The 65,908-nt window shown below is 46.5% G+C and overlaps 2 protein-coding genes across 2 annotated transcripts in view; one reads left to right on the top strand and one right to left on the bottom strand.

Annotated features, from left to right (window-relative positions):
- Positions 1–5,564: 5,564 nt before the first annotated feature.
- ANAPC1 (anaphase promoting complex subunit 1) lies at positions 5,565–39,336 on the top strand. Its single transcript, XM_010574889.1, has 47 exons — positions 5,565–5,838; positions 5,988–6,149; positions 6,326–6,377; positions 6,584–6,687; positions 7,088–7,170; positions 8,317–8,390; positions 8,675–8,820; positions 9,315–9,535; positions 10,173–10,382; positions 11,011–11,106; positions 11,538–11,628; positions 11,747–11,812; positions 12,704–12,841; positions 13,153–13,293; positions 13,674–13,734; positions 14,267–14,454; positions 15,303–15,377; positions 16,400–16,665; positions 17,671–17,762; positions 18,703–18,851; positions 20,505–20,583; positions 20,691–20,727; positions 20,834–20,904; positions 21,034–21,212; positions 23,909–24,135; positions 25,359–25,477; positions 26,030–26,301; positions 26,626–26,860; positions 28,056–28,147; positions 28,316–28,450; positions 28,616–28,698; positions 28,850–28,928; positions 29,457–29,531; positions 30,295–30,371; positions 30,607–30,697; positions 30,788–30,841; positions 31,146–31,339; positions 31,712–31,798; positions 32,311–32,428; positions 33,291–33,368; positions 33,807–33,874; positions 35,542–35,680; positions 36,073–36,159; positions 36,730–36,825; positions 37,205–37,403; positions 37,889–38,023; positions 39,069–39,336. Exons 1-47 carry the CDS (start codon positions 5,626–5,628, stop codon positions 39,182–39,184), a joined length of 5,850 nt encoding a protein of 1,949 aa, XP_010573191.1. The 5' UTR covers positions 5,565–5,625; the 3' UTR covers positions 39,185–39,336.
- A 24,546-nt stretch (positions 39,337–63,882) lies between these two features.
- BCL2L11 (BCL2-like 11 (apoptosis facilitator)) overlaps positions 63,883–65,908 on the bottom strand; it is a 12,592-nt gene continuing 10,566 nt past the window's right edge. The window contains exon 5 of the transcript XR_774835.1: positions 63,883–63,918. The gene's annotated coding sequence lies outside the window, so the exon portion shown is untranslated. The remainder of the gene's footprint in view (positions 63,919–65,908) is intronic.

Here is a 65,908-nt window from a genome sequence, read left to right as displayed (position 1 = left end):
CCCGCGGAGCCTCGGCGTGGGGCGGGGGCGGGGACGGGGCAGCACCGGGACACGGTACCCTGCGCTCCAGGGCTTCGGTCCCGTCCCACAAGCCCCAGCAAGGGCGGCCCGGCAGGTGGCAAAGGTGCCCGGGCTTGGCCCCGGTAGGGTGCTGTGGTGCAAGCGCTGCTGCTTAGGAGAAGGAGAGCTTGTCTTTCCGTTGCCCGCGGAGGGACAACTTCTTTCCGCAGTGGGACTGGATTTATCTCCGGGAAGGTGTTTTAGGGCTGTGCTTGCACGTTCGGAGGAACGGCTCCTTTCCTCCCAGCCTCCCTTTCCTGCGGAGCCCCACACCGAGAAGGTGGGGGCATCGCCGCTGCCGGGGGCAGCAGGTCCCGGACCCCGTGCTGCAGGCTAGGAAGGGCATGGTGTGCTGAAAACACCCTTCCTTCTCGGTTTCATGGAGGCAAGGAGGGGACAGAGACAAAACCGAGCCACGATGAGAAAAGGAAGAAGACCCCCACCAAACCAATGCGCAACACGAGCCAATTAATATAAAGAGTGAACAGAACACGTCTCCTGATGGCATGGGAAGGAAATGGGGGAGTTTCTGGGTATTCAAAACCTGACCCTAACGCTGGCCGTGCTTGAAGAGGTTTGAGACCAAGCTGTACCAAGGCCATCAGCATTTCCCCCACCACAAATGGGAAGGGACTGGGATTTGGGGAACCGGCAGCTGGACTTCATGTGACTCAGTGCATTTCTCTGCTGCAACCTTTCTGCTCCCTGCACATACAAGTCTGCAACTATGACACAAGTGTACCTTTTTTCCCACCAGCCTGCTATAGTCTTCCCAAAGCCTTGAAGTTAGGAAAAGAGATGTAAATTTTGTTCAGTTAGCACTAGGGAAGCATCAGCACACTGTGGAAACAGAGATGGGGCAAGAAGACAGCTCAGGGTTGAAGCTGCTCATTTCTGGGTATAATTTATAACGAGAGCTGGGAAGGGCAGTGCACTTCTCAGGCTGTTAGAAAGAAAAGAACCGTACAAAATCCGGTCTGAAATCTTTTCCAATTGGGAAGAAAAAACATCTTAAGTCCAGTGAAAAAAGAGCAAATCACTCCCAGACTTCTTCGACTTGCAAAGCTGCTTATTCACTGCATATTCTCAGGCCTTGGTGACAAAGATCGAATTTCCCCCCTCGCCGCCTCTTTCACTCCAGACCAGCTTCTCACATCTTGAAGTGATCAGCAGCTAAGGAAGGGCGCATGTCACCAGAGGCCCAGATTAAAGGGGAGAAGAAAAATGTACTAAAGCTGCTGCAAGAAGACTGAGCATCTTCAGCAGTGCCTGAGCGCCAGCACCTTCCATGCAGCTCCAGCAGCATCGTTTTTTCTCCAGATTTTGAGCGCATTCCCCATATATCCAATGTCACTCGGGGAGTAGGAGGAGACCAGGGGACAGGCATTCATCCCTCTGTCTTTCCAGGCTGGCTGTTGATATGAGCCTGTCATTTGTGGTCAGCCTTTGCCACATGGGTGCACTTTCATCTGGCTGTGTTCCCCGTTGCTGCTGGCTTTGCGATTTTTGGGAACAAAGCAATGGAAAGGCCTTTAGACTTTGTGGGCCGCAGAGTGGAAACAGCCCCTGGCATCGGGATAATGTCATATAATTGCCCCACTAACGTGGGGCGAGGAAGTAGGAGCTATTTCTATGAAAGAGGAAGAAAAAAAATAAACAATGAGAACACATGGGCACATAAAGAGGATTTAAATAGCTCTCTAAAATCCCCTAATTTGGGTCATTTCTTTACAGTAGGTTGGTTTCTCCTCAGTGCTGGTGTAAACTAGTCTCCAGCTTGATAGGGTTTGTTGCAGTTCATTTGGGCACAGCTTGATGTGAGGAAGAGGCTGGTGCATGGAGGGGGAGGAAAACACAGGGAGAGGAGAAACCAGAGAAAAAACTTTGTGGCCAGGTTCGTGATAGGAAAGGTCTGGAAGCAGCTGGCAGGAGACAGTCTGACCACTTTGGCTGCTCTGGGGTTGGTGATGTGCAGCTTCCACCTCGCCCAGCATACTGCCATCCTCGGTCTCCTTCCAACAGCATATAGGGTATAGGCTTAGAAGCAGCCTTGATGGCCTTCCTCTGAGCAGATTACATATTTCCATACCTCAGAGCCCAAACTCAACAGTTTCTGGGGGGTCTGCACACAAATGACTTGTGGTTTTTGGTCCCAAAGTATATGCATGGCTGGACTCGGAAGATCTCCCCAAACAGCATCCCCTGTTCTTGCTGCCTGTGGCTGGGCATCAGCCAGCATTTGGCCCTAGAAATACCTCACAGGACAGTGGGAGAGGAAAAAAACCAACTGATGTCAAAGGAAGGAGGACCGAAACAAAAGGAGAACCTTCAATCAGAAACAAAGGCTGCCTGTCTCCTCCGTCTGAGCGCCAGGATCCAACCCTGAACCAGCTAAACCAGTCATGCTCACAGCTCTCCAGGTGCTGTAGCGCAGCACAGACCACGCTGGAGGGAGCACCCACCTCTCCCCTTCCGAAGGAGGAAGGGCAGAGTAGAGTGCAGGTAACTGCACAGGTACTGGCCGTTTCTGAGCCATGCTTTCAGCCCCTGGCTTTCCAGCGCAAAGGTTATTGGATCCATTGCCCAGGCCATTCCTCTGAGGGAGTCCTTGTTTTCATGAGTCCATGTTTTCCTGCTGTGTTGGTATACATCTCCACACGGAGTCCTGCTCATGAGCGCAAAGATGCCTATCTTTATCATCATGGGCTTCTCCTGCCTGGATGAGAAGTTATAATCCTCTTGTGATAACACCAGAGCCTGGACTTGACTGTTTAGGGTTTTTGCAGTGTCACTTCAGAGCATTGACACCATTTTTTCACAAGACTATTCAGAGACTTTGGGGGCAATGTAATACTTGTGAAATCGGACCATTTAGCAGAAATGACACTCGACAATTGGGCTTTGGGCTATTATCTGCTGAGATTTTTTTTTTCCCTTTGCTATTTCTGTATTTTTGTTTTCACTTTGCTAAATCTCTTCTTTCCTTTATTTCTGCTTCCTCTTTGTGTCTATTTTTATTTCTATTTGCAAGGGCTCCTGTTCTTTGAAATACCAAACTCTTTTGGCAACATGTTTTTAGCTCAAGGCAGATGGTCCATTTGTGTTAAATGTTATATCCCGGTCACAGGATGCAGCTAGTGAACAATTTGCAGAGAAAATGGAACATTTTGTGGCGCTACTAAAATGCCTTTTTTCTTGTGATGCTTTCTTTGGGCACATGGTACATGCTACCTCTCTTACCAGGCACATTCTGTCCCTTGGGTCAGCTGTTTCTTCCTAGGACAATTTCTCCTGGTCTGCAAATTATTTCGCAAAAGCAGAAAGCCATCTCCAAAGGTTGGACACTGGCTTGAACCTTCCTTGTTTTGAGCCCTGGGCATTCTTACTTGCCCACAAAGCTGCTGTTTGTATTTCACAGTCTTATTTGTTTACATACCCCCATTTGTCTCCATATGGAAATTTGGTCCCTGGCTGGATCTGTAGATCCAGGCTACCATTTCTTCCGGTTGTCTTCCTGCCAGAAGCTGCAATATGATTTGAAAACACTCTGCAGCTCGGTGAATTCTTGCTTCTACTAAACCTGGCTTTCCCCAGCAGGCTGCTTCTCGTTTCTGAGAAAACGATGAGTGCTTATTATCATGACTTGAACCAAGGATTCCCCAAATCACATGCTGGAACCATGGTTTCAAGTATGTTTTCAATTCTTCGACAGCTTCTCCCTCCTCCTTTGATTTCTCATGTGAAACTAATACCTTGAAAATAAATCATCCTCATCAGAATGCACTACCCTTCCAGTTCCTATCAGGGTACTTCATACAGGTTTTGTTCTGTTATTATTGCCTGTCAGACAAACACAGGCTCCTTTTGGACTTCACACCACAGGTGCTAATTGGAAAAAAAAAAAAAAGACATTTTCTGGTATGCTACTTGGACACAAATAGAGAAAGTACACCATTGCAGGAATGGCGCTACACTGAAAGCTAGTAACTGGCTGTGATCTGTAGCCAGCAACACCCTCTTGTTTAGGTGAGCAATTATAAAGGTGAGAGGTAAAGAAAAGAGCTCATCTTGCAATGTTTAAATGGTTGAAAAGACCGCAGGACAAGCTTGCTTACTGCCGACGCATCCACATGGGACAGATGCCTGTGTGTGCTACAGTGCTTGCAAAATGGCCAGATTAACAGCACAGTGCTGATCCTGTCCGTGAAACTTGTTCTTAAAAGAATAAAAATAATCTGATTGTCCCACCAGATTTTGGCAGCTGAGTACACCCCAGAGCGCTGTTTCTGCATGTTTTGCTGTGAGACCACAACCAAGGCAGACCAGCAGATGCTGGAACCCAAACGGCCCGATTACACATGGGCGACATTTGATTATACAGAAATGCATGTCAGTGCATCATTCCTTTGGCAAAATCTGGTGGTTCTCATCAGAAAAGCCAGGCTAACTGCCTGACACCTAGCACTGGTAGTCAGAGGTACAGCTGCAAAGGTTTTGGCACCCTCAGCCTTAGCCTTCAGGAGTGTAGCAGGCAGTCCCTACACCCATTCAGGAGTGAAGGTGGATGATACAACCTCTCTGCACTCAAGCCAGGAGAACAGCCACGTCAGGAGCTGGGTTTTTAGCTGGTGTAAGTCTGTGGAGGGCAGACTTCCAGGGAGTTATGCTCATCCATATCGCATGAGCACCTGAAATTTTGTGAAGAGGGCTGTGCAACATGCCTCTTGGCAACTGCAGAATGACAGGGAGGCTCTGCCAGTCCCGTGAAATGGTCTAACGTATTGCATTTTGTGTTTCCTAAGCGCCATGCCTGCCTTTGGAAAGTAACTGCTCAAACTCTACAGGTAACTAAATTCCACGCTGTGTAAACTTTTACGCCTTAAAGCAAAATTATGTTGAAGCATCAGTGTAGAAGCTGTTAAAATATTTAACTGCAGAAACACAGGCTTGGCTGTAAGGGGGGGATTTTGTCGCAACCCTGAGATTTAAGAGGACAGTCCTTTGGCTCCTTGCTGGCTACAGTCAGAAGAGAAGGTGCAGAGTGACAATTCGGCTCACGAGGGGCGACGTAGGTCAAGTTTATGAGGAAAGTTGCCGTGGGAGGTGGGAAAAGGACGGGCGTACAGGGCGCTGAGCGCTACGCAACGTACCCCGCTGCGGCGGGGGACAGCGGGCTGCCGAGGCTCTGGACCGCACGCCAGCGATTCTGGTTTAAAGATCCGTGTGACCGTACCACCCCAGCACAGCGTTTTGAGCAGAATTCCCCTCAGGAGACACGGCCAAATGCCTCCGTGCCCGCCGTGAGGCCCCTACGCGGACAGAGCTGGGGCTGCGCGGCGCCCCCTCTGCCCCCGCCCGCCATTTCCTTCCCGGCGTCCCCCGCGCGGGGCCGCGGAGCAGGGCGGGAGCGACAAGATGGCCGCGCCCGTGTGAGGAGCCGCCGGCGTCCGCGCTCGCCCCAGCCGCGCTGCCGCTTCCCGCGTGGCCCCCGGGCGGCGCGGGAGCCGGAGCCCGGTCGCGGCGGGTGTCCGTCCGTCCCAGAAATAATGAGGATATCGGGGCCCCATGTCGGACCACTCTGACGAGAGGGCGACGATGATTGCGGCCGGCGACCTGCAGGAGTTCGCCCCCCGGGGCCGCGAACACTGCCGGCGCCATCCCAGCGCCCTCACCCTCCAGCTGCGGCGGCTGCAGCCCGCCTCCGAGCTCTGCTCCTCCGACGGGGCGGCCGGCCTGGTGGGCTCCCTCCGCGAGGTGACGATCCACGAGCGGCAGCGGGTAGGAGGCAGCGAGGGCGTGAGGGCCCTGGCCTGGCTTTCTGGCTTCCTAAATAAATTGGCCAAACCGTGACCGCTGAGCAATGACCGGCTGTTGTGATGACGCCGGCAGGTCTTGTAACTTTTTCTTCAAAACCCCTTGGTTTTCAGGAAAGTTGGCAGTTGAGGAAAGGTGTCAGTGATGTTGGGGAAGAGGTGGACTACGATGAAGAGCTGTATGTGGCCAGCAACATGGTCATCTGGAGCAAAGGAAGTAAAAACCAAGCATCTACTGTTTACAAGGCTTTCACTGTTGACAGCCCTGTTCTGCAGGTATGAAAATGTGGAAAGGTGGTGACTGAATGAATGCATGTTAGCTAAAAAATACTCACCGACTGTTTTCAAACAGCATTCTGAGGAGGGGTTACTCTGGGAAATATGGAAAGGCAGAGATTGTGTAGTAGCGTCAGCTCGTTCTTCAGAAATAATTATATTGTATTTGGTTTCAGGCCTTATGGTGTGACTTCATTATACCCCAGGAAAAGTCTGAAAAAGCTGATGGTAAGTTTCCTGCTTACTATAATGCCAAACAAATGCTTTGAGTTCAGCTCTCTTGGCATGATAAGTTTAGTCATCAAGACTTGCTATGTTAAGACAGCCACTCCCCCTCAAGCTTATATTTTGTGTATAGAGGATGTCTAAGGAAAGAGAGAAACTTTACTGTGTTTGACTGTTGTTGGTTTTTTCTTTTTTTCCCCTGGTTTCAGGCCGTGATGAAGTAGTAGAAAAATGTATCTGCATATTGCAGAATTCCTGTATAAATGTGCATAGCATAGAGGGAAAGGATTACATTGCTGCTTTACCTTTTCAGGTAAGTGCTGCCCTTTTTTTGTCCACAGATGGGCTTGTTATCTGTTTGCACACTGTGTTGAGGTAGGGAGGTGTGCATAAAGCACTCCTGGTGGAGGCTGCCTGACACCTTCACTCTGTGGGTGAAAGCAACAAAGCTGATGACAGTGCAACTGTGTCATTCAGGCTTTGAATACTTCTGGAAGTAGTGGCAGCTGGTTGTATGATGTGGGAAAGTATGGGTATGACTGCTTTGTAGTCTGAGAACCTGCTCTGATTTAAATTACCTTTCTCTCAAGAAAAGGCCTAAACATCTTATTTTGCTCTAACGAGATACTCGAATATGAAACATAATCAATATAGTAAGTACTTGGTTTTGGTTGTTTTTTTTTTGTTATAAATCTATTTGTAATTTTTTATAGGTCGCAAATGTCTGGCCAACAAAATATGGTTTGTTATTTGAGCGCAGTAGTTCTTCACATGAAGTACCTCCAAGTCCACCCAGGTATGTAACGAGTGGCTTTGATTTTTTCATTATAGACTGTTTGCTAATCTAATACAGCAGTGCAAGAGTTGAAGAGCAATAATGAAAGAATCTGTGTGTTCATGACGGGGACAGGTGAAATCGGGTGAAACATGAGGAAATGGCAGGAAGGGGCTGAATACTGACAATTCATGATATTCCTCTGATACTGTCTTGCCTTAATGACTAGTTGGGAGTAGCGATCCTGGGAATAGGGTATGGGAGGCACGATATGAGTGTTACTAGCCTGATTTCATTAAGGTTTTTCCTGGGAATTGGTTCCAGGCTATGATGGTAAACTGGGAGATTCACTGAGGGATTGTCATTGAGACATTTTCTCTCAGGTGCAGAATGCTTTAACTGTATGGAGCATCCTGTTATTTATTTGGTGAGGATCGTAGACTCTATGCTCTGTGGCTGGGCATATAGCTGAGAAGCAGAGTAAGGAGTTGGATGGTGTGCTGATGAACAGCTCTAATACAGCCAGTTGCTCTCTCTTGGGCTTTATATGTCCATTCCAGGCACTTGTGATTCTCTAGTCCTCAGAAGTGTTGGGATTAGAAATAGAGGTTCTGAGAATGTTCAAGAGGGTACATTGCAAAAATCATGATTGACCCTATTCAAACTGGCCTTCCATGAAAATTCCTCCTTTTGCTACTGCCGCCACAGATGGGTGGCTTGATTTCTGCTCTGTGATGCATACAAATGACCTGATGGCTGTCTGCTTGTCTGGGACATGGAAGCTGTGGAAACCAAACTCTTAAGCTGAGTCTGGGTTATGGGCTTTCTCCTCTTCCTACTCCTCTTCCTAACTCTGGTGCCAGCTCTGTTCACTCGGGCCAGCCAAAGTCTGTCGTGTGGCCACCAGGTGGGGTCATTCTCAAGTGCTCTGCGGTGTAAAGCAAGACCTAATCATTCTGTTTGATACATCAGCCTTTGTCTGACTCTACTCAGTTAATCCAACAAGCTTCTGTGAACAGAACATATGTCTCTACTGATTTCAGGCTCTGATTTGTTAAGGTCTTAGGAGCTGTTTTGGGATTGCAGCACATGTACCAGCTACAAGAGAGAACAATGATTCTTCTTAGCATTTGTTTTTTGAACATGCTTTGTTTGGTTTCTTTCTAGAGAGCCTTTGCCTACTATGTTCAGCATGCTACACCCATTAGATGAGATAACACCTCTTGTCTGTAAGTCTGGAGGTAAGGTTACATCTTTAGATGTGTCACTTGGAGTCTGTCAGTATGGTATCAAATGCTTAATGTGTCACTTGAGCATTTTCTCTATCACAAAATTTGCAAACAATCTCTCTTTCAAGAATTCAGAAGTGGGGTGTTTTAGTTGCTTTGTGAACACAGAAAATGTTCAGGAAAGTAACCCAGATTGTGGAAGAAAGAGGGTAGGAAAAATGCTAACCCTGTAACTGATAACGCTGCTGTAGAAATGATCCTTTTGCCTTAACTGAAGTTAACTGTTTCTTTAGCAGGCGTGTTTGGCTCTGCTAGAGTGCAGTACGTTGCTGATTACACCTTGAGGATTGTGTTTCTCAATGCTGAACCTTCCATTGTGATGACCTATGATACTGTGCAGAGTTTACATACTGTTTGGGCTCTTCGGAGAGTAAAGCCAGAGGTACAAATTTATTGTTGACTAAATATCATTAAAAAATTGTGTGTGTATTGACGTGCCCTTATGGCTGTATATGTTAGAAATGCCTTGTATTTGTGATTTATTTTATTTATAAGAGAGTAAGATTTTTTTTTTTTAAATATAGTTTCTTTCATGTATTTGCCTATACCACAAGTCAGGGAGGTCATGTGATGGTGATGGTCATGAAGTATACTGTGCTTATCGTCATATTCCTTGCATTGTACCGGAAGGTTTGGACACTGCTTAAACTGTTGTCTTCTGTGAGAAGTGACAAACAACTGCCCTGAAAACCATAGGAGCAGTTTCTGTGACTCTGAGGGAGAGAGTATGGTTGGTAGAAACAACTTCTTAGGCTGAGCACCTACCTAGGCATAAATTTTTAACACCTAACTGATGAAACAAGCTATTTGACCATCTTGCTGGATGTTATTGCTCATGTGCTGGTTTTGTATACACAGCTCTGTTTTCTCTCCCAGGAGCAGAACACAGTGCTGAAGTTCTCTGAGCAGATGGGCACACCGCAGCACATGGCCACTAGCAGCTCTTTGACTGCTCATCTCAGAAGCCTCTCAAAGGGAGACTCGCCTGTGGGCTCCCCTTTCCAGAACTACTCATCTATCCACAGCCAGAGCAGATCAGTGTCATCACCCAGCATGCAGTCCCGCTCACCATCTATCTCCAACATGGCTGCTTTGAGGTGGGTGCTGAACATAACGTGTAGACAGATGGTAGCAAAGAATACAAGCTGTAGAATAGGATGGACATCTTGTATTGCTGTCTTGTCTGTCTGCCGTTACAAATCTGTCCATCTAAGGTGCAGGTGCCTCTTCTGTTACAGCATCTGAAAGCCCACTTGGAATGCTCTTGTGACATTTGGTGTGCTATTATCCCTATAGCACAGGAGGGTAATTGGTCTCCAAGAGCCAAAGAGGCTGTTCTGTCATCACACAGCCAGTCTGTACTGGAGTTGAGAACTGTCTGAAGGTCTTTTGAGTCCCAGGAATGTTTTCAGTTAGCTTTTCTAAAGGAAGGCATATTTAGAGGGAAGAGGTTGGGAGAGATTTTTGATGAAATGGACCACACAACTTAAAATGTTGGTTTTCCTACTTTTGAAATCTCATCTATTAGATTCTGACAGAGGTGACTGGAAATTAATGACAGAATTGCTTTCCTGTGCTGGGGTGTATTGCTAAAGGAAGCTAACACTGAATTAGCTACTGGTTTAGGGTGGGTTTGTTTGTTTTTGAAGTCTCTACCAGTGTATGAGCTTGGTGGGATTCCATACCTGATTTTGAAAATCACTTTTCAGTAATGTCTTATGTCTTTGCTTGCAGCCGCTCTCATTCCCCTGCCCTGGGAGTGCATTCTTTCTCAGGAGTGCAGAGGTTCAACTTTTCCAGTAGTGCTCAATCACCGAAGAGGCACAGTATCACCCATTCTCCAAACAGTGCTTCCAGTGATTCCTTCCTCATAACAGAAACTGAACCAATTATTCCTGAACTGTGTATAGATCATCTGTGGACGGAAACAGTCACAAACATGAGGTTAGGTGCTTGTGCTGGGTTGTGAGAAGTTCTGGATTTCCATTGCAGGGGGGAAATAAAGTAAAATGACAGCTTATTTTAGTGTGTTTTCTGCAAATGGTGCCACCTTAAAGTAAATTTGTGGACTTGTACTTCCTAATTTTTTTGAAAAACGATGCTCACTAAGTGCCTAGCTCCCTTCAAAAGAGAAGTGGGCACTTGGAACAGTTTTGCCTGTTGTATTATCCATGGCCCTCTGAGTGGGGGAATGGTTTAATGAGATTTCTAAAGCAAAGTGGGTTCTAACCTCCTCATTGCTTTGGGGTTTTTCTGATCTTCTAGGGGGAGTATTTCTTTCTGTGTTACCATCAAAAGGGGCAAAACACAGCATTAACCCTAAGATGGAACAGGAGAACAAAGCCAAATAGCATCTGCTCTGCATGCCGAAAAGTGGTGAATGTGGAGATTAGAGTGCTAGAAAATCAGTTTCAAGAGTAATGACTGAAACTGAGACTGGCACATTCTGGCAACTTGATGCACTGCTAATTGAAGTCTAGTGTGACCCTACAGCTTCTGGACACTGTTTTCCTTCATTTAAAATTTTTATGGTAGACCAAACAGTGTGCTGATCATTGTGTCTCTTCTACAGAGAGAAGAATTCCCAAGCATCAAAAGTGTTTATTACCACTGACCTTTGTGGGCAGAAGTTCTTGTGCTTTTTAGTGGAATCCCAGCTCCAGCTGCGGTGAGCATCTCTATCTTGGGGACAGGTGAACAAAGAGGAGCACTCTAGAAATTACCAGCTAGATATGGGTTTTAACATACTTACTCCTCCAGCTAGTGGAATCTGTGGTACATCTCTGGCTCACATATCACGTGTTTTTAACTGTGGTGGCATAGATGGCTTGGACTATTTAAATAAAACTGAAGTTGCGAGAGAATGTTCACTGTGATTTGAATGGTATTCTTATTTATCCTCGTCTTTACCCCTTAGAAATACATTGGGGGTTTTAATTAGACTAGCAGAGTAAAAATAAGTTGACTAGCAGGGCAAAACAAGCAAAGGAAGGAGGAAGGAACCACATATACCACAATAAAAGTAACTGCACCATGCAACACTGTTTTAATTGATGGGACAGTCCTTTTATGTTTCCTGTTGTTTTCTCAAATCTCTAGGTGTGTAAAATTTCAAGAGAGCAATGATAAGTCACAGCTGATCTTTGGTTCTGTTACCAATATTCAAGCAAAGGATGCAGCTCCAGTGCAGGTACCTACCTCTGTATGGACTACTAACTGTGGAGTATCCTGCTTTGTCACTTGTGTTGTCCAACTGTTGTCTTTTTACTTAAATACAAGAAGCTGAATATTCGGCTTGGTTCTTACAGGGCATTGATACGCTGCTGGTTCTGGAAGGCAGTGGAAATCTAGTGCTTTATTCTGGAGTGGTTCGGGTAAGTAACAGTTTTCCTATCCCAAATAAATATTTGAATCTTTGGTTACAAGCTGGGCTGTACAGAGGGATCCTGTGTGCATCATACCTTACAAGGTATCATTTTAAGCTACTGTAGGCTGCTGCTGCTCACTTGGGACTTGCTTGGGAAGGTGGCTGTGCTGATGTACTAACTGTAGTTTATGTGAAGTGCTGGAAAGGTAGTTCTGAAGAATCAGTGGCATCTTGTGGTACAATTAAATAATCTCTTGAGCTTATTTTCAGTGATAGTAAAATACTAAAGTAATAAAATGCTTTCAAAGAAAGAAAACTTCAAGAATATGGAAAATAAGAATTGTTCCTGAGCAAAAAACTTTCATACTTCTCTGTAGCTTGCCAGATAGCTTTAGATGTCAAATTATTTTGCTTTACAATGGGCTGTTATTAGGGTGGACACGATTCATCCAAAATAACTAAAACTTTTCCTTAAATTCTATAGAGATGCACTATGCTCTCTCTATCTATGCAGAAACCTTGGACGCTGCAATTTGTACGTGTGTGTGTACACATGTTTGTGTGCGTGTGTGTGTGTATATATATGTATGTATATTAAAAAAGTATACTCTCTGAAAGTAGAGCTTTCTCAGTGAAGCCCTGCTAGAGCTTTTAGTGGGAGTAGACCTGTACAATACTGACCATATATGGTAGTTCTTTGGTGTGTCATCATCTGAAGAAAGTAATTACATGAAGTAATCTTTAATCTTCTCTTCAGAGACTTTAGTTTAAGTACATAGCCACTTTTCTTAAAACTTTAAGATGTTAAAATCTGATAACATCTGTATATGTAAGCAAGCTTGTGGAAGCACAGGCATGAAAACCAACTATTTGTTTCCTATATATTGTTCACAAAAAGGTGGGGAAGGTTTTTATTCCCGGACTGCCTGCTCCATCCCTGACGATGTCCAACCAAATGCCTAGGCCAAGTACTCCCTTGGATAGTGTCAGCACTCCATCCAAGCCTTTGAATAAGCATCTTGGGCCCATAGAAGAGGTAAGAAGAAAGAAGGCCCTGCCTTGGAAAGAGTTTAGTTGTAACAGCTTCAAATGATTCATTGATTTTTAATTTTCAAGGTATCTTTCATTTTTCTTCTGTAAATTCCCTGAATAAACAGTGTTTAAAGAGGATGTATTTAGTGCTGCACTGTTTATTTATTTCTGTAAAACTTCTGAGGCAGAGATTGGAAAGATTTATAATTGTTTTCAAAATACTTACTGGTACATTAAAAATGGCAATTTTAGCTGTCTTTTGCTCAGATCCTCTTCTTTCAACAATTCTAAGCAATCATTTTTACCACTTTTCAGGGTGTGCTTCTGTCACCAGTTCCAGAGCTAAGGGATACTTCCAAAATTCATGACTCGACTTACATTGAAGACTGTACTTTTCAGCAGCTTGGAACTTTCATTCATGCTCTGAGAGATCCTGTCCACAACAGAGTAACTTTAGTAGGTATTATCCTGTAATTTGAGTCAGTCTTCGTTAGCAAAGCAAAGTGAGGGTAACATTTACTTCTACTGCATAGTGAGACGTTGGTAGCAGCTCCTGATCAACAGCAAAATGTCACACCTGCATTGGTCGCTCCACATTTTTCTTTCTGTAGAATACTCTAGAAGTCACAGAATTTAATTGATTCCCTCAAGTCATTCAGCTCAAGATCTATTTCAAGTGTTTCATGGAGCTAGCATCAGAAGGTGCAAATCTTCAGTGTAGCAAATAGCCAGGAATTAGGAATATGCTTAATACATAAATGAGTTCTGAGTTGATAGAAAGGGACCCTGGCTTTATGCATTTCATAATTTGACTCTTACCTTTTTTATTTTTTCAGGAACTCAGCAATAATACAATGGTTCGGATTACAATTCCTGAAATTGCCACTTCAGAACTAGGTATGATTCAGAATCCATCACATGGAATATGTTCCATAATTTCTGAGGATTCATTTTTTTAAAGTAGTTTATGCATATCTTAGACTGTAATGATTCAGTACCACGTGTTCCAAGCTCTAGTAACTTACCTTCTAGAGCTGCTACCATTTGTTTAGGTGTGCTCTGTTGCTTTTAGTGATTCACCCACTGCACTCTTAAAACTTCCTTTGTTCTTTAGGTTGCTTTGCTCTCTGCTATTGTGTATGTTCTTGCTTAAGGAAGGGCTGAGATGCAAGTTCAGACACAAGCCAGTTTCAGTAATGAGCAAAAAGGAACTTTTTTCCCCTTTGTGTGGTGAACTAGAGGGGCTGTGCTTAACCTGAACTAAAGGAACAGCTGCTGGAGGTTGTGTGGTGTGGCTTTTATTAAAAGAGTTGCTGGAGAGTTAAAAGGAGGTCCAAGAACTGTGAAGATTTATAGCACTGATTGGAAGAAGTACCAGAAGGTAAGATGGAAACCACACCTAAATTTTTTTTTTTTTCTTTTCCAACAGTGAAAAGATGTCTGCAAGGCATCAAAGCTATCCTGCCCAAGGAGATAGCAGTACAGATGCTTGTCAAGTGGTACAATGCTTATAATGCTCCAGGAGGACCAAGCTATCACTCAGAATGGAATTTATTTGTAACATGTCTCATGAATATGATGGGTTACAACACGGAGAGACTGTCCTGGACACGTAACGTAAGCAAGCTTATATGTTTGTTTTCCTGGCTTATGTTAACGCTACTGGTAATTCTTCAAGGTTCAAAATGGTTAGAGACACACCGAATTGTGTCAGAACTAGATTGTATCCTGTCTTAAATAACAAGATGCCATCAAATCAATTCTATATTGCTAAATTTTAGGTATACCTTTTAGTCTGTGTTTATCATGAAATATATTTATAAGGTACTTAGCACCAACTGTCTTTGGTCAAATAAAAATAATGAAGATTTTACTCCATTTCATGACTAATACTGATGCATTAAAGATTTGATTCACTTAATCCGTATTAAGCCTATTTTTGCTAGAAACACAAATCACAACTCAGATTCTTGTTTCCTAAAGAGGATTTTCCATGTAGTTTTTTAATTACAACATTTAAAGTTCTGTTTTTTTCAGCTGTTTTACTGGATGTATTTGGAGTTTTCTGTAAGTGAGTTTCCTGCTAGCAAGTATGTTTGCAGTACCCTCAGGAAAAAAAAAACCAACAAAACCAGCAAGGATATGCATACAACTGAAGTGAAAGCAATTACAGTATATCTACATTACTAGCATTAGCTCATCCACAGTATTTCCCATCCTAGTAAATACCAGATGTTAGGCACGCAAACTGTGAAATTAATGCACCATACACTGCATTAACTAGCTGTGCATAGAAAAAAATCGAATTGCAGTATATGTTTTATATGAAACTAAAATATATAGAAGTACCCAAAGCAATGTCATGTAATGCTTAGTTTAAATTTGGATGTTATGTTAAGTGATTCACTTGTGCAATCCTGGGAATTTCAATACTGAGCTACTTCTGATCTTTTTATTTCTTGCAGCTTGATTTTGAAGGATCACTTTCACCCGTTATTGCTCCAAAGAAGGCTAGACCATCAGAAACAGGGTCAGATGAAGTAAGAAATGGTTCTGTTTTACAAATAAGAGTCTTGGGGAGGGGTGGGTTGGTTGGTTTGGTATTTTTCAAAGGCAAACCAGAGGAAACACCCTGAGAGTATTGCATTTCATCTGAGCTCATCTGAGTTTACAAGCCTTTAGGGGAAGAAAAGTTCTTTTGCTCTGTGCAGTGGCTGCATGATGTGACCTTGCTTGTCAGGGTTCTCACTTCCAAAGAGGGAGGTTGGACTCAGGAGTGAATTTAATATGGATCACAAAGCAATCCCAGATTGTCTCCTGACAATGTCAAATCTCTCCTAGATGCTTCATCCCTTTAAAATGAAGTTGTCTCACTTCCATGGCTACTCAGCACCTTTAGCAAGTTGGGAGTATCAGATTATATACTTCACTGAATGTGCTGATTTTCACCAAATTTAGCGGATTGTTTAAGACTGATTCACTGGGTTTTGCCTAGACAGGAATAGGAAGTTTTCACATGGCCTAACAGTAAAGTGGATGAGGCTTACTATCATCCCATCATAAGAAGCTTACAATCTGTGGTGGTCCAGTCGTGCTATTAGTTTTTTGTGGGTTGACAGCTGAGTGAGCCCATGGGGTTACGGACTACAGTCTACATGGAACAAAGATCGGGATGTAATGCCTGATGTGCTGTGGCAGGGGAAGTACAAAGAAGGCTGGGAGCACTAGGCGAATTGCGTAAATGCTCAGTGAGGTCTCCTGCACAGAATATTGGTGCAAAGAAGGCACTCTTGGCTTTCTTTTGTCTTGTTCTCTTAAATATAAGGCTTTGATTCTTTTATGCACACAGGGGGCTGGGGGGGGTGGGGTGTCAGGGGATGAAACTTAGCAACTGAATCTCTGTGGCTTGCAGAGTTTGTGCAGCACATTTACCATACAATAATCACATTTGTATTGGTTTATGGGGAAAAAAACTTCCTCTGTAACAGTGCTTTGGAGTACTCTTGCTGGAAGGTTATGTTCACTGTGGAACCTCTGCCTCTTTCCTGTTTGTTTGGTCCAGGACTGGGAATATCTCTTGAGCTCTGATTACCATAGGAATTTTGAGTCTCATCCTGTAGCCAGAGCTTTGCGACTAGACCCTCTGGAAGTTTTGGCTCCAAAGGATGACTTTTCACAGAGCCTTAGTTTGGATTCCTCAACCCTCCTTTTCACCCATATTCCTGCTGTTTTCTTTGTTCTTCATCTGATCTATGAGGAGCTCAAGCTGAATAGTCTAATGGGAGAAGGAATTCGTTCACTTGTTGTTGTTCTGGTTCAGCTGGCCAGGTATGCCCAACTGACAAATCACAGATATTGTATATCGTGTAGTGTCTCTTGGTGATGGGTGTGTATTATTTTTATGGGGAGTTTGGGGATTGTCCAATGTGCAGCAGGCTTTTAATGTATTTGAAGAAAATAAATGAATGTTTAAAACCTTATTGTGCTTAAATGTATTTGCTGGAGCAAATCTCTTGTACGGGTCTGACCACTTACCAACATCAGTGTGATTCACAAATCTTAGATGCTGCAGCCTGTGTTTTTTCTACTGTTTCGTCACAGCTCAGCTCACAAGATTTGTCAAATATTCTTGTTTGTTGTGGCATCTTCACTGCAGTCAGTGACTGCATCTTCATGTCTTCCACAACCACTTTCTAGTTGCATTGCGTGCACATAGATAGATAGATACAGATGTGTGTTTAAGTAAAAGGCCCAGTAACATCTCCCTGAGTTGTATTTGCTATTTCTGCCAAATTTTTTCTATGGCTATAGATTCTTCCCCAGTAGCACGTGCTATAGCTGGCTGGCTAAATGGTTCCCAGAAGTGGCATCCAGTCCCTAGTGCTGAAAAGGTTGGCCTGTCCTCTATTGTGTCATGCCAACTAGAAGCAAGTCTGAAATGAAAGATTGTGTGTCTTTTAAGGCTGCCAGTTGTTATATGCATTCATGTCTTGCAGATAACCCAGCAGGTTATATGGCTTTAACAATTAGAATTTGGGGGAAACTGTAGTGACAGTTGTCACACCTTAGGTGGTGATGATGGTGGAGGTGTGGGACAAAGCAGAACAGCAGCTGAAGAGAAGTGTACTCAGGGAAAAATTAAACATGCAGATTCACTGCTTAGGGAAGGGGCAATGCCCTTGAGCAGCCCTAGCTAAGAAAGTCAGAACTTCCCTCCTTACATCTAGTGTGTACACAAACATTTAAAAAAATCAACAGAAGATGTCACAGAAATGCAGAAAGGTTGGGTGGGTTTTTCCCCCTCTAATGTGATTCAAATCTCTCTCATTCTAGAGACTTAAAACTTGAAGCTTATATAGACTATTACTACAGAGACTATCCAGCCCTTGTAAAAACCTCCAGACAGACTTGTATAATTGATCAAGGTGAGTTTAAGGCTATGTGAAGCTGGATATTCAGTGATGATGATTTACAAATTATCTCTAATTCTGAGCATGTTGCTAACTGTTCTCTTTAAGGCTGGTCAGGACTTAACCCCAATATGCAAAACTGCTCACACACAGTGTTGAGGTTGCCTTGTTTTAATAGCCTCCTAAGAAGACTGGAGTGAAATTAGCATAGTATAGTCATGACCTGGTGCCTCCAGTTCAGTGCCTCATGGGACACTCCACAGAACAAGAATTTTGGAGGGAACGATGGTTTCATCTTGGCAAACTCCTAGCTCAGGCTGGCTGAGAAATCTTAGCAGACAACTGTGGAAAAGCCTGGTAGTGATATGTGCCCCTCTTGTGGAAAGTAGCACTAGGCTGGCAGGCTCTTGGTTTATAGTTCACAACAACTAAATCAGAGCTGAAAGCACAAACCTCAAAGTTAAAATAAGGCCATACATTGTTTGTGCACCTGTTTAGTGTCCTACCAGCTGAAATTTGCTAATCATGTAAGACAAACTACTGTTTCTCCTGACCAAAAAAAAAAAAATCTCATAGCATCGCTCAGGCTTTGCTATTCATGTTTGTGGATAGGGAAGGCAAAGAGATTATAGTTAGGTTGTCCTCTCACTTAAGCAGTTTAATGTTGTTGAATTACAAGACTGTTCCAGTGAGGTTTTTGAGTATTACTCTGTACTTACTCCTTTTCGCTGTGGGCTGAGATAATTTTTGTTCTTGAAAGACAGGTGTCTCAAGTTTTCATTACTATCTAGCTATAAACTTCCATCTAAGAGGAGAGAGATGTGATCTGTAACGTTTTGGGGAAATACTGTGTTTTTGTTGTTAAAAGAAGTACTGTAGGGCTTGCTTTGGGAATAGTGGAGAATTATTGTGAATTTGCCATGAACTCAATGTCATTGCTGTTCATATGATTAAGTCCAAACAGGTTTCATGCACCATCCCTCATTTTTTTCTGCTGAGCCTCCAAGTATCTTTCAGTGGCTGAGTTCCTGTCTGAAGGGAGAAGGAGTACAGCCTTATCCTTACTTACCAGGAGTCTGTGAAAGGAGCAAACTGGTAGTACTGGTACGTACTTTGGTAAAAAGGATATGTTTTATTCTGTCAGCATAGCAACACTGTGGCCAGGGTTTGCCCCAGCTGCTTAATTTCCTGTGAGTAAAGTGTCCCCAGTGGGAAGTCAAATAACAGAGGGTTTAATCATACTGTGTGGAGCAACGGGGGCATACTGGAGGGGTATTGAGCCTGTGATAAATAACTCTGCTGTAGCTGTACTGTTTGGAGACTCAAGCATCTCCAAGTGTTGTTACTCTGTACTAAGTAGACCTCATTGTTCTGCATGAAATTCTCTTGAGTATCCCTGCAGTGTAGTAAACTGTGCAGTGTCAGCCTCTCCACAGGGAGAATAATATGTATTTAGCAGAGAGAAATCCCTGTGAGTACCCTCTTCTCTTTTATTACTTTAATATTACTGAAGGGTGTGGATGGGTTTTCGCAGGTGGGAGGAGGTATTTGAGGTTGGGAAGGAGAGCTTGTGAGTGCTGAGTGCGTAGCCTATGCTTCACTGCTACTTTTTTTTTTTTTTTTTTTTTGTGGTTTGCAGTAGTGGCATTTGCAAAGTAATAATGTAACTCAGTTAACTGTATTTCGTGAGTGAGAATTTCCCGGCTTTCTTCTTGGGCATGCATCAACATAAATATTTAGTCGCATGAGTAGTTATAAGTGCTGATGTTATCTTCTGGTCAGCCTCGCTCACTTATTCACAAAGCATTTATGGAGAAAACCTGCCAATACAGGGTTTGAAGCAGGGATGTTGAGCCTGGGGTGGCTGAAGAGCAAAACAGGGAGGAGAGACTCTGATCTGACCCACGTGTCCAAGATTAGTTGCAGAGTCACTGATACAAGCTGCCAGGAGTCAGCCTGTCCTCTGCTTCAGAGCGTGGAGGGTTGAAGCAGCAGCACTGAAACTGTTTAAAGTGCTGAATCTTTCACTTAAATTTGCCTCTGCATTCAAGCTCTGAAGAGCTGTAGCCTTTCCCTCAGGCTATCACCTGTGTCTGTCCACCCAACTCGTCTTTCCTCCTACCTCTATGTGACTTGCCTATGGGGAGGTCAGAGCTGGTGTCTCAGCAGTGTCTCTTACTGGAAGATCTTAATGAAAAACAAAAGATTTTTACCTGTGACTTTTGCCTTTGGCACGCCAGCTTGTCTGGCAGTATGAAAAAGTAAATAGGGTGACAGATCACTTTGTTGCTGGCTAGATAGCTGAAGTGGACCGTGCTTTGATTGGGGAATAACTTTTCGCTCAGAGTCTTCACAAAGCAGGCAATATTCAAGATGTGGAGAAAACTGAGTGAAAAATGGTGTCTGGAGAAGATGTGTGCGTTTTGCAAGAGAAATTAAATGAAATATGAGCAACACGGGAAACATGACTAGGAACATGTTTTTCTGTTTCAAAGGTCTTTCTCTTCTTACCCTTGAAACAATTATTAGGGAAAATTGAGTTGTTTCAGGATTTATTTTTTCGAAACTTAAAGTTAGAAATCTAAAGTGTAAGAGTTTGTTGCTTGCTTCAGTTGTTTCAATCTCCTTTTACTAACAATGTTTTCATAACAGCCCTGTTCCACTGTTTAAGTTAACTCTTCTGCCTATTTTGATAGGCAGTATAGCAACAGCTGTACACTGAGTGACTTTGTATTATGGTGTCTTTTTCCTATCCAGAGTGTGGCTCTGTACATACTTGGTGATGAGAATGCTGTATCTAATGAAGCCTCCCATTATTTGTGCAAGATTACATCAGGTAATGATGCTTTGATACCATCATAGTATCTCTTAGTGTCTTGTGCTTGTTATGTGCTGTACTTTTGCTTGGAGAATGTGGAAGTAATGTGGTCTTGTTTTTCCTAGGACAACGAAAACAGCAAACAGAACAGGATGACAGTCGGTATGGGTTTTTTTTAGTATTATTTTAAACTCTTGAGTTTTTGACTTTCTGCTGACTTTTGGACTAGCATTTATTGGCTTCTCCTTTATTCACCTTTATTTTACAGATGCAGTTTCAGCCACAGCACATCTGTTTCTAGCCTGGCTGAAAAGTTAGTTATTTGGATGACGAATGTTGGTAAGAGCAGCTTTTATCATTATGCAAAATGGTAACAATCATAAATAATAGTCTTGTGCTTGCATAATATGAAATACAATTTATCTAGTTTTGATAAAATAGTTTATTTTTTTCCTTATTAATTTTAAGGGTTCACCCTAAGAGATCTGGAGTCTCTCCCCTTTGGTGTGGCTCTTCCTATTAGAGATGCAATATATTATTGCCGAGAGCAGCCTGCCTCAGACTGGCCAGAAGCAGTTTGTCTCTTGATCGGGCGCCAGGATCTGTCCAAACAGGCGTGTGAAGGGAACCTGCAAAAGGGTAAATCTGTGAGTATGGGCATAAATGGATTTCACGATACTGGGCATTGGATAGAGCACTCTGTTCAGAAACTTCCCCACCATCTGCTGATGCTCTGGGCAACAGAAGGTGCAGAATTCAAGATTGAGGGCAACACAGGGTTTACATGCATGTGAGGGTTTCAGTATAAAAACCAGCATCCGGCACAGGAAGAGTATGTGCATAGCTGTGGAAACTGTCAATATAAAACAGATTTTAAACTTAATTTAGGCATGGTGCTCAAAAGTTTTGCCTACAGAGCTATTTGATTGCCTCCGTGAGAAGTGCTCCTCTCCAAAATGGCTGCACCTTTGAGAGGTGTTAGAGAGGTTTTGATACTCCATCCAGAGACTCCGCCATCAAAACAGCAATGGCACAAGGAGAAGAAAGTTGGAATTTGTCAGTCTGGCTCCTTCTTGGGTTGGCATGGCTGGCATCTCCCTCTTCTCTGGAAGAACTGGATTGCTTTCTGAAATATACTTTTCATATTGCTCTCTTTTCTCAAAAAGGGTTTAATTATTTGTATCCTGAAGTAAAATGAAAAAAAAGCGTGTGGTGTTTTTCTCTGAAACATTTTCTTCTGATGGTGGGAATCACTAGCATCTCATAGAGTGGTAGCTCACTTAGGTGTCTTGTTGAGGACACTCTGGAGGCCAAAGCTTTTCTTGAAAACTGGCTAGTGGCATACATAAAATCACTTAATAGTAGCAGATTGTAGCCTCTTCAGAAGTCAGGAAGAGGGATTTGTAGTCTCAGGTACATCTTGGTCAAGATCCTTTTTGCTGTCTTAGCTTTGGAAATGATATTAAAATTATTCCAATTTTTTATAACAGGCTTCATGACTAACTGTGTATCAAAAAAGTTAATTCATTTAGCAGAAAAGCAAACAAACTACATGTTCAAATCCCATGTCCAGCCACTCATTAAAAATCCATTTTATTTTCTGCTGGTGAAATTTTGCCCAGCTGTAACAGTACTGAATCTTAAAATGATGATAAATTTGATTTTATCACTTACTTTATAACAATGCCTCGAATATATGTTACCTTAAAAGGATAAAGTGATCTTCAAACACCAAATTGTTTGTCATTTCTCAGGAGGGCAGGGTGGAGTTTCCTGTTTCAAAACGGACGCTGGCTATATGGGTGGTGCAGTTATGTATTGAGATTTAGTGCGTATTTATCAGAAGAAATTGGTTTTCATTCATCAGCTGTTAATTTACTTGCACTCCTGGTGTCGTGTGTTAGCAGTGAGCTTTAGGATGATCCTGTGTTTGATCTAGTCTGTGTGATTCTGTATCTTTCAGCTTGTTGAAATTCTGAGGTATAGAACAGGAAAAATGACCAGTTTCAAGAGAGGTGTGGGGTCCTTTTGTTCCTAGATTTACCATATCAATATTTGTCATCACTTGCCTTGTTATTTTTTAAATGAATCTCATCTATGAAAGATGGAAAAGAAGAATATACTGGCCCACTTTAGGGTCAATGTCTACATTATTCTGTCAGACCATAAGGAAACTATATTCTGTGGGAAAGCTTATTTCTGCAGAACTCTCTAAAAATAAAATGAACCGTCCTTCATCCAGAGTGACAGCATTGTCTGAAGCAAGTGTAGGGCAAGCAGATTGTGGGCATACTCTGTGGCATCCTGACGTATGCTATCCTTGCAATTCTTGTTGGAGGTCCTGTGCATCGCTTGTGTGATGTGAATAATCAGGAGAGGACATTCTTAAACAAGGATTTTGTAAGTCTTGCATAGAAGGAAGGCTTTTCCACAGTGCTTCTAAGCAGTAAAATGCTTCAGTATTTTTCTGGTCATGTAGCTCCAGTGTGGAAGTTCAAAAAATGTTCTGGTACTGTGGTGAAACCCAGGTTGGCTGACAGCAACAAACATTTGGAATTTACTGCCATGCAGGCTGACTGTTTTAATAGGTAGCTTGGTTTTTCCAAGGTTTTGCAGGGGGTAATCCAAATTAAAGCTTTGATTCATGAAAACGTCAATGATTAGAAAAATAATGCAGGTTTCTGAACAGAATACGCAGAACAGCAGCCCTGACTGGGTTGAGGGTCAGTAGGTACTGGCAATTCTAAAAGCAGGTTGTCACCAGGGGGACTGTATCTGTGCCTTTCAGAGTTTAACCTCTGTTTTAATATACATCAAAATGCTCATCTAGGTTTCTGTTTTTCACTGCTGAACTTGAAGAAAAAACACATATGTTTTCATAGCTGTCAGAGATAATTGTGTAGGCAGGGAGGGGAAAGCCCTTTTCTACTACTGCTCTGAAACAAGAAGTAGTTTTGAAAGAAAGATAACTATTTCATATGTCACCTCTTAAAGCTCCCACTTGTCAGTCCTTGCTCAACAGCCTTTGCTACATCTTTGACGTATTTGAGATGTCATCTCCTCCTGTCTTGATAGCTATTTGTCCCATTTAGATGTGCAAAAATACTTGATTACAATGTTCAGAAATCCTCGTAGCCTTCTAAATCAACATAAGGGGTGTGTGAACAGTGTCGTTCATGATTGCAGAAGTGTCAGTCCATTCTATTTACAGACCCATCTCAGTGCAGATAATTGTGCTGAGTGCATTCAGGTTGTGGTGCTGGTATTTGCTGGCTTTCTGAGAGTTAGCAATATCCATGTGCACTACTGGAAATTACTTCTCTCCTTTCTCTTTCCCTTGCAGTCTGTGGGCCCAGTGCTGTCCTCCGATATTCCCTCTGGAACTGAATCAGAAGAGGATGAGGATGGCATGAATGACATGAATGAGGAAGTGATGTCGCTAATATGGAGTGAGGATTTGAGGGTGCAGGAAGTACGCAGACTCCTTCAGAGTGCCCGTCCTGTACGTGTCAATGTAGTGCAGATGCCAGAAGCTAGTGACCATGAATACATAGAAGAGAAAGAAAACCGGTAAAGAACTCTCTCCATTTTGAGCTGTTCCTCACTAGTATTTCACTCGGGTGAAAAATTGTGTGGATATTTTTGGTGGCTTAAAGTTAAGTATGTCTAACGAAACACTGCAATATATTTGATTCTGAACTGAACGTTAAAGTAGAGGAGAGGGCTGGCTTTCATAATCCAAGTCTTTGAAGCTCAGTGTACATCAAAACTCTGCTGTATTTGAGTTGGAGGGCTCTTGGGACTGGAGCAGCATATGGGAAAGACTGTTAGTTTGAACCCCAAACAGCATGTTGAGATCAGTTAGGGTTTGAAAGCAGATTGTAGCATTTTTTTTCCACCTAAAAAGTATGAAATATAAGCAGGACATGCTCTGTAGAGAAAATGCCTCTGTAGAGATCAAAACATCACCCATCCCCTACCTAAAACTGGAGAGCCCTTTGTTCAGGGTTGCTCTTAAGTCTAAGCAAGGCTTGGGTCAGGGGACCTAGTTAATTCTACAGAAAGCAAGTTCACTGTCCCATCCCTCTCTCTTTTGAAACCTCCTGTTGGAGCCTTTCTATGCCCAGTGGCCACACAGTTGTCCCCATCTTGCTTCTTTATTCACTTATTTTGGGCATGTTAAAAGTATCTTCTTTAAAAAAAACAAAAGAAAAAAAGCAAACTTCAGAACATCATTAACATGCAAAACACTCTACAGAAGTAGGAAGCTAAAGGAATGCATCAGATTATTGTCTGACCTAACAAGCTGAGTAATCTAACTAGTCTAGAAAGTGTTTCCAGAGTAAATCATAGAGAATTGTGGTCAGCATTCTTGGAAGCACATTATTAATTCTGTACACAGGTTATTACTAGATGTGATCACTAGTCATAGCAAGATCCCATATGGCAATCAGCTTTGTTTTGCTTTCTCCTTTCACCTTGTTTCCAATATGGCTGCTAAATTGTCCATAGCACAAATTTATTTAACTAGCACCTAGCTTTAAGGGAAAAAATGGTGGCAAGTTTCAACATGATGTCAGCTAAAGTGTCTTTGAGATCAGTCTTGTAAGTACCAAAGATTTGGTTCAAAAGTTTGGCCTACTAAAAAAGGAAAGAAAACATGCTATCTCATAGTCAGGGGAAAAAATAGTCTGTCCAGTGCCTGTTGTCTGTAGGTTCATTTTATATCATGTATTTGGAAAAATTTGCCATATTAAGCAATTGGCTTGGTTTTGCTTTCATCTCCCCAACAGGTTGTTACAGCTGTGTCAGCGAACCATGGCACTACCTGTTGGACGAGGAATGTTCACTTTGTTCTCATACCATCCTGTTCCAACGGAGCAGTTGCCCATCCCTAAGCTGAATCTAACTGGTACGTTGGTCAGCGTTTTCTTCCAAAGAAATTCAGTATTTAACAGAACGTGATGGAGTTTCTTTCAATTGTTAATCCATTTCTTTCTGAACCTCTTATAATTTTTGTGGTATCTTCTGTGTCTTTCTGCAAAGAGTTTCATAGCTTAAGTGTGCTTTTTGTGAAGTAGCAGCAATTTTTGGTTTTGAATCTGCCTCCTAGTTTCTTCTCCTGCAATGGTCAAGGCCAGTGTTATTATCAAACACTGAGACGTTATATCAGGTACATTCTGAGAAGCAGAGAGAAGTGAAATAAATTGCCTAAGAGGACGCAGCTGGTCAGTGTTGGTGTCATACAGGACACAGATACTGCAAAGTCCATATTGCTTGTTTATCTACTATGCTGTGTTTCTGTCTTCTGGCATGCCTGAAGATACCCAAGGCCATCTCAGATCAGAAGTGTTACCTAGCATGCTGTCTGTATTCATTTACTTGCCACCCTACTGAAGTTGAGAGCTGTTTCTGAAGCGGTTTGGATTTGCCTAATTGCTTTTAATGATTCTGTCATTGGCAGGCCGTGCTCCTCCTAGGAACACCACTGTTGATCTGAACAGTGGGAACATCGATGTGCCTCCTAACATGGCTTGCTGGGCCAGCTTTCACAATGGGGTAGCTGCTGGCCTGAAGATAGCACCTGCTTCACAGATAGACTCTGCTTGGATCGTCTATAACAAGCCCAAAATTGCTGAATTAGCGAATGAATACGCAGGCTTCCTCATGGCTCTGGGTCTCAACGGGCATCTCACAAAACTTGCCACGCTCAATATACATGACTACTTAACAAAGGTGAGGCCTTCTTTCAGAAGCAACAGAGAGAAGTATCTATAGGACTTGAATTCTTTAAACAAAACAAGAAAGAAAAGTCAACAGATTTCTTTGAAATACTGAATTGGAAGTTTACTGGTATGGGAGAATATCAGAGTTGCTTCATTAATGTTAGTAGTGCAGGACTTTATTTCTGTTTAAAAGATTTTCAGCAGTTCTATCTCTAAATCTTTCCATATTGTGCACAGCTCATTGGGATGGGTGAATGGAACACTGGGACAAGTGTTTCTCCTTTTCTGAACATGTCTGCTTTCTTTGGTCGCTGATATTTGTTTCCTTTCTCAGGGCCATGAAATGACAAGTATTGGACTGTTGCTTGGCGTTTCTGCTGCCAAGCTGGGCACAATGGATATGGCCATTACACGCCTCCTGAGCATCCACATACCTGCCCTTCTGCCACCAACTTCAACAGAGCTGGATGTCCCCCACAATGTGCAGGTGGCTGCTGTGATAGGGATAGGCCTCGTCTATCAGGGCACTGCTCACAGGCACACAGCTGAGGTTCTGCTGGCTGAAATAGGTAGGTGCTAACACTGAAAAAATGGGATGTGGACTGGGAGAGCCATGACGTGAATGATTTGCACAATACATCAGGGAGCTGAGAATTTTAACATTTCTTTAAACTGTACATGTGCCACTACAATATTCGCCTCTTGTTTTCCAAACCTCATCTTCTGTTTTCAGAGGAACAGAAGTTGCTGTGAACTGTGTGTTTGTATAGCATAGAACAATCATTGAATTTAGTAGAAGAGATGTAGCTGCATCATTGCTGCACCTAGGTACTTTTTCCATCTGGAAATTTTGTCTGATGAGAGGTGGTCTGGGGTTTCTGGGGTTGCCAGCTACTTGGTAAAAGGTCTGCTGTAAGTACACGTTCCTCCTGACGCAGGTGCCATAGCTGCAGAGATCCTGACCCTCTACAGCTTTTGAGCAGATCTATTGCACACTGTATACCCAACGCATCAGATGCTTCCCAGACATTTGTTGTTTCACCTGTCTGTCGATGAGGTAGCCGCTATGGTAGAAAACGGAGACAGAGGCACTGGGTGGGGAAAAAATGCTTTCCTCTTGCAAGGACAGTCTTGTTGGCTCACTAGGTTGGTGGAAGTACATCCATCGTGTCCTAAATTCTCCTATTCCAAGTTGTTTAAGGCTTTCTAAACAGTAGTCTTTAAGAGCTGATTCTGAACAGTCAATTTCTGATCTGAATTGTGTCCTCATTCTGTGCATAGTTCTTCTGATTTTATTTGTAACAGTTAAGTTCTTATTCATGTTTATAGGTAACTCTAGTTAAAAGAGACTGTATGGTTTATTAAATAGAGAATGGGATAAATTTTAAGGGTGAACTGTTATGTTTCTGGTAATTTGATAGGTGCTGTTTTCTCTGGCAACAGCTTTTGAACTCTGCTGGCAGCATTTGGATAGGTTCAGAGGTCTTAAAGTATACACAATTGTAACATGGCATTTTCACTGTGTCTCTGAACTTCAGTCATATCATTTAGCAATATATACTGCTTCTGGAGGTTTGCCATTTGGTGATGGATGGGTTCAATGACAATAACTTGTAATTCCACCGAGAACTTTCCTGACTTTCTTGAGAAGGGACAGATTTTTTTTTTTTTCTCCTCATTTCATTAGGAATGTCATGCTTAATTAAACAATGTTTACTTAGCTTGAGTTTTAAAGGATTAATTTTGCTGTTTTGTTTTCTCCAGGACGTCCCCCTGGCCCAGAAATGGAGTACTGCACAGACAGAGAGTCCTATTCACTTGCATCTGGGCTAGCCTTAGGCATGGTTTGCCTAGGGGTAAGTGCCTCTCTTCATTTCAACTGCAGTTAGTAGAAGAATCATTATATATTGGGGTGGGGTAGTAAGAGCTGTTTCATCTTTGACTCCCAACTGCCTTTGTCCGAAAGCATTTTTTTTCTCATATGGGAAGGCACTTCCATATTACTTCTTCTCTTCATTCCTTAGCACGGTAGTAATTTGATAGGCATGTCGGACCTCAATGTTCCTGAGCAGCTTTACCAGTACATGGTTGGGGGTCACAGGCGATTCCAAGCAGGAATGCACAGAGAGAAGCACAAGTCTCCCAGTTATCAAATCAAGGTACGTGTTGATGATTTTTGCTCATTTAAGCTGAAATAGCAATAGTTAGAAGTCTGAGAGGTGTGTATCTCGATGCATCAAGTGACTTTGAATGCGTATGCACATCACTACAGGCTGTTGCCTTCCTAGTCAACTGGCCTGAAAGCATTCATTTTGTTTTCACAGGAGGGAGACACCATAAATGTGGACGTTACTTGTCCAGGTGCCACACTTGCACTTGCTATGATCTACCTAAAGACTAATAACAGGTATTAACCTGGAATTGCTCAGACATTTTGCAGTAACTTGTGACAGCAGTGTAAACTGCTGTAACGTTGGCTCTGCTTCATGTGGCTTACTCAATTTTGTGCATTGCTGAAATATGATCTGGAAACCCTGTACCTTTACTGTGCTCTGCAGATCCATTGCTGACTGGCTTCAAGCACCAGATACCATGTATTTGCTGGACTTTGTAAAACCAGAGTTCCTTTTATTGAGGGTAAGATTTTCTTTTGTTTCATTTCTCCATCTACTTAAAGATACTAAAAATGCATCTTAGTTTAATTTTTTTTGTAAATTTTAATTTTTAATGCAGCCCACACGCCAATCATGCAGAATCCTTTAGATAGCTGGTAACCCTGTTGCTTGCCAGCCAAACTCACACCTTCAAACAGTTTCCACTTGTAGTAAGACAGCTTGCTTGTCATGCAGCACTAGAGACAGAATTTATTGAGAAATATTTGAATGATACATTTTACGTGGAATGTTAAATTAAACGTTTAGGTAAATTTTTATAGCTTTTCCCAAATTAATTTCACAGATAAAATAAGTTAGGCCTCAGCATCTGTTATAAGTACATAGTGCTATTTTGTCATTTCTGATATGAAAGCTGAGAAACAGTGAAGAAGCTGTTAGGGGGTAGCTGGATTGTCTGTGTTTCTGGATGCAGTTAGTACCATAAAAAATACCACTGATGTTTGTGTAGGGTTTTTTTCCTTCCTTACGTTTTGGCTTTCTCACTTTTTAGACATTGGCTCGATGCCTGATTTTGTGGGATGACATCTTGCCCAATTCCAAGTGGGTTAATAGCAACGTGCCTCAAGTAGGTATTTACATTTAATGTGTTTACTTCCCTATTTTACATCTCACTGTATTGTTCTGCATGTGAACATTTCCGAAGTCCCATGACCTGCACAAAAAAATGCACGTTAATTGTGTTCATGTGACAGAGATGACTGTTACATTGGATTCCTGGACTGTTATGGGAGCACTAGGGACTCCTCCCATGCAGTTATGCTAGAAAGGAGAGGATTGAGGAGGGATGCAGCATTTCTGTTCAAGACAGAAAATGGTGCCACAGAGAGAAAGGGATTAAACTTTTCTCCACATTGACCAGGGAGAAGCCAGGTGCAAAATTGCTGCAAGCTGATTTCAGTTGAGCATTAGGAATAACTGTTCAACAGTGAGATCAGTGATATTCCAAGATATGTTGTATGGCATTTTTAAGACCAAGTTAGATAAATAAATATCAGAAATACAGGATGCTGATTGTCTATATGGCCTCTTGAGGTCTCATCCTGTTCTGTTTTCTCTCGTATTTGAGTACACACAGTAACACTGTGCTTCTGACACAATCTTGCCATTGTTTTAGAAATTTTTAAGGGACCAGATCCAGGACCATTGAAAGGTGGCCCTTTTGGATCAGAAGTACAGTGGAGCAATAGCATGTGGAAAAAAAAAAAACCAACCCAACTTTTACACGCCTGTGAAACAGCCCTGTTTTGTATCTCATATGAACCCTTGATGCCCAGAGTTTGAGTTAATGTTTCCCCTGGATTAATTTTTCTCTTTTATGCTTTTTATAGATCATAAGAGAGAACAGTATATCTCTTCATGCAACAGAGCTGCCTTCATCTGAAGATCTGAGTTTAGAAACACTGGCGTAAGTAACGTAAAAAATTCTTCTTCTGAAAAATGCAGCTGAACTCTTTATAGACATATCAGTATGCAAAAAAAATCTCTCCCTTGATATTTAGGGAATTTTATTCTCCATTTTCTGTAAAGGATAAGTCTTTCTTTTCAATTTTCCCTTTTTTAATTATAAAGGAGTTTGTGATGTGTATTCAGATGAGGAAAAGAGGAACATTTAGTCATTTCCTGTTTATGTTGCTTATTAGGCAAGCTCATGTCTACATCATTGCTGGAGCGTGTTTGTCACTGGGATTTCGATTTGCCGGTTCAGAAAATCTGGCAGCATTTAAATGCTTGGTAAGAGGTTTTTATTTTTCCCTTCAATTTCCATAGAGCTGTAACTTATCTTTTGTATCTGTATTTAGTACACATTTCTTTTCTTTCCAGTACAAATATGCAACAGATTTCCTGAAGTGTTTGTCAGCACCAACAGCTTCAATAGTAAGTTCTTTCTAGTTTTCTCTCAGTGAAAAGGAGGCTTTGTTGTGTAACATACTTTGATTACCGTCATCAAAACCTTAATGGAAACAAAACTATCCCTTTTACTTTTCTATATTGCAGACTATTTATAGAATGTGGCAGGGCTGTGAATCATTTTTGTTAAGGACTTTGCTGGTTCTCCGCTCTCCCTCTTTCTGTGGAATGTGGTTTTCGAACTCTGGGGTAGAAAGCAGCGTGTTAGACCGACCAGAAGCATGCATTTGACCACAGAACTGTAATAATGCCTTCCCTATTGTACTTGAAGACAGGTCACTATAATCTCGAAACATGCTTGAGTGTCTTGCTGCTGTCTCTTGCAATGGTGATGGCTGGCTCTGGAAACCTGAAAGTCCTTCAGCTTTGCCGTTTCATGCACAAGAAGACAGGTGGAGAGATGAACTACGGGTTCCACCTAGCTCACCACATGGCTTTGGGGCTTCTCTTTCTGGGAGGAGGAAGGTAACTTGCCATTTCCAAAGACAGTTTTTCTTCCTTCTTTCAATTCTCCTGCAAAAGCTGGAGCAATTTACTTGATGATTTTTTTTTTTTAAATAACATACAGATGCATAAAGACCTCTTCTATTGCAAATGAAAGTCCTGTTTTCTCGATACTGCATTACTTGAATGCCATAGGAATGTTTCTGTCTTTTGTTTATTTCCTAATGCTACATTGTTTATTTTCACTGCTATAGGAGCACATTTGTAAATTCCTTGCTTGTATGCTCTTTGCTACGGTCCTTCCCTTCCCTGGGACACCAAAATATTTTGAACACCTTTGCCAGTGGCCAGCCTTTGTTAGCACTGAAACTAATAGATAATGTTTTTCTACAGATACTCACTGAGCACTTCAAATTCTTCAATTGCTGCTCTCCTTTGTGCTCTGTACCCTCACTTCCCTGTTCACAGCACGGACAATCGGTAAGGGTTTGCTAGGGTTCATATTTCCTTAAGCTAAATCATCCTCTTAAGAAAGAGTTATCTAGAAGCAAATGATCTAGAATTTTTACCTAGGTGCTCTGTAAATAAATTTTTTGAGGTTTAAAAAAAAAAAAGTGGAAAACAGAAGAAATAAGTGAAGATATAAGATGATGGCAGTGATCTTTGATCAGTGAGGAAATGCAGGCAGGTTTCCTGAGGCTCTACACTGTGCTCCTGTGACTTGACTGTTCCAGTTTGCTCAGCTGAAAAGATTTGCATGCAAGACCTGTCCGTTTATGACTCTCAATCAGTTTTAGTTAGGATTCATTAAGTCCTGTTGTGTTAGCTAACCCATACATGTTAAAAAAATGTAAAATCTACTACATTACTACAAATTTCTCTTTAGTTTGATCAACAACTATATTTTGTTACTGAGCTGTGTATAGTTTGGTATTTGGGGTTTATTCCCTGCCTGTACTGCACAGTGCTGAATTCCTTATTCCCACACGCAGGTACCACCTTCAGGCTTTGCGTCACTTGTACGTGCTGGCAGCAGAACCAAGGCTCTTAACACCTGTTGATGTGGATTCAAACACTCCTTGTTATGCACTGATAGAGGTTACGTACAAGGTAATGTGTCTGCAAGGCAAGAAGGAGCAAAGGCCTTTGAGAAGGTGTGGGAGACAACTGAAGACTCTGATATACCAAAGGCACGCTATTTTCATTGTTGTGGCCAGCAGCCTTGAGTTTGTTTTCAACTTGTGGTGGAGGCGAGCCAAATTCTACACAAATAATTGAAGGGTTGTGCTCAGCCCACTCACACCTTACACATGCTTTGATGTCACCTTGAGAGCGGAATACAGGACAAGTAAAAGGCACCACAAAGTCTTCAGTCAAGTGTGTAATGACTGACCCAGTGTCATAGTTCTCCTTCTAAAGAGGAAGGACTTTCAAAGGCACAGAGGTGGTTGGAACCACCTGTGGTTTTAAAAGCCTTCTCCTAATTCTGCTGAAAGAGGCAACTTGGTGTTTCTCCTTAGTGCTTCCATTATATGTCTTTTGGGGAAGAGTCCTTTCTGTAGGATTTATTTTGTACATGCTTACGTGAGACAGGTGATGCTCATGAAAGGACTGAAGAAAGGGTTCTTGGCATTTCAGGGGAGAAGAGGTGCAGCATGGATCCCCTGTGGTTCTGGCAAAGAGTTCCTCACATTCATATTATAGTTAATTTCTTAAGCCTTCAGAGTTCAGCTGAAGTGTGCCTGACTTGCACAACCTTATGTGTTGATCCATCCGTGGGAAATATACCTTTAATTTAGGTTTATGTTTCCTGACATTAAAGGCGATGCTAAGTCATGTATTTACTCAGAACTCAGGAACAGAAACTGACTGACTTCTGCCAATGGCGTTGTTATAAATGAGATGCACGTTTTCTTTCTTTTCACACGAAAATGAGCTTTACTAATATGTGAATAATGGTGGCATTTTGAAGGGCACACAGTGGTATGCAGAAGCCACCGAGGAACTGATGGCACCCACGCTTCTTCCAGAGCTTCACTTACTGAAGCAGGTAAAGGAAGTCTCCATTTTAATAAGGAATTTAATCACCCAGTTTGTGCTGCAGACAGTGCAAGAACAGAGACTTAGTGACTTTCCTTTGATTTCCCTGTCCAACCTTAGCCAGGCTCTGGATAATGCTGTCCCATAGCAATGGCTCCAAAGACAATTCTGTCTCTGTGGAGCATGTGTTAAATTAACCTATGTGCTTCTCTTCGGTCTTGATCATAATGCTTTCAAGATCTGATGTCGCAGGGAGTTCCTTGTACCAGAAAGCTTCACTGTAGGAGAGACAAAGCTATGTGCTCTTCCTTCTGAGTTTTCTGTGTGGGTAGCACTATAAAAGGACATGTGCTCTTGTAAGGGCCCAGAAAGAACTGTAGGCTTGTGTAGAAAACTTTAATTTTATGATTCTGGTTATATCTAGTAATAAAATTGCTTACGTTGACAGATCAGAGTGAAGGGACCACGGTATTGGGAGTTACTAATAGATCTAACCAAGGGAATGAATCATCTAAAGTAAGTATTCTTTATAATGCTTAACTGAATAATGACCTTGTAGTAATATCTTTTTTAAGGGTTTTTTTTGTTTTGTTTTTTTTAAATCTCCTATACTTGTAACACCTACAGTTTGGAAAGAAGTCTGCTTTTGATCGGTTCACTGTTGTGCATTTGACAGCACTTTTGGGTGAAGAAAGAAACTGCGTGGCTGGTTTCACCTATTGATGTGAATAATTCATGCAAAAACAGGGCAGGGGAAAACCTGATAGTAAAAACCGCAGATATTGGCAGCAGGATTGAGCAGTACCAGAAACCATCTTAAACTCATGGTTTTAGTTTAGTTTTGAGTTGATATGATGTCATGTTTCCCAGACTGTTGATACAGTAGTTAGCTAACTGTTACTGCTTTGTGAAATACTATTTTTCTCATATTACGTGAAGTATACAAAGTACTGCTTACTGCATTTTAACTCTCCGTCAGGCAACTGTGAAAAACAGAAATCTTACCGGAATACAGTATCTGTGGGTAAAATCATTCTCATCTTTGTGCTTAACAGCCTACAGTGTAACTTGTCACTGTGAGTAGTATAGAAGCACCCAGCTGCATCTTTCATCCGTAACATGGTTTTTCTAGTTAATTTAAATGCCACTATTGAGATTAAACTAGGCACTGCAATGCAGCATCTGTTGGTCCATGCCTTTAAAGATAACAGACAGGACTGAGGCAGAGTGCAGATTCCTCCAGATCAGGAGCCAAATACTGATACATCGGCTGCACCAGCGCTGGCAGAAGCCAGCTTTGTCCTTCTGGGTTGAGCCTTTGCCACACTTGAGCACTTGTTTGTCCAAAAGAGCCTTCCTGTGCTGCTGCAGCAGAAACCAGCGTGGGTGACTGAGGAACTTGCTGCCTTTGGGACCTACCTGTTCTCTGGGTCTCCAGATGCTTTGAATCTGTCAGCTCTCATGTAACAACATCTTGTCCTCAGCCCTTTAAAATGGTAGGAACCTGGCCGGCAGTGTTTTGGAGATAAATGTGCGTGTGAGAAATAATTTTCCCTATCTTACTACATGTGAATTGCTGCTGTATTGTTATGCTAAGCAGTTAGTTTCAGTACAGATAATTTAGTTATTTTAAGGATGCCCAGAGCCTACAGTTAATGGCACAACTGATACTCTAAATCAGGTAAACATGCAGCTGCTTTGCAATAGTGTGACTTTGAACTGCTGCACACTTCTGTTTGTAGGCTTGGTCAGGAGTAGTGGGGTTTTGTTTGGGTTTTGTATTTTTTTTTTAATTTTTTTTTCTAACATGGAGAAAGGGCCTTCCAGCATGCCTTTAAAGCTGTGGATACCAACTTGCATGGTTTTCCTTGGTGCTGGGAGTTCATCTTAGAGTCTAATAAGAACCTGCAGTGGCTTCAGGAAGTTACATTCCTTGTATCAGTAGGCCTCATGCCTTTTTCATCACCATTGCCTGCCATCACATCACGGTTTGATAGCAGCCTGCCCTGAAGATACCAAGATTTCTATGTATACACAAGTGGGGCAGGGCTTAAATAATCAGGACAAAGCCTAAATGGGGGTATTATCTCATATGAGCTGTTGGGAGTTCAGGTTTCCTTTACAGGTCTGCCTCATTGTGCATATGTATCAATTTAAAGTAGGCACTGGTGTTGTTATTTCAGATCAATCCTTTCAAAGGGTGGTGTCTTGTATGTGAAGCTGAGAGCTGGGCAGCTCTCCTACAAGGAGGACCCAATGGGCTGGCGCAGTCTCTTAGCACAGACTGTTACTCACCGAAACTCTGAAGCTCGGGCATTCAAGGTATCGCTCCCAAACTGGTTTCCTGCCATTAATGCTGCCTCTAGAAAGGTTGAGGGAAGCACAGCAGGTTGTGCTGTGTTAATTTATTTCCAGCACCTAGCTCTGCCACATGGTTATGAGTGCTGAAGTTACTTGCTTTGCTTGAGGGAAAGGAAGTCTGGTGGCTTTCACAGGGCATGTGATGAGCTTAAGCTATGAGCAGCTATGTGAATGTATGTTTGTCGTGGGCAGACAGAAGTGTTGGACCTGTTTTGTCCATGATACGCTTTAGGTAGGTTACAGTCTTCTCACTTGTGTGCTGGGGAAGGAAAGGTTGGGTATAAATTGCCATTACATTTGTGCAGTAAAACCAAAAAGTTCATTTTAAGAGTGTGTTTTAATCTGTTTTTTAGCCAGAAGCAATTTCAGCTTTCACTTCTGATCCTGCTTTGTTTTCATTCGCTGATTATTTTTGCAAACCAACTGTGAACATGGGCCAGGTATGATGCTTAGATGTGGACTAGCATGGTTTCTTGTTTGCATGAAGAAAAGGTGGGAAAAATGTTAAACTGAGGAACAGAATTCAGTCCTTCAAGTGGTGGGGACAGGGAATATTCTAAGGGATGTTTTGTAATACAAAGGCGTAAAACAGTGTTGACCCTATAGTTTTTGTTGGGTTTGTTTGGGTTTTTTCCCCATTGCTTACATCACCGTTGCTCTTAGTTGTATACACCAGTTGTATTCATTGCAGAATGTGTTTAACAAATACCGAGAGCCATGTTCAGTGTCCTGAAGCATTTAGGTGAAATCGCTGCAGAAGGGTTAGCGTGTTTTGCACTGTATTCCTTTGCACGAAATGACTTAAGGGAGGGAGTAAAATATAGCTGCATTATGCCTAGTTTTAATAAGCCCAAGAATGAAAGCAAACTGTGTAGCATTGTTAGCTATTGCTAATTTATGCAATGTCAGTGCATGGGTTAACTTTAATGGAAGGAAATGTGAGCAATGCGAGAACCTGAAATAAATTGTATCTAGCATGTGTGCTTTGTTAAACATGTGTCTTTTATCAGAAACAGGAAATCCTGGATCTTTTCTCCTCGATTCTTTATGAGTGTGTTACTCAAGAAAATCCAGAGATGCTGCCCACGTACATAGCAATAGATCAGGTGGAGTAAACGCCTTTTTTTTTTTTTTTTTTAAAGTTATACTTTGGCGTAAGAGTATTGTTCATTGCCTGTGATTTTCTTCTTCTTTTTTTTTTTTTTTTTTTTTTTTATTTTGTAGAAGACGGAAGGGAAGATATATTAGTGAGCTTGCAGGGAGATAGCAGAGATTTTAAAAGCAAATTGGAAAATAATCTAAGTTAATGAAAACTGAAATTAAACCAGAAGCATTAGCTGGCAGTTTTTCTCAGTGAGTGCTCAGAAGGGCAGTCCTTGGCAAGGCGGGGGGGTTAGGATTCACTTATTAATGTTTATGACAGCAATGTTTCTTTCCTCCTCCAGTTCACGTTCTCACTGTCACTTTGTATTTCCCCTCTGCTAGGCTGTGAGGAGATTAGAAAGAAAAGAAATGTCTGAGACATTTGAGCTATGGCAGATAAAGCTGGTGTTAGAATTTTTCAGTTCCAGAAGTCACCAGGAGAGGATGAGCAGGAATCCGAACCGAGGACTCTTCATGAACTCTGAATTTCTGCCTGTGATGAAATGCACTATCGATAACACTTTGGATCAGTGGCTTCAAGGTATGGAGAAGATAACTTTAATCCTGCAGCTGTGATTCAGCGTTCTTGTCTTCTTGCTGATCTAGGTTGACTTTTGCCTCAAAAGTACTGAAAAATTGTAACTGAAGGGAAGGCACTTGCATGTTAGCATAGAACAACTTGTTTTCAGTTTGGTGTGAAACATTCACTGAAGAATTATGTTTGACTGGATTGGTGGGAAGTTTAGTTAACCTGGAAGGTTTTGTTTCCCGAGGAACGTGCTTTCCTAATAATGCACTGGGAGAATTTTGTAGGAGTGAAAGTGAGGGGTGGTGACAGCAGATAACAGGGTGTAGGGTGGCCATGGCAGAAGGAAGAAGGTTTGCAACAAACCCCTAGCCCACCTTCTATGGGGAGATGGAGACACTTTTCAGGGGGCTTTTTCTGTGGAAATACTGTTGTCTTGCCTTTCTGTTTCCTCCCACAAATGCTCCCAAAATTTCAACAGTGTGTCTTGTCTGTTACAGCTGGAGGGGATGTGTCTCTGCATTCCTACCTAAGTGGGCAGCCCACAGAAGAATCTCAACTGAGCATGCTGGCTTGCTTCCTTATTTACCACTCTGTCCCAACGCCAGGTCAGCTGGCAGCTGGAGGCTTGGAAGGTAAGACTGGAGTGCAGGACAGCACTCTGGACTTGTGTGGACACATGCTGCTGGGTTTGGCCTTGCATACTAGAAGGAGTATATCCTGCAAATTATGTGACAGCGTGTGTCTCCTCTAAAAGCAGTTCCGTTGATTTTTTTATTCTTTGTTAATTGTCTCGAGTCTGGACATAAAAGGTAGAAAATTTATGCAGGACTAAAGAAGCCAGAATTAGCCTATATAAAAAAAAGTCTTGGCTTTTTCCTGACCTGCAGGTAGCAATGTTCTCGCAGGCAGTAGGACCAGATAAGATGAGCTGTGACAGGGGAAGGCATTCTTTTTGTTGGGCTAGCTGTATCCCAAATGTCCTTAAATCTCTTTCCTATAAGCACCTAGTCAGAGCAATCACCTCTTCTAGGTTTCCAGTGGCAATCTGATTTAGGATCCAGGGAAATTCTGCACCCTTTCACTAGGCAGCTTTTCTCTTGCCCTCCATCAGCCCAACCTGGGGATGTACCAGTCCTCCTCTGCTTGCCTAAGGTTTCTCGGGTTGCAAAAGAAATGCAGCTGGACTTCAATTTGGGGAACTCTGTGGCTTGCTTAGGGGTGTGGCAGGAACATTACCACCTCAGTGGTGAGAGGAATCCATTGCTGAAGGCTTCCCGGAGGCCACAGCCCCCAGCCCAGGAGTCCTGTGCAGGTGATGGCACCCTGAGCGTACAGGCTAATATGTCTTGTCTTGGATGTTTTCCAGTGAGGTGCCTGGGTATCTGTTCAGGTCAAAAGACCTTTATGGAAATCTTGGTTTTCTGTGTCCTCTCTACCTGTTATGTGCCTCTATTCTGGGAGTTCCTGCCATCTTAATTGAATTTGAGATTTCTTAAAATTCTAATATAAAAATTCACTTTTTAACCAGCATTGCAACAAAATGAATAGCAGTGAGCACATCTCCAGAGATACACTCTGAACGCTGGCTGGCTCTCCTTCTTCTACTGACAGTTCTTCTGTTGGGCAAGCGTTACACCAGTGCGTGCTCATTTTCTTTCTTTTTTTTAATCTCTTTAGGAAGCACGAGTTTCTCTGAGCTGCTTTTGAAGTTCAAGCAGTTGAATATGCCAGTTCGTGCGTTACTAAGGCTCGCTCCTCTGTTACTTAGAAATCCACAGTCCATGGTGCTGTAGGTCTGGGACGTTTGTTCTGCGTGCGGTTACTGAACAATAGAGCCAGCTGTGTGTTGTTTCATGCTTTTCGAAAACGTACAGGTAAAACGTACTTGATTTTGTAACTTCTCAAACAACACAAACTTCAGACTTGTCCCTGGATGTGGTGACTATGACCAGGAGTTATTTATAAATTGTTACAATTAATTAAAAAAAAAATTGTAAAAGTGAACTAATAATAAATTTACTTTTGTAACTAAGGTTTGTTTACAAATATGTCTTTTTGTGGTGAGTTCTGAAAATGCCTTGGCTGGGAACCATACAATTTCCTTGTTTTTATAACCTCTTAGCTTGTGAAGTATCTTAATCCGCTTCCATGAGGTACTGCAGATTTTAGGAGATAGGCAGCCCAGAAGATGCCAAACTTGCTTTTCCTCTTGGGTCTCAGGCTGGAAGGGAAAGCAAGCCACCTGCCATGCTGCTTGCATTGTGCCAAGTATGCTTTTCAAGAACTGGCATGATCTTTCAGTCTCATTCATGTGATTTTTTTTTTTTTTTTTTTTTTTCATAAAGGCTACTGTATGTCTCCTCCATAAGCGTACATACTCTGTAAGTGTAAATTGCTCTGCTCCGACTCATCTGTGACATACTCACTACTGCACTGTTTACATCTTTTTTTTTTTTTTCTTTTCTAATCTTTGTTCTGCAATTAGTCAGTGGCTGCTGAGAAAACACCTGCCTCCACTATGTTACGTTATGTCTGGGCAAGAACTGAAACTAGTTACAGACAATTTAAATAATGGGGCATTCGTTTGTGTTTCCTACATCTCTGCTACCCTGCCTTATGTATTTCCCCAGAGCACTGAACTTGGAGCATGGCTGGTTCCGTATTTGTGCTGGGCAGGCCAGGCACTTAATTTTTTCATAAAACAGGTGGAGTTATTCCAATAAAAGCAGCCAGAGGTTGAATGATTACTACTGGAAAAGCAGCCAGCCCAAGCTGTTGGACTCTGCTTATTCTGAAGTTTCAAATTTGATCTTATTCTGTGGGACTTGCGCTGATCTTGGTCCCCCCCCCTTTTTTTTTTCCAATCCCTCAAGTAGGGGGAGCCAAAGGATTTTAGGGAGGGGACAAATGGACAGAGCAAGAGCAGAGTGACTGTGAAGAAAGCAGAAGTAGAAAAAATTTTACAAACCTTCTAAGTGTTGTTAAAAAGAACATTTGACGTGAATTAACCAAGGTTTTCAGTGGCTTAAGATGTACTGAAGGAACGACATGTGGGCCCCATGACAAATCCCACCCCTCTCCCCTTTTTTTAAGCTGTTCAGAAGTTGATGCAATTTCCTTAGGCACCCACATAGGGAAGTCAGTGTTTTGTTTCAGGGGAGGTGAAGTCCTTAACCCACGTGATGGACAAAGAGCTCAAAGGCTTTGGAGCCGTAGCTCTGGTGCCAGCCCCCTGAGCTGTCCTGTTTGGGGGTTGCACAGGTCCCTGCCTTGATGATGGGAAGCGAGCGGATGGGTTTTCTCTGCAGGCGCGAGCTCTGGCAAGTGACCTGGGGGTGACGGTCTCCTGCGTCCTGCTGCTGGCTCTGGGTCAGGACAGGGGTTGCAAAAAAAGAATGAGCCTGACACACAACACCCTCACGGGTGGAGTAGCGACAGCAAGAGGAAATCAGATGTGTCCTGAGGGAAGTTCCTGCACAGAGTGCATAGGAGATGTCTCGGTTCTGGGGACGAGGGTTTGCCTTTGAGATTTTGGAAAGGAAAGGGAGCACCTTGCAGTGCCTCTCTGACTCTTGGAGCCTGGAGACATTGGGTTTAACAAAACAAAAACCCACCTACTCTAAAGGTACCTTCTCTGTTATGTGAATTAAATAAAGCCATTAACAAGTGTAGAAAACCCCACTTGTGCCATGAGGTCTAGCTGTGTGGTCCTGGCCATTCCTTCCCCTGGGGACAGTGGTTCGTGCCAGACTTGGGGGTGCACATATGTCCTCCCTTGCTGCAGCTTGGGGAAGTTGTTTTCTTCTAAACTGGAGAAATGTGAAGCATTAAACTCTTCACAAAGTGAATGAAACTTCTTTCCCTAGCAATCCGCCCTTGACTTTTCTGAGGACGAAAGTTTCCTAGCCTCCTAAAACCCCTACCACAAACATGGAACGACTTGCACCGGTTTAGCTCTGTTACTTGTTTTGCCCTGTGTGTGCTGTGGGAGGAAGAGCAGAAAATACAAATGCTGGATTTTGAGTGAAAAGCTGAGAAACCTGAACTGAAGCTGGGCTAATGCCTCTCACTGTCCTCCTGGATAAATGGGGGTTTGTCCCACGTTCAGAGGAGTTTGGGACAGCAGTCTGGCACCTTGGGGTCCATGCTCCTGCTGGCATGAGGCTGATGCTGCTTGGTGGCTCTGTAAGCTGGAAGATGAAGATGAGTTTGACCACAAACAAAATGAAGCAGCAAGGCAGGCTTTAAGCAAGCCCCTGCAAGGAGGTGCGAAGGGCAGCTTCCCTGGGGCTGGAGGAAGGATCTCCCCGTGCAGCCGGGGTTAGAATACTTGCAGGTCCAGCCTGATGCCAGGAGCACAACACGCCGAGGGCACAGGTCTACCACCTCGGCAGTGCCCTGCCTGCCATTGCTTCAGCCTCGGGGGTAGGAAGGAGAGCGTGTGGGTGTGCATGTATGTGTGTGAGCCTCTTGAGCTGCATGAAGTCAAGAGCCGAGAGGCTTCCTGTTTCCTTTTTAAGGTTTAACAGAATTTGAAAGCAGCCGCTGTCGTGACCTGGACCAATGATCTGGGCAGAGCGGCGGCGGAGTTTTGGCTCGGGGTGCCTGGCGCCCGTTACGAATGCCAGCTTTGCTCTCCCGGCCCCACGTGGAGCCCCCGCGCTCCCTCCGGCCCCGGGGGGCTGCCTCCACCCTGGGGTCCCCCAGCCTGCCAGGGTAAGGTGCTATTTACTGCTGCGGACGAGGCTTTGCAAGCGGTTTAAAACGCTGGTTACTTTAGCTGCTAGCTGTGAATTGCAAAAAATATGTATGCAGTAGACTTTGCAATGCCTTGCGCTCCTTGCGCTGCCATGTGTTGCTTGGGCCAGGCTCTCACAGAGTGAATATTTTAAATTTTGCGTATTTAAACTGTAAGTGCTGGCTGCTGGTTGGGGTTTGGGCTTTGCCTTGTCCCACTGTGGGTCCCTGAGCACCCATAGAGCGTGTGCTGCCCCTGGGCGCAGGGGAGCTCTGCTTGGGGAGCCCTGGCTGCGGTGGGGTGGTGGGAGGACTTGGGGGGTGCCCTGGGATGTGCGGGGGGCAAGGCAGGGGCAGCACACGGGGATCCCACCTTTGCCTTTCCTGGTGCGATGCCCTGTGCCCAGCATCCCAGTGCCTCAAAGCCTCCCCCAGCTCCCTTGCAGGCTGTCGCTTGCCCCTGCCACGGGTGGACGAGCACCCTGCTGCCAAGGGGACCCATCCAGCCCCCCACCCCGGCAAGCCCCAGGCTGGGGTGTCCTCGGCACAGCCCTGGGACCCGCTCCGCTCTCTGCCTGCGGGCAGTTGCAAGTGGGAGCCGGGCTGCTCGGCCCCTTGGGGGGCTTTGCAGCGGGCAGCAGCTCTGCTCAGGCATGGCACGGAGATGGAACACGGAGGCTCTCTGCCATCTATCAGCAGCACCCGGGGGCCTCTTCGTCCCATGCCAGGGTCCCGTGCCTGGATAACTGTGGGGGGCAGCTCCCGGCAGGAGCTTGGCGCAGCTGGGGACGGAGGCCGGGCTCCTCTGGCGTCATGCCTCGGTACCCAGAGTGCTTAGTCACCTTTCTGGGGTTTTATTTTTATGCTGTGCTCACAAGCTGTTTGCATGCTCTCCCTTGGGCTTTGGGCGAGGAGAGGCAGCAGTGAGGTGTCATCCTGCTGCTCCCGGGGTCCCACCACGCAGGACCTACCGGTTTTTGCCACGCGAAGCAAACGCATCCATCCAATGCATCCCAAACCACGCTTGCTTGGGGCCTGCTCATGTTTCCCTATGGCTGTCCTGGAACTGAGTGGCTCTGCGAGGGGTTTAGCAGCCCAAGGGATGCCTGTGGGAGCCTGGGGTCCCCCCTCCTGCCCTTTTCCTCGCTCAGCTTTTGGCCTCGGGGACATCCCGTGGCAGCATGTTCCCCTTCCAGCCCCACGCAGAGACTGTTTCCTTTCCTTGGCGTTTCTTTTTTTTTTGCTTTTAATCTCAGTTGGTTGGCACGCTCGGAGGTCCCTGCCATGGCCGTGGGGGGAGCACGACTTCTCCAGCCCATCCCACGGACCACGATGCCAGCTCGCCTGCCCCGTGCATCGCCCTGGGGGCTTTGCCACCGGCAGTGGGGAACGGAGGTCCCCAGCACGGTGGCCTCGTGGCTGCTGGAGCGCGGCGCCTGTTCAAAACTGGGCCTGCCCCATCGCCGCTTTCCCCATCGCCGCCTTCCTTGCCAAGTTCCCTTTTTTGACGGGGGTGCGTAGTTTTTTGGCAACAGTGACCTCTGTCGGCACCACCGCCACCACCGGGGTCCGGTGCCACCGGTTTGGCCCCCACTATCACCGGGTACATCCGTTGCCCCCCTAGCACCTGCCGCCTCTCCCCCTCTTCCCATTTTCGGCACAAACAGGGAAATTACTCGGTTAGCAGGGGCAAATCCTGCCCTCCAAGCATCACCTCCAGCCCCGGCTGCCGCATAATTGCACGGCAAAGCCCTTGCAGCTACTGCCGGTGTTTCGGTAAACACGCATGCCGGGAGGCAGCTGCCAGCTCTGCTCAGAAGCGGAGAAAAGTTACCGAAAGGTCTCCCGAGGACAGCCCAAAAACTGAAAAGCCGGCGGGGATTTAATTTAAGAGCCGCGCGGCCAACCTCCGTGACTCATGTAAATAGAGATGTTACAACCGGTGACTAATCCCGGTAGCACTTTCTGTGAATGTTTCATCTCCATTCACGTTTCAAATTAGTATTTTTCACAATTTAAAACAATAATAATAAAAAATATGGGCGATTTTACAGGAAAGAGGGGAAGGAAGTGTTTTGGCTGCGAAGCGGTGCCGGCGAGCGGGGGCTACCGGGTCAGTTTTGGCTCGGCAGAGGATGCTGAGCCCGTGTGACCGGTCACCGCCGCTCTGCCCTCTGCTCCTCCGTCTGTGAGATGGCAATTGCTGCCCGTGCCCCTGCCCACTCGGGCAGAGGGGCTTTGCCTCCTGGAAGATGCCACCGGCACCCGTATGGCAGCCTGATGTGTGCCGTGCCCCACCATGTCATGCCGAGCCGGCGGGCCGAGCGCGGCTCTGCAGTTTGGGGCCGGCTGCAGGTGGCGGCGAGTTTTGGAGGGCTGTGGGGCCGTGGCGGCGGCCGGGGGAGTGACTCAGAGGTGCTTTGGGGCTCTGTGGTTTTGCTTTCATGGTTTTGCTGTGACTTAGTGACTTGTTTTTTTGCTTCGCGGGAAGGCAGGTGCCGGCATGCCCAGCAAATCCGTCATCCCGTGGGATCCCAGCCGGCTGCTGGAACATTTTGGGGTCGTTGCTTCTGCCCGTACTGATTTCTGCAGCTGAACCCCATGGGCAAAGCAGGCGGTGGCATCTCGAGGCAGGTGGTCCCTTGGGACCCGCATCTCCCCAGGGTGCAGCAGCAGCAGGGACCGAGCATCCCCCGGCACGCTGGCAGGTGCTCAGTCCCACCGGGAAAACCTGACTCAAAAGGATTTCTCTGCAGGGCTTTGTGGTCCAAAAACGTACACCACCACAACCAGTGCCCAAAAATTAAAGATAAACCTGAACCTCTTGCTGCTGCTTCCTCAAAGGCATCTTCACCCCACGCTCCCCCAGCATCCTGCTGCCTGGCAGTGGGCTTTGGCAGAAAAATGAAGCTGGGGTGGCATTTCCACGTTTGTGGGTTGGTTTTTTTTTTCAGATTTTCTTCTCTAGCTATTTCTTTTTTCCACCCTGGCCCACAGCACTGTGAGGACTGAAGCTCTGTGAATCCAGTGGTTTCCCTGAGCAGCTGGCGCCGGCTGATGCTACCCCCATTCCCTGTGCCGCCCTGGGCCCAGCTGGAATGGTTTCCACCTCTTTGGGGCTTCTTATTTTCTTTTTAGAAGGAAAATTGGATTTTTGACAATGACAAAAATTTACCAAAAAGCCCCACAGCCCCCTTTCTGCAGAAAATTCTGGTTTTCCTAAAGCTCACAGCTGCACGCTGGAGTGGTCCGGGGGTTTCTGGCAAACTGGATTTTGAAGCTGGGCCAGCAAACTGACTTTTCCCAGGGAGCTGCTAATGACTGCCAGCACATTTTCCATTTTCGTTGCAATATTGGGGGGAGAAGGAGGCGGGAGGGGATGGGACGAGACTTTTCCAACCACGTGCGCGTGTGCCAGCCCTCCTCCTCCTCCTGCTCGTGTGATGCTGGTAGGGTAATTTCTTCCACCATCACTCCAGGTAGGACGTTTCCCACCGGCTCGTCCTCTTCTGGGGGGAGCTCCAGGGATGTCCCTGGGGAGCGCTGGATAAAGAGGACCACCCATCCCCTTGATTTTTTGGGGGGAGACATCCAAGCATTAGGGGCCACAGCGCAGCAAGCAGCTGATGCTGCTGCCGGGTAGCTGGCGTCGGGCTCCGATGCCTCCAGACCTCCACAGCTCCTGGGTTCATTTGGGGGCTTGTGATCCCTCGAGCCCTAGCCAAGCTGGCCACGAAACAACATGCCGCTTCCAGCGCCAGGCTCCTGTGGCCGCATACTGAAATAATTAGGGAGGAGAGATCGTGTGCCGGTCCCTTGCCCAGTTTCCCTCTCTGCTTGGGCAGCGCCTGCCCTGGCCCTTTGGGGCAGGGGAAAGCCAGAAGTCCCCGGTGAGAGCAGAAGCCAGCAGCATCAGGGCTTTAGCGTGGATAAATTCACCTATAAACAGTGCGAGGCTTGGTGACGGGATGTGAAAGAACCCAAGGGGTCTGCAGGGATGGAGCAGTTCAAAACACCATGGGGCACTGCGTAGAAGTATGTGATTAACCCTTGAGTTCCCTCTACATATTGCAATAAGCATCATCACCGCAGCCAGTCTCTTTTACGGGCTGTTGCTCCAAGGCAGTGGCTGCTGGCATCTCTGTGCAGGTGCCTTTTGCTTCTCATATGAGAAATTGGTGAAAGCCACAGAGGAGAACACGAAGGGACTGGTGTTTTGGTGTTTTTTCCCTGGCCCACGGTGCTTGCGCTCGTCAGATAAGCCAGAGCATCGGCCGTCGGCCATCCCCACGGCAGATCCCTTGGGCTCGGCCAGTGGCGAGCGAGCAGCAGGTTCACCCCGGTGCTGCAGCTGCACCGGTTGCCACCAAAGCGATTGCGGTGAACCTGAGGTTAGGAGCTGGCGGCGATGGCGCTGGAAGGGTTAAAGCCACCACCGAGCGGTGGGGACACTGGGGGACGCCTGGCTATGCTGGCAGGAGGCGTCGAGAGACCGAGGTTGTGGATGCTCCCGAGAATGCTCGGCCAGATCCCTGGCGAGGCTGCCTCGCCGGCGGAGAGGCACAGCCACGGGGCGCCCGGCATTGCCAAACCCCGCCGGATCCAAGCTGCTGCTGCTACGGTGTCGTAAACCCATTTTTTTAAGTAGTGTGAATTTGTGAAAGGCTGATTAAAGCAGCCTCTGCGTTACCCCCTCCCGGGGCTGTTTGCTGCCGCCTGACTCATCTCTGAACTCCAGCTGAATCAGGGAGCAAAAACCTGCCGGTAAGCCATTTTCGGGTCAGTTCATTTTCTTGAAACACATAAGAACCGTACTCCTGGCCATGCCAAAATCATGCAAAACAGAAATTGAGTGTGAAAAACCAGAGGGTGGGACACAAGCAGGGTGACAGCACTGCCCCGCAGCAGGAGAGAGGGAAAGGGTCCCTTAGCTGGGAAGGGAAAGGGCTTGGAGCGGGTGAGCATCTTGGATGGGCACTTGCTGGAGCTGTTCCCTGGGGAACGGGGGTGGTTTCCATCCCCCACAGTGGCAGCCAGTAGCCTTTCCCACGAGGTCTGCAGGGAGGTCATGGCTTTTTTTTAGCCCATCTGATGGGGATGGGGGGAAAACCCAGAATGCTTCCCGGCAGACAGGCTGGAAGAGCATCCAGGTGCCCGAGAGCTCAGGGATGCATCACCCGGCTAAAAGACCAGAGTGGGGGGGGCACTCAGCAGAGCCATCCCCCACCCCCTGGGATAAGTGGATTTTGGTGCCTGCATCTCATCCCCTCCCCAGCCCCCTGCCACTGCCGCAGTCCCCGTGGGTTTGGCTGCAAGCCCTGGGAAACGAGACCTTTCCCAGCAAAGGCCCTTTCCGATGGGAAAAAAACCCCAAGCCTTTCCTGATGGGTGTAGCTGGCTGCTTTGGGGGAAACGGGAGCACCCGTTGGCCATGGGAAAAATGTCCCTTCCCTGTGTCTCAGCGGGGGATGATGAGGCCATATAAACCCACCGGCACGTCCGGGGCCAGGAGCTGTGGCGAGGAGAGGCCAGGTAGGATGTCGGCTGGATTTGCTGTGGTCCAAGAGGTGCAGGGGATCCGCGCGTGGCTTTCCGTGCTGCCGTCGGAAACTGGAATGCGTGGGATTCAGTACGGGAGGATACGCCTGCACCCGGGAAGCGGGGGGCTCTGCGTTGCGAGAGGATGCCGGTACTCCAGCTGGCAGGGTAAAGTGGAGATTCTGCACTTGAAGGGCTACAATTTGCCCCGGCTGATGGACTTTTTATCCACCCTAAGGACACGCGCTGTTCTTTACATGGTATGGACTGCTCTCGCTGCCCAGGGAAGGATGCTAAAGCCTAGCTTTCCTCTCTTTCCCCAACATTCCCCCCATTATTTCCATTAATGCTTAGTATTTAAGCATTAATGGCATTCAAGCAGGAGGTGTGCAGCTTTGGACTGTGGGCTTTCCCCAGAGAAGCTGATCTTAAACACTTATCATTAAATGCCCATAAAAGGGGAAGCATGGGAAGCACAGGGATAAATCCCTGGGGCAAAGCCACCATGGTTGAGCATCCTGCCCCAGGCACACGCTGCTGGCATCCGAAGCAGCACGGACCCCTGGCCAATTTCCAACCTGTGGCACAAAACCATGCTGGCATAAACCTGGAGGCAAGGAGGCAAAACATCCACGCGCGGGGCCCCGCTCTGGTTCTGTGTCCAGCATTCCCATTACCGCTAACGAAGATCTCATTCCTCCATAGGTGATTCCCTGGCCCTTCACTGAAATGCAAGAAGCAGAAGAGGTTTTTCAAGCAGCATAAATGAAAAAAAGCCTATTTTTCCCCAGGGCAGCAGACACTGCTGGGCTGGCCAGTGGCACTGGAGGAAGCAGAGGCGGGTGAGTCAGCAGGAGCACAGCTGTCCCCCTGGCTGTAGGGACTTGGGGGGGGGACTGGGTTCTTTTTCCCTCCTAATTATTTTGGTCATCGCTTAATGGTGGGAAATAAGTGACATTTTGTGCCTGTGCAGTCAGCGCTTTTGTTTGGTTTTTTTTTAACCCGTTCCCATGAAAACCTACCCAGCTCTGATGTTTTCTCTCCCCATCACAGGCGCTGGCTCTGGAGGATGCAGGGAAGGAGCCGCGGTTTGGGTGAGTGTCTCCGTGGGACAGCACGGCTTTGGGACGGGTGCTTTGGGGTGCCTGGTGTACCCCGCAAGACACCAAGCTGAGGGGGGGACTGCCCGGATGGGGAACCCACCTGTGCAGAAGCTCCTTACCTTCAAAGCCCTGGGAGCCTGGTCCGATCCCCGGTGCCGGGGAGGGGGCTGTGGATGCTGCTGGGACTCCGCAGCCCCAGGGCCCTCTGAGAGCATCAGTGGCTCGGCTCATCTGCTGGAAACTTGTGTTTTTTCAAGGCTGTGCAGTTCCAGTAAATGAAAGCGGGGCTGCTATATTGTGGGCCATGTGACGAGGGTTTTTGGTAACTTGGTGCCCGTTTGACGAAGAAGAAGAAAGGAAAAAACCCCACGGCGTGGTGGGGCGGCGGGAGGTGCTGCGCCTCGCGTGGGCTCGCTGGCCAAAAATGAGTCAGCAGCGAGTGTGGCTGCCGCAGGAGAGAGGAGAGCGGTGCCCCGGGATGCTCTTCCCCTTCTGCCACTGTCCCTCCTCCTGCTGCTGGTGCTGGTGCTGCTGGTGCTGCTGGTGCTGGTACTGGTACTGCTGGTGCTGCTGGTGCTGCTGGTGCTGGTACTGGTACTGCTGGTACTGCTGGTACTGCTGGTACTGCTGGTGCTGCTGCGTGGGGCTGTGCAGGGATGCAGCATCTCACCCGGGCATCAGCTTTTGCCTCTGCCCTGCTCTCCCAGTCCTCCTGCGGAGGAGCAGCTGGGTGTGGGTGCTGCCAAGCTCAGGGCAGCCACATGGGTGCAAGCGGGGTGCCCATCCCCGTGGCCTCTGGGTAGCTCTGGTTTTCTATCTCTGGGAAGCGCCTGGGTGTCCCCATGCCTGCATGGCAGAGGAAAAAAAAAATTTCTTTTGAATTGAGGCGTGTGTTAATCACAGCAGCCTTAAACCAACCACAAAACCCACTTTTAAGCCCGAGTGTGCAGTTGCGTTGTGCTGACAAAAGGGGTTAATGGTGCCTGCAGGACTAAAGCGATGCGGCTGGCTTTTGGCTTCCCCATCCCTCGGCTCCAGGATGGCGAGGGGTGGCAGTGGGGGTACGGGTCTGGCCGGGGTCTCCATCGGCCAAGTCACACCGCAGCCCCGGGGCTGGGCACGGGTTGGTGGTGCTGGGATTCCAAACCCAACATTTCCTGAGAATGTCAGTTCATAGGGAATTTAAAAAAAAAAAAAAAAAAAAAAAAGCTCTGGGCAAAGCTGAGTATTTTTTAAACCCCCGGGTTTCCCGTGGGGCTGTAGTGGAGATGCCCGGAGGAGCTGTGGGGATGAGGGCTGCGCCCAGGGCTGGGCAGAAAAAAGCTTGGTCATGGCTGAGGCGGAGAAACAGGAACTGTTCCTTCATGAGAACTTACAGGGAAATCAGTTTAAGGAACTGAGACAAGACGAAGGATTAAACCCAGGCAGGGTATTGAGTCTTGCCCCGTCTGTGGCTGCCTCCCCGCCCACTCCAAGCAGAGCTGGGGACTCAGGGCCGTATCCAGCCCCGGTTCGGATACCTCCAAGGATGCCAGGTCCATATTTTGTATGGCTGGGTTTATACTGCCATTCCCAGTGCTGGGCAACGGCTCGCCCTGCTGCCCTCTCGTCTGGGGTTGTAACAGCCAGTAAAGGCATCGGCATGGCTTTGGCTCGCCGTGCCGGAGAGCGTCGCCGGGAGCTGTGCAGGGATGCCGGGAGCTGACTCTGGCTGGAAACCGCCTACCCGCGCCACCGTGCATCCCCGGCATGGCAGCCACTCGCCTCTGCTGGGGGGCCTGGTGCCGTGCCCCCTCCCCTGCCACCCTGCGACACGGCGCCGGAGGAAAGAGCTCATACCACGCCGTTTGTCGCGCCTCGAAACCGAAACTAATGCTCGCCGTAGGTGGGGATTTCTCTCCGAGCGTCAAAGCGATGCTCCAGCCTGGCCCCCACCAACGCGCTGCCTGCACCCCTGCCCGCAAGGCAGCCGGCAGGCAGGAGGTGGCCAGGCGGGAAGGAGGGTGGCTGCAGCCCGGCCGCCCACCCAGCCGCTCGCCCCCCCCAACCTCCGGGCTGGGCTTCCCAGGGGGGCTTCAGCCGGGAAGGGGTGTGGTGTGTGGCTTTCCAGAAGTTTGGGGCCTTCCGGATTTTAGGGATTTTTTTTTTTTTTTAAATATTTGCCACTTGGGACCAAATCCCGGCATGAAGGTGCCCCTCCCCGTCCTTGCTGGGCTCTTCCACTGCACGCACAGCATTACAATAAGGCAGGGCTGTTCCCTGCCTGTTGCGCTGCTTTCAGTAATTGCTAAATATATTTTTTTCTACCACGTAGAAAATGTTCCATATTTTCATAATATTATTTCATGCCATATTGTCAAAACTCACATCTATCAACAACGTATGCAGCAGATTTGATGGTCTGGGCACTAGAGACATCAATAATTCCATTCCTACTCAGAGTATTTGTTTTTAAGTGTAATAAAATTCACATTTGTAGCAATGTGAGTTGCCGGCAGTGGGCAGCTGACGGCTCCTCTTGTGTGCATCAGAAATTTGGTCACTAGAAAAATCAGGACATCCAAGTCGCACCAGCTTGTTTGAAAAGTATGGGTCCCAGCAAAACTAAACTACTTTTTAAGTACATCGTCTTTAGCGATGGGAGAAATTGCTGTTCACAAGCAGGGCTGGGGATTTTCGGGGATTCCTGGTAAAGGAAAGCACAAAATACGCTGGGTTTTTTTGCGGTGGGTGCTGCTCACTGGTTTAGGCAGGGGGAAGGAGTGCACTTTCCCACGCCAGCTGTGCTGCACCGCTCCCCCTTCGCTTCCTCCACACGGAAAAGAATTCCCAAAGCATCCCAGCAAAGTCATTCCCAAAGCAAGTCGGTGGCAGAGCTTTGCAAAAAACCCGAAGCCCTTTTCTTACTTTCATTATCACTTGTAAAATAAAGCTAGGCGCACGATGCACACGATTCAGCAAAGCCTGTCCAGCTCCGGCTGCTCATCCTCCTGCCAGCCGGAGACGGGTCCTGCACCCTCCCAGAATCCCGAAATGGGGAAAGATGGAGGAACTCAGAGCATCAAATCTGGCTTTTCCTGCAGGAGATTTATTGCTCTTTTGTGAAATTATGCAGGCTGTGGAACCTGTTTGAAATGGTGCACTGTACTGGGTTATTCCCTTCATTTTCTGAGACATATATATATATCTATATATATCTTCTGATAGAAGTATTTTCTGATCTATATGTTTTTAAACAGTGGGGGAATGCAGTGAATCTGCTGTGGATGCATTTTCCTGGTTCACCTCACTTGTACCAGACGGTCAGATTTTAATTTTCTTTTTTTTCTTTCTTTTTTTTCCCATTAGTTTCAATTACACACAGCTACTCTCTTTTCTCCTGACAAAAGTCTTGAAGCAAGGGGCTTGGGGCAGCATGTTGGTGCGCTTGGAAAAAAGTGTGCAGCAGCAGCTTAGACATGAGAGTTTCTATTATTCCTGTTTAAAGTTGTGCTTCATTAGTTCTGGCTTATGTTGCAACCTCTGCTCCAAATACTGTCATTAGTTAAGACAATTAGGTGTTTTTCAGGCACGAAGGCAGCGTATGTCCCTATAAACAGATGTATAAATTAAGCCAATCGGGGGTTTAATTTACAAAAAAAAGGATTATTTTGACAGCGGGGGAAAAAAAAAAAAGGATTATTTGGACAGCGGAAAAAAAGAAAAGGATTATTTGGACAGCGGGAAAAAAAAGGGAGAAGCCACTTTGGGTTTATTTGGTGGGGCTTGGGGTCTGCTTTTTGAAAAACTCGCCTTCTCCAGCACTTTCTGCGCGGGGCAGTTCCTGCCGAGGGCTGCAGGGGGGGTTGGTAAGAAGGAAATGGCCCCGGCTGCGCCGGGGAGACGCTCCGCGCCGCTCCGCGCCGCTCCGCGCTGCCCGGGAGGGCGGGGGGGGCCTGGGCGCCGCACCAGCGTCCCCTCCAGCCCCCCCCATCTGCAATGTTTTCAACGTTTTCGTCATCTAAAAGATTTTAAAATCTTTTTAACTTTGGCAATATTTCCAACATTTTCGATTTGGTTTATATTTCCAACATTTTCATCGTTTTCAACATTTAAAAGATTTTTTAGTATTTCCAACATTTTCAGCATTGTCGACATTTAAAAGATTTTTTTAGTATTTTCAATATTTTCAACATTTAAAAGATTTTTCAATATTTTTAGCTTTTTGAGCATTTGTGACATTTAAAAGATTCTTTAATGTGTTCAACATTTTCATCATTTTCAACATTTAAAATATTTTGTAATATTTTCAACATTTTTGACATTTAAAAGATTTTTTTTAATACATTTTCATCATTTTCAACATTTAAAATATTTTTAAATATTTTCAACATATATTTAATATTTCCAGTATTGTCCGTGTTTTCTTTATTTTCTGTCTCTTCCCCATCATGGCAGCAGGACGAGCTGCCCGCTCCCCGGCGCTGCTGCCGAAATGCTGCCGCCTCCTCCCCGGCAGTGGCTGGAAAGCGCCGAGTCCCCCCTGGCAGCCGGGATGGGGCGGTGGGGCAGAGCCGCCCCAAGCCTCACCGGGGCCTCGCACCAGGCTGGGTTGAACCTTGGCTTGGCCATCGTGGCTGTTAAAACCGGAGTAAAATTGGGAAACGGGCGGGCCGGCCATGCCCGGCCAAGCGGCCGGCAGCATTGTGTGTACCTCCCGCCCCAACATGCTCCCGTTTCGTGGGCGCCGATGACACGCTCCTCTCGTTAGGAGCTTTTCACTGATTTCGTTATTACTCATTAGCGAAGGCGCCCGCAGCGCCGTGGCTTTGACATCGACGTTTCTTCAGGGTTCGGTGGTTGCGGGACGCGAGTGTGCGCGGTGGCGGGGCGAGCTTTGGCGCACGGCCCTCGCCGGCAGCCTCCGGCGCATCCCCCGCGCCCACCGGAGGCACACGCTGCTTCCCGGTACTGGTATTTGTCAAGCCCCGGTGCCTTTTCAAAGCCCTGCAAGAGCGGGGCAGGGGGGGGAGACGGGGTGTCCCCGCCACCGTGCTTGGCACCCCGGTGAGATGGAGTGGGTGCTTTCGAGGTCGTTGCCGTCCGCCCTCCTTACGACATGTAAATATTTTCTATGCTTGAACTTTTTTGTTAGCGGAGTTGAGATGATGGCTCGGGACTCCTCGAGTCCCAAAATATTTGCGGGTATCCCAAAATATTTGCTTCTCTCTCATCCAACTCTCTCGCCCCCCGCATCCTTCCGGAGCTGCCGGGGAGGTCGGCATCTCTCTCGCTGCCCTTTATTAAACGTGGGCGCCCAGAGGGTCACCGGCCCCATTGGGTTTTGCAGGGATGGCAGCCGGGGCGATGGCGATGCGGGATGTTTGCTCGGCCCCAAGCCACGCTCCACCGGGAAAGGCAGCGGCAACCGGGAGGCAGAGGGCTTGGCACTCGGTTGAGGCGGCGGGTTCGGCTGGCTCGCCGTGAGGTTTTTCTGCTGGCAGCAATGTTATCCTGCGATAATAATAAATAACGGAGGGAAGAGGCCGGGGAGCCCCCCCGTTCCCCAGCTGACAGGAGTGATTTGTAGCTTCCAGCAGCTAAGCCGGTGCAGCAGAAGTGCTGAGCAAGCGCTTTTTTGCCGGAGCTGAAGCAAGGGAGGGCTCCAGACCAGCGCTGGCACCGGGGGCTTTGGGGAGGGCAACTTTTCCGGCCCCCCTGCCAAGTCTCCTCTGGGCTAAAGGCAACCCTCCCCCGCCCCGGGTATCGCCCCGCTCCCCCTTCGGCTGCGCGATGAGGAAGGTGCCGGGTTTGGGGAGCGGGGCCCGAGGCGGCGTGCGCCTCCCCGGCGATGCTCTGCAACGAACGGCCTGTGGTTTGACCCCAGGTGGGAGGGTTTAGCCTGATATACCATTTATTTGCATAGCCTGGTCTGAAATGAGTGTTTCAGACCAGTTTCCCCAGGCTCGGCATCCCAAACGCCCACCAGAGCCGAGTCGACGCCGGGGCGTTTCAGAAAGAGCAGCGGGGAGGCGGCTGCCTGCGCCCGTTATCGCCGCGCACATCGCGGCTGGCGCAGCCGCCGGGCCCGCCAAGGCAGAGGTGTCGGTGGGGCCGGCAGCGCCAGGGGTTCCCCACCTCCCGCCCCAATGTTCCCCAAAGGCCCCGGGCTCGGCGGCTCCTGGGAGCATCGTCACCCGCTTCCCAAAAGCTCCTGCCGGGGCAGGCTGCAAGCCCTTTGGGATAGGGAGCACGTCCCTCTGCTGGGACGGGGCACGGGAGGGATGCTGGGGGCACAGGATGGATGCTGGGGGCACAGGTGCAGGAGGGGTGCCAGGGATGCAGGAGGGATGCCGGGGGTGCGGGAGGGATGCCGGGGGTGCGGGAGGGATGCTGCTGAGCACAAAGCTGCGGCTGCACATCTTGAGGCTTTCGGCACTTCAGGACCTCAGAGGTGCCGCTCGACGGGAGGGTTTCAAAGCTGATTCTGTATTTCCTTGAGCTCGGTGCGGTTCGTGAGGGCTCGCCGGTGCTGCTGTGTTCACCGGGACACGGGGAGACCCGAGCGCCTGCTTGGCGGGGAGCCCGTGCCAGCAGATGGCAAGGCGTGCCCAGCGCGTGCCGCTACGGGGACCGACTCCACCAATTTTTGCTCTAAAAGCGTATTTTCACTGTCTGTGTGCTAGAGGTGTCAAGCGATCTCAGAATGACTCAGAAAAGAGGGAATAGGCTTGCCGAAAGAAACCACCGGGCTGTACAGCCGGGGCAGGGCGCTCGCCGGCGGCTCCCCACGATTGAGGGCCAGCCGGCAGCCGGCACTGCACGGGCAGCGGCCCTGGCTGGTGGGTCCCTCCGGTTGCCTGGATCTGGCAACACCTTCTCACCCTCTTTTTTTTGTCAGAAAGCAAAGAATTCAGTGCTTACAAACAAATACAAGCACTGCACGTAAATACGATATTGCAAACAAATGCAAGCTTTGCAAATAAATACGGTATTGCAAACAAATACGTGCATTGCAAAGAAATACAAGCATTGCAACAAATGCAAGGATTGGAAATAAATACAAGTACACTTGTATTTGACGTGTACTATCGCGGTGCCGAGCAAATGAGCAAAGCGTCACAGCTGGCAGCAGGGGAGCAGCCAAAAACCAGCATTGGGTTTGTTTTGGGGGGTTGGCTGGGGTTTTTTTTAAGCCCTGCCTGGCTTTTTGGGCTGGAATGTAAGGAAATGGATGCAGCTTTCTTATCTTACGCATGCCCGGGAGTTAATTCCTTGCTCCTCCTGATGGCCCCTATTTGTCCTGTCTGGCGAGGGATGCGATGGGGAGATAGCAAAAAGCCTTTCTAAATTTAAGCCGGGCCTGAGGAGGAGCTTTGGCGGTGGCTCCCATGTGGGGCTCGGCGTGGGTAACATGGGAGGCTGCCACACTCGGCTTAAATGTCAGGGACCTCACAAACACTGCGAGCACCTTCTCTCACCATCCCCAAAGCTTTTTAAAATATATATTTTTATGTAAATACATTCTTGTCAAACCACAAGCTGTTTCTCAGTTTTGTTTTCAGCGAGCTTTGATGAAAAGATTGGCATCTCCTGGCTCGGGCGGCAGCAAGAGGTTGAGCCGGGTGATGTGCTGGGTATGCCGGGAGCACCCAGGCGGGATGCAGCCCAAAAGGGAATCAATGCTCCCGGTCATCCTGCCAAGAGCAGGGATGGGATTTCCCATGGGACCCCTCCTTGCTGGCGGCCAGGGCACAGAAAACTCCCATTTTCTGCTCTCCAGGCTTAGGTCTCACCCAGCACATGGCAGTGACCAGCCCCCAGAATTCTTCCTGGGGCTCATTTATTAATATTTTTTTTTCTCACATTAATTCTCAGAGAGGCAAATTGCCAAACCCACCCGAAAGTCCCTGTATGATTTTCCAGGTGGGTTTCATTTTCAAGCCAGCTGTTACCATTTTACCGGCTTCGGGTAAAACCAGTCTCTCGCCAAGGTAGGAGGTGATTCCCCCTGCCCCGAACAGACCGAACATCATTTGAAAAATTATGATGGAGCAAAATCAGATCAACCACAAATTCATTTTTCCCCCATCTTCTTTCATCTGGCTGCCCAAAGGATGCTCAAACGGCAGCAAAACCGTGTGCATTTGCAGAGGGGGAAGCCTGCAGCCCACGGCTGCCTAGAAATGCTGTTAAATTCGTGGCTGAAATTGTCCAATATTCTGGTTTCTTCATGTGTGATAAATGGTGGAGTAAAAGCCTGGTGCGTAGCCCAATTTCAGGGCACTCTCTGTGTTTCACTCTTTCCACATGAGTCAAACTAAAATGATTTTTTCTCAATCTTACAAGTGGGGTTAGTGCTCCCCTTTGCCGAGCGGCAAATATTACTGCGACTGACAGCGTGTTTAATCACGCCACAGAGAAAAAGATGAGTCAAAATCCGATTTATTGAACCCTACCTATTTTAGCTGCTTTTTGACTCTGGTTTTAAAATGATGACTTGGAGCTGGGGGGAGCGTTTGAATTAAACAGCAGTGGGACGAAAATAGTGAAGTGGAAATTCACCTTCAGCTTGACATCCAGCCCTCCGTGGGCAAGATTTTGAATTAAATATCTTGATAAGTGATTCTTTGCCTGGCTGATGCTCTTTCAGCTTGGCTCCATCCTCTGCCTGGCGGGGTGAAGGCGTGGGAAGGGGACAGCAGCCGCAGGGGTTGACCAGGGTGCCGAGTGGGTTTTTTGGGGTGCTTTTGGTCATTATTTCTCGGCGCTAAATAGAGGAAGAATAAGTTTCAAACGAAGCGTGTTTTGTTTTGTCACAGGAAGTGGAGAGAGCATTGGGAGAGCCCTGAGAGATTGACTTTAAAATATATATATATATATATGTCTATATTCTGGCCAAAAAAATACAATGTAGTTGTGTCTGGCATAAATAGGGGGTAAATTTGGACGGGGAGGGGAGCGGGGTTGCGGGACCCCCCTCCCCAAGCATGCCGGGGGGCAGAGGCTCGGGGCTGCAGTGGTCCGGTGGAGGAAGGCAGCCCTTCCCGGGGGGGCAGCCAGCAGCCGTGCCCCGCGCCAGGGAGGCCAAAATTGTGGCCAGCTCCCGGCGAGGGGCAAACGCCCCTTCGGTGCCTCTGCTTTGGGAAACCGTTTGAGTTTCTTTCGGGCAGGGCTCGGGCTCCGGCGCTGACGGCAGCGGCAGCCTCAGGAAAAGGAGCTGGGTTTCACAATGTCTCATTCCTCCCCCAGCCGGGCTGCCCCGCCGGGTGTGCTATTTCTTTGAAAAACCCCAAAATTGGTTATTTCAAAGCCGGGAGTTTGCCAGAGATGCAGCGCATCACTTCCCTCTCTGGCTACCCGGGCGAGCATCGCACTGCCCCGGCCATAAACACTGCTGAACCAGGAGGGGGGCGGCTGCAAGCCTTTCCTTTCAGTTTAACCACCTCCCCAAAAAATGCCAGATTTAAGCCCTCCTGGTCCATAAGGGCTGGCAGTGGCCAAAATTGGCTCCCATGCTCCAGGTTTGCTCTCTGAGTCCGTCGGGCACTTGGATTACTTTCATTTTATTTTTTAAAAAATGCCTTCATCCTGTGGTATTAATTTGCTTTTTTGGTTTCGCTATTAATATTGATAGGTGCTAGATTGGTGGCATTTGTTTTCGGTGGTAAATATCAGCTCAACTGATTTAATCCACGTCATGCTTAAAAAAGGAGGGCTTGGCCGGGATGGCTGGGATGGCTTCATGCCGATGGCTGGGAAATTACGGCAGAAAACGCTGTTCAGGACAGGGAAAAATCCAATGGGTTATGTAGGGATGGGTTTGGCTTCTCCTGGGATGGGAAAATGCAAATAATTCAAATTAAAGTGAGGATGCTCGGGCAGGGCAGCGAAGTGGGCTGGGGCTGGCTCGATGCTGCCCATCACTGCCCTGGGGCTCATCTCTGCCTTTGGGACCAAAATTCAGCCAAACGATCATTTTGGGGTTAAATCTGCCCTTTTTCTCGTTGTGCTGTGGCTTTTCTCTGCCTGTATTCGAGGCTGTACCGTCACCGAAAGGTTGCAAACAGTTTTGGGAACAAGATGTCTGCCTAAAGCATGACAGAATTGGCCACAAATTGCAGATGAGACTGATAACAAAAGCCAACAACATAAAATATGTAGAAAAACAACACGTTAAAGGCTACAAGACCACTGAAGGGCTTTTTTGTGTGTTTTTTTAACCAGTTCTCTTGCGATGGAAGTGAAAACACATGAAAAGAGAAATGCGTCTTTTTTTTTTTTTTTTCCCCTCTCTCGCTCTTAAATCAGAAGCTCCCTGACCGAACCGTGGCTGAACCCAGTGGCTGGGCTGCTGCCGGGCAGGGCAGCGCTGCCGGCATCACCCAGAGCAGGCAGCCCCTGCCTGCACCTGCCCTGGGCAGCTGCACCATGCCCCCCCCGCCACACACACCAGCCCGGTGACTTTTAAAAATCTTCATTTTTGCAGCCAACGAGGGCAGTTGAATGGGTTTGGTTTTGTTTTTTTTAAACCTTAAATATATTTCGTATGAAGCATGCCGGTAACTCAGTTTTTTGTTTTTTTTTTTCTCAAAGCAAAGGGGAAAACAGCCTGCAGCTACCTGCTGGGGGGGGGGAAATTCTTTGTTTGAATAAATCAGGCTTAGCTCAGAAATTAGGATGAGGTTTTTGTTTTTGTTCTACTTATTTAATCTTTGTTTTTATAAATAAATACAAATAACTCAAACTGAAACTCGATGGCTTTGGTGATAATAAAAGAGCAGCCCTGGGGAAATTTTCTTCATTAACATGTTCTTTCACAGCCCACACTCGGGGTTTCGGTAGGAAAACTGCTTAACCTTTTCAGCAGCAGAAGCAAATGCTTTTTGAAGTCCAGACGCACTAAAACACAGGGTTCACATCGCGAAGCTGGTTGCGCATCGCCGGGCTTTGCCTTTATTTTAGGGGCCAGGAGCAGAGAAATGATCTCATTCCCCCAGCAGCGCAGGGTCCCTCTGCTCTTTCGCCCCCTCAATTCTCCCCTTTGCCCCGTGCCAGGAGGGAAAGCATAAAAAAACCCAAGAAAATATTAAAAATCCCCTGACTGCTTCTTTTTTGTTGTTTTTTTGGTTTTGCGGGGCAGCTCTGTGCTCTACCAGCTCTTTACAACATACTAGTTTTTAGTATTTGCAGCTCACTTCCTGTATGAGGTTAGTTTGTTTATCATAAAAAAACTATTTTTAAACCCATTTCTGCCAATAAGTAATTTGAATGTTAATGTCAGGCGCTCGTGGCTGTTCCCCCTCGTCCCCGGCTGATGGGAGGACTCTGCCGCCGCTGCCAGCCCCGGGAGGGATGGGTACTGGGATGCTGTGCCACCAGCACATGCTGAGGTCTGGGGGCCTCACGTCCCCAGCCCCATGTCTCCTCCTCCAATGCTCTGGGAGTTTGTGTGTTTCAGAAGAAAAAGAGAAAAAAAAAGGATTTCAGAAAATCCTTTATTTTTTTAACATAGGGCCACGCGCAGCCGTCCCGTGGTGGCAGCAGTGGTGTGGGGACACGTCGGGATGCGGTGAGACAGACATGCGGCTCTCATTGCCCTTTCCCTTTGCTCTTACCTCTTCACATCCTTCCTTGCGTGCCGGCCTCTTCCAGCCTGCGCCGTTACAGAGACACCAATTAGAGCCAATTAGCGCTGGAGCCGCGTGCTGGCACGGGCAGCCAAGGGGATGCTCAGGGTAGCTGTGGTTTGCTGCCGTGCGCATTCCCCCCCCCCTTAGGGAATGGCTATCGCGCCATCTTCCAACTTTATTTCCCCTAATTAATATCCAAGATAATTATGTCTTTGTCAAAAAAATTTTTTGCTTGGCGCATGACGTCCATAATCGCACCGAGATGAAGCATGTTTTAATTAACAGCCCGTGAGGCTGGGAAGCGAAGGCTCCCTGCGTGCCCTTGTGGGAAAATTAATGTACGAGCCTGTCAAAAGGCCGGCAAGGAGAAATTCATCAAATCAGGGAAGAAAAGGCCCCGTATCCCCACGAGGGTCCCTGCCCTCACCCAATCCCGGCCCCAATGAGCCATGCAGCACCAAGCAAGCCATTGCTGCAGCATCTGAGCTCTTCTTGGCTCCCTAGGACCAGCCTTTGTAGGTACGGTGGTGTCGCCAAGAGAAATAACCCCGTAGTCTCACTTTTCTAGGGTAGCTTAAGCATTGCAGGTCGTAATTTTTAAAACTCCCTGGCAAAGACCCAGAAGAGGTTTGGGATGCTCGGGAAGGGCAGCAGAGGCTGGGTAGTGGCTTGCAGGGACCTTGCAGAGCCCTTGCTGGTGGGCAGCGGGAGGGTCCCCTTGGTCCTACCATCCTTGGGCTTGTCTTATACCATATAAATATATGCCCAGCCCCGTTAAAGCATCTATAATGTTACAGCGTCCATAATGCCCCCTTATTGCTTCTAGGGACCTTCCTGGCCTGGCCACAAGCCAGGGCAGCCTGAGCAACCCTGCCTGCAGCCAGCCATCTCCCATCCCTGTCTCCGCTGGGTTTGACCAGAGGAGAGGTTGACCATCCTAGAACCTGCCAGAAACACAAGAAAACCTGCTGGAAACAGTGAGCTTTGTTGCAATATGAAAATCAAATGCAAAGTTCGGTGGGTATTTTTAGCTGTTTAAGGCTGAACAGGTGTTTGAAAGGTCAGATGCGAGTCATTGGAAAAAAAATATATACATTGAGAGCCTGGCAGCATGGCGTTGTCGCTCCTGTGACACTGGATGGACGAGTCATGGCAGCTGTTGACCATTCGGCTCTGCCAAAGCCATGATGTTCAGCCCACGTCTGATGGGTGCTTTGGGCTGTGCGTCCCCCAAGCCCTCCCAGTGGGTGCTACACGTAATGTTAGCAGCCAAACGGGGATCTCATTGTTGGGTTGGGTTGTTTGTCATTCCTGAGGTAGGTAGGGGTTAAGGGATGTGGGAACGTTCCAGGCTGGAGCCAGTCTGGCCAGGCCAAGGTCTTGTGTGTCCTCAACAGTGTGTGCCCAGGGCAGTCATGAGTGTTTGGGGAGGGGGCGAGTGTAGAAAGGCTTCCTTCCAATGGACACGGGGCTCTGGGGCGGTGAAGCTTTCAGACGGCTTTTTCCACAAGCAAAGGTTTTTTTTCCTTTTTGAGGAATAAAGGAAGTTTGTCATCCTTAAAACAAAATTGCATGTCATTTTAATTAGTTACTAAAGCAAAAATTTAAGACCACAGAAAGAAAGGGCCTGTCGCTTGTCGAGGACCCAGATATGTCTTTGGTGGACCTGGGCCATGACCACCTTGGACTTGGCCATGGCCAACCTGAACCTGGCCATGACCAGCCTGGGCCACGGCCACCTTTGATCTTGGCCATGACCAGCCGGGCCCACGGCCGCTTTTGATCTTGGCCACGGCCAACCTAGACCTGGTGATGGCCATGCCCAGAAGGAAGATCCTGCCGGCGCCCTGCACCACTGCCTGTGGCCGGCGGGGCAGCGTTTCTCTTCCCTGTTGCCTTGCCAAGGTCACCGGGTTCAGGCAGGCGATGAGCTCCTTCCAACATGAGTCATGGCAAAGATAAATGGAGAGCACGAGGTGGGACAACTTGCCCGCACAAGCCGGTGGGCTCGCAAACACCAACAGGACCAAAGAGCCATGGGCAGAGCGGGGCCAGCAGCTGCCAGAGCCTCGGCTGGGCAATAAAGCCTTTTTTTTTTGAGTTACAGAAGCCCCCAAAATAGCACCTGAAACCAATAAACTTCCCTTTCAGGAACTTCTGTAATTTGAAACACACACAAGAACAAAAAAAAAAAAAAATCCAGAATTTTTTTTACATTGCCAACTAGGATTTTTGGGGTTTTTTTTAAATACATTTCAGCTGGTGGGTGCCAGGGTGTGGGAACACTTGGCACAGCAGCACCCGGCTCTGGCTGCGACCTCCTGCGCAGGGGACTTCTCAATCTGCTTTTCCCCCCACAATTTCTTCCTGCCTTTTGGCCTTCCCAGCTGACGCACAGTCCCACTGTGTTGCGTCACACAACACAAACCCCAGCCACCCAGCTGATATTTGGGAAGAAAGTGGCTAAAAATATTCTCCCCCACCGCCCCATGCCCAGCATGGGCCAGCAGCTCATCGCCTTTGAGGAAAAGAAAAAAAATCAAGCCCTGAGCCCACAACCATGCTTAACGGCTTGGCTTATGCCTGCAGCATTGCCGCAGACCTTCAAAATGGGAATTATATGGGATGTCAGGCAAGAAGGGGGAAAAGCAGCATCAGCCCAGGGACGCGGGCACTCAGTGGTGATCATCTCAAATACTGGATGTTTCTGCATGCAATGCTCTCCCTCCCTCCATGACAACCGTATCGATCCTCTTATTTTCCTTATTAGCCTTTAAAACAATTTATTTGGGTCTTCCAGAAGAAGCATGCACGTCCTGGTCCAAGGGGAGCAACCCAAGCCATCCCCATGTGCCTCGGCTGGCCCGTCCCCATCCCACACTCATTCCTGCCACCCCCTCACCCCCCCCAATTTCAGGACCTCTGCCATCACCGCTTATCTGCACAGGAAGCATCCCCTCCTCCCCAGGGTACCTGGCCACCAGACAAGGGGTGCAGACACGGGATGGAGGGCTGAGGCAGAAGGAAGGTTGGATGGTAATTTTCACGAGCAGATTTTGATTCAACTTTAAAATAATAATATAAAGTAAAAAAATAATATAACAAAAATAATAAAATAAAAAGAACATAAAATAATTTTTTAAAAAGTAAAATATAATAAAATAGTACACAAATAATAAAGCCCCATGCTTCCCCAAACTTCTTCAATACCTGTGAAAACCGACTGGGGACAGGGCATGCTGTGAGGGCACAGGAAGGTGCCCAGCAGTCGGGTTTGAGCCCATTGATGCAGCCCATGTCTGCAGAGCCCCATAAATGTGGGGAAAAGGAAAAAAAAAAAAACAACCCAACAAAAAACCCAACAAAAACCCCAAGCACTCCCAGCAGGGGCAGCAGTGGTGCCACTCTGGGGTTTGGGAACACTCAAGGCAACATCTTACAAACCAGCTTCATTTAACAGATGCATTTTAGTGTCCCAGGAGCTTCGGAGCACCTCAGAGCAGAGGAAAACACCAGGCAGGCACCCGCATCCTGGATCTGGGGGAGAACGGGTAATAAACAGGGAGAACTGGTGATAAAGCAGCCCTTCCTCAGGTGATCCTCAAGCCCCCAAAGAAAACAGCACTCATGATAAATAGTTGGAAGTTTTTATTCATATAAAACTCATATTAAGAACATAAAAGATTGCATCTTAAAAAAAAAAAAAAGATCTGCAATTATTTACAGCAGTATTGCACAAGTAAAGTGGCAATTACCCTGTCTAAAATTCATCAGTGCAAAACACAAGTAAGCCAGGGAAATTGCAGTAAAAATGCTACATACGCTGGGTCCTGTGAAACGAGTTAGTGATTCATCAGCACATCCGTGTGCGCTGGGGCGGTACCTGATGTTAAAGCTGGTCCAGGGAAAGTGGCTGAGATAGAAGAAAATGTGGCTTTGAAAGGAGAATGGCAAAAATCACAGGGATGTAGAAGCCAAATTCCCACTGAATTTCACTAATGCTGAAGTCTTGGGTGTGCCTAAATCACTACTGGAAAGTGGGACTTAGGCACTTTGAGAAAAAAATAATAATAAATCTCATTATCCAAACCACATCGGTTGCACTGCCAGAAGACAGTGCTTTGGAAGGTGATCCTTATTGCAGGGGCAGGGAGGAGAGAAGGGGGAAACAAAAACTTTACAGGAACTTAAATAAGCAGAAAATAAATATACAACATTTCTACAAGTTACAGCATTATGGAACAGTAGAGTGCATTAATTACACTGGGGAAAAAAAAAGAATCTACAGTATTTATCAAGTTTAACTCTAAAAAAGTTTAGGGATAAAAAGTAATTTTTTTTCCTTATTTATAAGCTGTACAAAACTTACATGAGAGAAAGGAAAGGAAATACATTGCACACAGATATTTGGCTCAGATGATGAAAATAATATGGTGCCCTACTCTAATAAATATTCAGGTATTTACAGTTACGGAAAAGAGGAGAAGCATTAACGCATCGTGTGAGATCGCTCGGGAATACATCTGGTTTCCCAGCAACCAAGGAAAACTCTTCATCACATCCTTTTGGCAGAACAGAGACCACAGGTTATGCTTAAAATGACCCGGAGCAGTCAGCCAATGTGGCTAAAATGAGCTTAATCACAATTTTAAAACACCATTCTTCTCTTAGGGGACTTTCAGGGCTTTTTTTTTTTTTTTCCTTAAACCTCACAACTCTACAGGGGTGAAACCTGGGGTTTGGGGGCTAATTTTCCTATGCCTACCTTTTGGCCAGGAACACCTCCTGTGGAGAAGTCCCGGGCAGGCAGTGCCAATACCTTGATTTTTTTCCCTTAAAATTAATACAATTTTTGTCTCCGTTGTTGGCTGGGGCGGCCCAGCAGGGAGGATGGGGTAAAGTGCTTGGCGTTTCTTTGGTGTACTCCAAGGGACACATTCTGGGCGGCGCGGTGCCAGGATGCTGTAAGGCTGCGAGACCCGAAAGCACCATTTCATCCACTGACAATGGATGAAACTCAGCTAGGAAAAAAAGCTCGTTTGGTTTCCCCCTCTGCTGCCAATTTTTTTTTTTTCTTTTAATTTTATCAACAGCCATGCAATTCCACATAGGTTCCCATGGGAAACCTGTGGCAGCAGCCTCCCTGCTGGGGTTTTCTATATAAATACTACAGGAAAAAAAGGAATGGCTTGAGCACGGCTGGGGCAGCACACCTATGGTGAGCCAAAACCAAGGGGACAAGGAGCAGGAACCTGCCCTGGCCAAGCTTACCAGATGTTTTAACCGCTCACTCTCCACCAGTGCAAAGGTTCTCCCTGCACCATCTCCAAAATACCCTTTCCAAAACATCCCCTGCTCCTGCAACCGATGCTCACCTTGCAGGTCCAAAAAAAGATAATAAAATTTAAAATAAAAATTAAAAATCGCTCCATAATCCTCCAGAGGAGTGCAATGGGAGGCACGCAGCCCCGCACCAAGACCACGGCTCCTCACCTACCCGACAGGCACAGGCAGCCAGTGCATAGAG

This window comes from Haliaeetus leucocephalus, unplaced genomic scaffold, assembly GCF_000737465.1.
Source record: "Haliaeetus leucocephalus isolate CR32 unplaced genomic scaffold, Haliaeetus_leucocephalus-4.0 Scaffold450, whole genome shotgun sequence".
Taxonomy (NCBI): Eukaryota; Metazoa; Chordata; class Aves; order Accipitriformes; family Accipitridae; genus Haliaeetus; species Haliaeetus leucocephalus.
This window is presented reverse-complemented; position numbering and strand designations above follow the sequence as displayed.

What these genes read in the sequence shown, in the direction of transcription:
- ANAPC1 (XM_010574889.1), top strand. Translation starts at nt 5,626, where the DNA reads ATGTCGGACCACTCTGACGAGAGGGCGACGATGATTGCGGCCGGCGAC. An exon ending in AAGGGAATGAATCATCTAAA is followed by an intron (nt 33,875 to 35,541) that starts GTAAGTATTCTT and finishes TTGTTATTTCAG; the next exon opens with ATCAATCCTTTCAAAGGGTG. An exon ending in CTGAAGCTCGGGCATTCAAG is followed by an intron (nt 35,681 to 36,072) that starts GTATCGCTCCCA and finishes TCTGTTTTTTAG; the next exon opens with CCAGAAGCAATTTCAGCTTT.